General features: G+C 40.5%; 3 long non-coding RNA genes across 3 annotated transcripts; all 3 read right to left on the bottom strand.

Annotated features, from left to right (window-relative positions):
* Positions 1-18,047: 18,047 nt before the first annotated feature.
* Positions 18,048-20,555, bottom strand: LOC143660295 (uncharacterized). Its single transcript, XR_013163924.1, has 4 exons — positions 20,134-20,555; positions 19,871-19,973; positions 19,160-19,211; positions 18,048-18,323 (listed from the first exon to the last, which is right to left on the bottom strand). It is a non-coding gene; the product is annotated as an uncharacterized LOC143660295 (long non-coding RNA).
* Positions 20,556-29,278: 8,723 nt separating this feature from the next.
* Positions 29,279-38,266, bottom strand: LOC143660293 (uncharacterized). Its single transcript, XR_013163922.1, has 7 exons — positions 38,172-38,266; positions 33,086-33,227; positions 31,692-31,766; positions 30,764-31,114; positions 30,288-30,440; positions 29,925-30,141; positions 29,279-29,446 (listed from the first exon to the last, which is right to left on the bottom strand). It is a non-coding gene; the product is annotated as an uncharacterized LOC143660293 (long non-coding RNA).
* LOC143660294 (uncharacterized) lies at positions 34,650-37,065 on the bottom strand. The gene is made up of 3 exons (XR_013163923.1): positions 37,011-37,065; positions 35,025-35,116; positions 34,650-34,872 (listed from the first exon to the last, which is right to left on the bottom strand). It is a non-coding gene; the product is annotated as an uncharacterized LOC143660294 (long non-coding RNA).
* Positions 38,267-72,089: the final 33,823 nt, after the last annotated feature.

The following is a 72,089-nucleotide window of genomic DNA, read 5'->3' as shown; positions in this document are numbered from 1 at the left end:
TGCAGCCTTGTGGCCCTGTGAGTGTGTCCCTCCCACTTGGATACCTGAACTGCTCAGAAGCCTATTCTATGTACAAAAGCAGGTTGTTCCAAAATGCTGTCATGTAGTTACTCTCAGGAAGCACTGAAAGCCTTTCCTAGCAGCACTTTTCATATCAAGCATCTGCCCCAGCCAGTGCTTACAGCTCCGAATCCTATTATCTGGTCCAGTGTGTGGATAAAGACTCCTTTTAGAGGGAAATCTAACTAGAGAAGTCAACGTCTGGGTTCCAAATTAGAGGATTAACAAAGATCTCCTATGCAAAGGTGGAAAAGAGGGGCAGGTTTTGTGAAATGGAGCATGATCGTTCCTAGAGTGGCTGAGGCTTTTGCCTTATTGTGGAAAGGGCAAGGCAAATTGCCGTGAACTGAAGTACAGAATATATAAAGTCACATTTGTTCCTGTGAGGAAGGAAGAATTAGTGACGTTTGGGCACTGGCTTCAGTGTCCCTCACACTTGGGAACATTCAGGAAATTTTACTGACAAATCTTGAGGACACTCTACACGTGAGCTAACCCAGCACAATGGGGGCACAGCAGAAGAAAGTGGTATGCTTTGTTTAGGTTTAAAAAAATGGTTATAAAAATAAGTGCACAATACAGAACAATTGAAAAATAAACATATATATTAAAAGAAAGTAAAAATAGCACACATGGCAAAAAAAACGTGGTAACTTTTATTAATATAATGGTGTATATAGATGCAAGTTCTACATAAGATATGATAAAAGGAATCATACCGAATATGCATTATTGCCTTATGCTTTTGCAGTAAACAGATACAGAATGAAAATTTACCTGTATCACTCCATAACCTCCAAAATTATTTAAATCTCTGCATGACATTTCATTTTATTTGTTTTCTAAAATTCATTTACTGTTTGTCTGACAAACATTTACTGGGCTGTGGCTGAAATGCAGTGGTAACAAGAGGTACTCCCCAGTGCACCCATTTCTCTGTTGTCGGCTTCTAGATCCCTGCCACCCACGGTTGAGCTCACGGCCCCTTCCCCTTTCCCTTTCCCTCAGAGTTGGGCTTGCTTACATGTTGGAGCTTCCAGGATTCAACTTGCTGCAGACAAATTGCAAACTGCTGCTTTTGTTGCCCGCGGGCAAGGCCTGTATGGCTTCGATCGATGACAAGGTGAGTGTAATAAGCAGACTGTCTCTCCTCCCGGGGTGCCTTGGCTGATTCATGGCGCTGCCACCCAGGTTTCCTCCCAGCTCAGTGCTGCTCGCTGGGCCAGGTCATTTATCTTTGACAAAATCTCCACCTGAAGCTTTCCCTAAACTGCAGTGCGGCCCGTGATTCCCAGACACGCGTCTGAGGGCAGGCACACAGGGGTAAATGGAGGAACCCAAGCTTAGAAAATGCCAGCTGAATGGGAAGCGCCACGGGGTGTGTTTGGTGCTAACGCAAAAGGTTTTGCACTTCAGGATGGTGGCTTCTTTGTTTCTCTGCCCATCGGAGGGTCTAAATTATAGCATCAGACCCCTAAAGCGCTCAGCAATGTAACTGCTTCTGATCTGAACTTCTGACATCTCTGGCGTAGAAGGCGCTTGGTTCATTATGGGTCCTTATCAAACATCAGAAAATAAGAAGACAGGGCCTTCTCCCAAGGCAGCGATTCCCCCAAGAGGCATCCCACCTCACTTCCTTGGACTTTTCCTTGTGTCAAAATCTCCCCCCTCCAAATAATTTCAATTTTATAAATAAGCACATTCTATGCAAAGATTAAAAAAAAAAAAACACACACACACAGCTTTACAGAGGTACAACTTACATATAATAAAATCCACTCATTGTGAACGTAAAATTCAGTAGTTTTTAGTAAATTTACTAAGCTGTGCAGCCATCACCACAATCTAGTTTCAGAACATTTTTATTACCCCAGAAAGGTCCCTTGTACTCATTTTCAGTTCTGCCCATTCCTAACCCAGCCATGGGCAACCACCGATATGCTCTCCCTCATACAAATTTTCCTTTTCCAATGACATTTCATAACATTGGAATCATATGATATGTAGACTTTTGTATCTGGCTGCTTTCACTGAGCACAATGTTTTTGTGGTCACCTGTGATCTTTTGTGTGTCAGTAGCTTATCGTTTTTTATTGCTAAATAATATTCTGAAGAATGGGTATGTTACCCTCGGTTATCTATTTAGCAGTTGACGGGTATTTAGATTTTTTTTCTGTTTGGGGGTATTGTGGATACAGCTATTATGTATCCAGAGATTTGGAGACAGCTATTATGAAATCAAAAGATGCCAAAAAGCTCATAGGATGAACACCCTAAATTGCTTCGACAGGTCACTTTAAGTAAGACGCCAAAGTATGAGGAGCAGAGTTTGCAGAACATGCCAAAAATTGCTGCTCAGTGAGTCCAAGTTGCCACTTTCAGCTGATCCACGTGGAGCCCTCCTGAAAATTTTCTTCTTGCCTTTTCCATCTCTCATGTACTCTGCTCTTAGAGAAAGTGCAGGCTGATGTTAAACTGTTTGCTAGAATCTGAGGGTCCTGTGAGCAAGGCCTTGCCCCTTCATGCCTTGACATATAGTTGGCACTCAGCAAATATCTGTTGAATGAATGAACAAATAAATCGTCCAAAAATGGAATAGGAGAGGCTTTTGGCATCTGAAACACTTAAGTCTGATTTTCAGGAAGCAAGATGCAGAGGTTTGCGTTTAGTCAGCTACAAGTGGGATGGGATTAGGGAAAAATCCCATCTTTGCTCCCTAACTTGAAGGAACCTTAAAAACTATGAGACAGCGGAGAATCCAAAAGGCTAATCACTAGGAAATCAAACAGATACAATGGAATATATTTATATAATTGAATACTACACAGCAATGAAAATGAATGAGATTATAGCTACACAGCAGCATAGATGAATCTCAAAAATATGTCCAGTGAAAGAAACCAAATGCAAAAGAACATATAATGTAGTTACCACTTATCTGAAAAAAAATTAAATAGGAAGATTAAAACCATAGTATTTAAGGATGCATTCTTAGGATATAAAACCATAAAGGAAAGCGAGAGAGTGAACTTACAAAATACAGAACGTGGCTAATCTGGTGCAAGGGGGCAAATGTTGATTGGGAAGGGTGAGGCAAAAGCATCTGTGGTGCTGGGGTATTAACTACACCAAAATTCAGTGGGCTGGCTATTTTTGTTTACTACTCAGTGTGTATTACATTTCCTCAAGGTGAAAAGATTTGAACAAATAAAGATAGCAATAACAAGAAAAGATCAGGCCCTAAAATGTTAAAATAAAACAAACAAAAAGCAAAGCAATCACCCTTGATTCTAAAATGCCATAGAATCATTGAGGTCCACATGGATAAAATAAGTAAATTTTGTTTTTCAGTAATAAATTTCACCATCAGCATTCCATATTCTCTTTTGACATGGGGTCATTTTCTGTTTGGTTGGAACGGTTGTTGAGTCCTCTGCATTTCTAAGTGATCCCAAGAGCTAACTTCTCATTTGATTCTTGGAAACTCAGAATGCCTTTTGGTTTTCTAGTCATAAGTATCATGTGAAAAATGGTGGGTAGGTTCCCACAGACACCCTATCCCCATCCAGACAAGTTTAATTTATGATGCAGCCAAAAGGCAGGATCAATTATACAAGTCTAAGGTTCCCATTTTGGAAACAAAGACACAAAGAGGAAGGAGGAAGAGTCTTAGCTCTCCACTCCAAACACCAGACAAAACCCTCTGTTTGCCTTTGACTTCCTTCTGCTTTCCTTACTGGGCCTCCCTTTTCCCTTTGAGGACCCACACTTCATCTACACCTTGTAGAAGAATTTTATCTACACCTTGCCTGCTCCACAACAAAGCCTCCCATTACCTCAGGGCACCTGTCTTGTCCAGTTCTTAGAAACACTGATGTGTAAATGGCTGAAATTTCTTGGCCTTGCCAGAGATATTTACAGGATTTTTTTTTTAAAGGTTGCTATTCAATGGGTTTCCAGATGGGCCAGCACAGCAACATGACACAGTTCAAGTAGGTCCGTGGAGGAGGAAAGCTTTGGCTAGAGGTGCCTCTGTGTAGCCCGCCATGCAGGGAAGTCTGCCCTCACTCACTTCTTCCTGTCTCCTTCCCTTCCCATACTTCTGAGCCAGCAACTTCCCTGAGCCTTTGAATTAGTTGGGGTCTAAAGGGTGAGGATGTTGGATAGGACAAGAGACACATAATGCTTCTGCTCACATTTCAATAACAGCACTTAGTCCCAGGGCCACATCCCTGCAAAAGGTTAGGAAAGGCAGACCCTCGCTAGGTGCCCAGGTACTCAGCAAGTAATGAAAAGTGGATATTGGGCGGGGGTTGGTTTTGGGGGTGCCAAGAATCTCTGCTACAAGCTGTCATATCTCTGCTCGTGTGTTGGCTGAATTTGTTTATTGTTGCCAATTGCACTGAAGGCTCCGTGACAGAGGTGGGAATGGCTTCCCTCTTCGTTCCCCTCTAGTGCATCTGGGGCCATGCTCCACACACTGGCGAATGTTCTATCAGTACAATTGCCTGAATGCCAGTGGCAATGATCATATTAGACAACCGCATGGTGATACGGGATAAGGCAGTGTAGACATGTATAATTATGCCTCTCGGATAAAGCCAAAGTAGATTGGAAATTATTGAAATAAAGGAGAAGAAAATGTCTATTCATTTATTCATTTATGCACTTTGTTAAACAACTGTTTGTTGGGTACCTCTCATGGATCATCTTTTTTATAGGATTTAGGGATATGGCCTAAATCAGACCAGAACCAGTCCTCTCAGAACTTACCTTGTGGAGAAACTAAGAGTAACAATTGAATAAATTAACCAGATGATACCAGGCTGTAATAGGGACCCTGCAGGATAAAAACAGAAATAACTTGATAGAGAGTTGACACAGGGATGGCCCTTAGGTGGTTCAAAAGGGCTCACTGCACAGGCAACATCAAAGCTGAGACCTTCCAGCCAAGGGGGGACCAATCTTAGGAAGGGCTGCAGGTTGGCAAAGGTGAATGCCCTGAGTTGAGAAACTCCATGTATATCTGAGGAGCAGAAATGAGGTCAGTGGTGCTGTAGCATGGTGAAAGTATGGGAGGAGGATGGGGGAGGGGTGAAATTGGAGGTCAGTAGGACCTGGAAGTGGCAGGGCCTTGAGGGCCAAGCTAAAGGTGTGGATTTTGGTCTAAGGAAAAGGGGAGCTGTAATGTTCCCTGGTTTAAGTCACAAAATGATCTATGATTCTACCACTGATAATACCTAGGTATTTTGCAGTATTCAAAGTGCTTTCAAGTTCATCATTATCTTCAGTGATTCTAGTGAACTGAATATTTTGATTCCCTGATTTATAGAGACTACATAGATGAGTTACCATTTGAATATGATAAAATGGCTCCCATGCTAGAACTAGGCTGACCTTAGCTTAACCTTTGAAGAATGCAAAGGTCCTTTGGGATCTGTCTGGGCTTCAGAGCATGACAAACATAGACTCTCCTAGTCAGGGATAAAGATTGAGCTGAATGTGCACAGACTTGGAGACTGCTCTTAGAAATTACTTTCAGAAAATGTGCAAATTATTATAATCTAAAATAGTCATTCTTTTATTTATTCATATGTAATTAGAAAATTATTGTTCAAGTTATTTCCTGGTAACTTTCCCGTAAAATGGTGAACAAGGGTCTGGTTAACTGGGCATTCTCGATGTTTAGAGGCTGAGAATTCATCGTGCCTGTAATTAGAGGATTGGCTACCTTGATTGGCTGCAGAGAATTATAAGCACACAAAGTAATGTTGCAACAATTATGCCTGAGCAATTAGCAACCAATAAAGCAGCAGATCTCATTGACATGGCTGTCCTGCTTAGTAGAAATATTGGAAAACAAATACCCTACAAAACAAATAACACATAACTAGCTCTGGCAGAAGAGAATAAGTAAAGTTGGCAACAGCGGGGAATCTCAGAAGAGCCAGGCAAGGCCTTGGAAGGAGCAAGTCCCTGGGAACAGGGTGGTCATCTAAACTCTCGGGAGAGCTGACCTAGTTTGTGGGCCTTACTAAGTGTGAAGTCCCATATGCATGGTCTCACTTAATCTTCACAACAGCCCACTGAGGGAGGTATATGATTATGCCCATCTCACAGATAAGAACTCTGAGGCCCAGAAAAGCTAAGTGGGATGCCCAAGTTTGCAATACTAGCAAGCTTTAAAGCAGGGCTTGATTTAAACCTGAGTGCCTAGAATTGGGTTATTAAGCTTCCCTGACCCAGGCTCGTTGGGCTCAAGCTTTGGAGATGCTTCCTAAGTCATCTCCCCCGACAACTGATTGATTACCCAAAATGTGGGTAATAACACCTTTTGTAACATGAAGTCTGCTTTGACAGGCATAAATCATTTAAAGCATGTTTCAAAGCGTTGGCTCACTAAGTTATATTTTACAATTTAATTTTATGGCAGCCTGTATTGGTGATAAAAATACACATACAAGTGGGAAAATGGAGGCACACCAAGATGAACTTGGCCTGGATTGCTATGAATCGGGAACATTCCATTCTGCCCTGGACCCTTTAAATGAAGTCACTCACCACTGGGTGGTTTGTTCTGTTCCCCGTTTTGAATTCATTCAGACTTCCTCTGTCTTTAGCCCTCCACTCATCATGCTCACCCAGCCTCGGGTTCCTGGTCCCTCGATATCTGCCTCCCACCCCAGTTGAGGTGTGTCCTCCCCCCATGACCCCCAAGCTTAGAGCAATGCTTTGTTCTGCTCACCCGGGACAGATCTCAGAATTCACTCCCAGGCACCACCCAAACCCACCCAGGGAGCAGTACAGTGTGGTGCTTACGAACTTGGGTTTACACCCACCCTTGTGTGACCCCATATGAAATATTTAACTTCTCTGGGCCTCAGATTTCTCACATGCAAAATGCAAGTATCTATACCATCACCCCCTGCTGGGTAGTAGGGAGTGTGTGATGAAATCCTGCACCGTTCTATAGTTCTCGGACAGGGTCCCTCTATATATTTGTAGCATGATTGAACTATGCTTGGCACAAAAGAAAATAAATAGTATTGCTATTAAGGGAAGTCTCTGTCCACCCTGCCCAGATCAACGGCTGATGGCTATGCTCCATCTGGGGATTGAATGGGAAAAGCATCAGCCCTGTGGGACCAAAAATCATGCCTGTGCTGTTACTTTTGTATTCCCAGCACCCAGCATTGCTTTTAGGAAGTAATTACAGTGATAACTGGAAGAAAAACAGTGCATTTATTGAGCACATATATTTGAACTGCTAGATCCTATATGAAGTAATTCATACTTGATATTTAATCCATGCAGGATCATCTGGGATAAGTAGTGCCCCCCATCCCCATTTTATAGAATAAGAGCGCTGAGCTTCAGAGAGGTAAAGTGACTTTCCCTGGGTCATACAGTAAGTGGCAGTAAAAGCCAGAATTCAAAAGCAAGAATGGTCTGACTGCATATCCTGGGCTTCAACCACAGAGTATACTTATTTCAGTAAATAGTGAGGGGGAAAAAAAGGGCAGGAGGGAGGAGAGGGTGAGGAAAGGAAAAGGAAGGAAGGAAGGAAGGAAGGGAAGAAAGGCGTGGAAAGGTGAGAGGGAAGGAGGAAGACGAGAAGAAGCAAACCCTCTGGAGTCCCGGTAGCATTTCTTTCCTAGTTCTTAAACTTAAACCCGGAATCATCTGGCCAGCTTTGAAAATAGATACTGAGGCCCGAGTCCCACCCCTAGAGATTCTAGTTGTTTCGGGCTGCAGTGAAACAGCTTGTCAAAACTCCCAGGGGGTTCTAGGAGGCAGCCAAGGTTGAGACCCTCCTAGCAGGAGAACATTCTCTCCCTGCCCTTCAAGGGGCCAGAGAACACTTTTCATTAGCACACGTGAGCGGCACCTGAGGCCTCCAGCAGCCCCGCCCACTGGCCCCACAGGCTTCCTCTGCAGGTGCGCTGGGCTCTGACCTGGACAGGGGTAAACGTGGGGACCGCGTGGTTGTTGCAGAACCTGGAGGGGCATGGGGTTCAGGAAGTGGACTTTATTACAGTCCAGATGACAAAACCTTCTGGGCGAGCTGCACGTCTTGTGCTCCGGCTGCCGAAGGGGGATCGATGGAGGCCCTTCTGTGGAGTGTCCTCCTCACTACGGTGACAGGGCGCCTGTGTCTGGGATTTCCCCGGCGATGGCTTTTCCAGCTTGCCCCAGCCTGGTGCACAGATCAAGTGCACAGTCCCGGCTCATTGTGCTGAGCAGCTTCCTGGGGGCTCGGCCTGGGGGTTCCTGGCAGGCTGGAGCCCGGACCTAGGAAGGGGAGAAAACCACCCTGGGAGTTGCTGAAACTCATATGGCTGCGTCTCCAAAGGATAGATCATTTCCTTTTATTCAGTAAGGAAAGGGTCCTTTTTGGGGAGGTGGGAGCTGTGCTGCAAACCAGGAGATGGAGGCTGGTCTGTGCAATTGCCCAACTCCGTAAATTCTTGGGAGAATCACACAGGTTGTCTGTTCTCAATCTCTCCGCAGCCAGAGGATTCTTCAGCACAGGGAACCCTGCCCTCTGCAAAAAGAAACAAATAAACAAAAAATAGCCGAACAAAAATAGCCACTCACCTTGCCTAGCCCCCCAGCCATCAACTCTAAACCTTCTTGCAGCTCATAACAAAAGTGGTCATTAGTTGTCTGTTGCTTGTGTCCCAGATCTTATGCTAACTGCTTTACACTGTCTAATCCTGACCCATGCCCCATTTGGTAGATATTATTATCCTCACTTTATGGATGAGTGACCTGAGATCCAGAGAGGCTAAATAAATTGTCCAATGCCAGAAGACGATGCTAAAGTGGGATCTGGACCCAGCTCTGCTGGCCTCCAAAATTTACGTGATCAACACCCTTGTTGCACTGTCTCTTTCAGGGTATAGATTCTATTCTATTTACTTATGAATTTCTGGCCCATTATACAGAGCTTGATGCCCAGAAGACATGCAATCATGCTTTCTAAATGAATGGATGAACGAATAGATGAAGCTCTTTGATGACTCTAATTTCATTTCTTTGTTTGCCAAATGGAGGTTTTAAGGACAAGAAAAATTATGCATGTGACAAAGGTTTGAAGAGTGTGGGAACATCCTACGTAGGTAATACTTGCTAATTTTCAGAAAATTATGTCGAAATGGTGAAATGTCCCATCACAGCTTTTTTTAAAAAAGTGTACTCATTTATTTACTTTTACCATCAACTAGTGAAAATGAACCAATTCTTTTGGTTCATGTAATTCAGTGCTTGTGCGAATTGTACAATTTGGGGGCTGCAAAGGAACTCTGAGCCTGCCTACAAAATGGCCTAGGAAACTCGGAAGAGTTTAATTAACTACATAGGTAAAGTCACAGAGAAAGAAAGTGGCAAAGCTGCACAGAGGACATGAGGCTCTGGCATCCAGCTGTGCTCACACCTCTCCTTTTGCCTGGAGCTGTACTGAGCCCTGCCTCGCTGAGCCAAAGGGCGGCCCACACGTGGCACGCCTGCAGCCCGCACTGGCACACCGACGGCGTGATTGATGGTTCCTCTGCTTTTGTCATTTATTTGCCTTGTTTTTTTCCTTCCCCCAACAGAGCTGATAAGGAAGGTTTTGCTAGAGAATCATGTATCTCTTAATTTTTTTTCCTTTGACCAGTGAAATGCAGTTCTCATTATTCCAGCCTCTTTTCAAAGGTAGGCAGTACTGCATTATTCAGTGCCTAAATTGCACCCTGAAAGAGACTCAGCAGAGGCCTCTTATGTTGGGGTGCTGTTCTCTGTTCTCTCAGTCCCAGGGAATAAGCTGAATATTCGGGTGTACTTCCCATCTGATGTCTTTTGTTTTTTTTTTTTTTTTTTTTTTTTGCATGGGCAGGCACTGGGAATCGAACCCAGGTCTCCGGCATGGCAGGCAGGAACTCGACCTGCTGAGCCACCATGGCCCACCCCCATCCAATGTCTTTTTTTGCTCACAATGCCAACATTCTAATGGGTCAAAATTCGTACATTGACAGTTCATATCATCTCACTTTTCAGGCAGTGTGATGTGGAAGGAAGAAGAAATATATTGACATAGGTTTGAATCCAGGTCCCACATGTACTGGGTGGCTTCCAGCAAGTTACTGAGCTTCTCTGAGCTTCCATTTCTACATCTGTGAAGGTGAGATCAGGGTAGGGACGAGAGTGAGGCAAGTGAGGCATCTAGGGTGTGACAGGTGGAGGCACGCATGCATGCCCCTGAGGGTAAGTGTCTAGATGGCTTGCATGCCTCACGCTAGTCCCAGCACTAGTTGAAATGGACTAGATACTAACCACTTGCATTTATTACTCCTTTATTATATGCTGGTCAGTATCTTAAAAGCTTTACCAGCGTGACAACCCTAGGAGGTAGGTTTTATTATTATTTCCACTGTAGTAGATGAGGAAACTGAGGCAGAGGTGAAGCTCCCCATTCAACATCACAGTCTGTAACCGGTAGAGCCAAGATTTCAACTCAGCAGTCTGGCCGTGGCATCTGGCTCATGGTAAATGCTTAAATTAATGCATGAGTGGTAATCCATGCTGGGATTGTTACCCAGGTGTGAATTCAGCAGCCACACTCCTTCCCACAAGCAGCAGCCGGAATTCTGCTCGGAACATCAAGTGGCGTCTGACCACTTCAACCGGTCTTCGAGATGAAAGATACGTTTACAGTGCTGCCGTACGGAGTCATATTAAGTTATCCATCTCTGCCAAATGCTATTCATTGCGAGACCTGCCCCATAATGAATCATGATGGATTGCTTCTTTTGGCCAGAGAATAACTTAACCTCTGACTCGAGATGGAGGTATGTTTTCCATGAAAAAGGTGGTTGCAAACCTTTTTCCCTCAGCAGAAATACTGGCCAAGGATGTGTGACATGCCAAACGCTGCATTACGTCCTCTAAGTCTGTGAAAATAAATTCTTCCCAACATTTTATGTATTTAGTTCCTCATCTGGGTTTGCAGGAATTACGGCTGTTATTGTACAGCCTAATTTTAAATGCGGAGCTTTATTAGTCAAAGAAATGTCGTTTCTCCCCTTTCTTTTGTTCTTTTCCCTCCTGCCTGCTCTGTGTAGCTTCTGTTTCAGCTTTCCCTGGGCGGTCCCCATTTTAACTCCAGGGATGGAGTATCTTGATAGTCAATGAAGCTTCGAAAAAGACAGCTTTTGCAGTCTTGGCTATATTCAGATGACTCTTTCTCCATTTCCACAGAGAAGTACAATATGCCCAAATGAGGTGGTTTTATATTAACTTCCGGGGGTGAGGGTGGGTGGTGGAATCAAAGAAGGGGAGGAGGCGCTGTTCTGTGGGTGTCCTGGCTGGAAGCTCTGCGATCCCGGGGCACTTCTCAGGTGCTGAGACTGGGCAGAGAGTTGCCTGCCAGGAGCCCTTCTTCACTGGCCCTTCCTCTCCCTCTACCCTCTCGGTCTTTTCCCCAACCCCTCCATATCTGATGGACATTAGCCTGAGGAAACGGAATCCAGCCTCCTTTGCACACTAACCCTTTCCTTCCTGCTTTTTTGGGGACAGGAATAGCACTGGACTTGGCGCTGAGCTCACGTGCCACTCTCCTCTACCACCACTGCTTTGGAAGTGTTCTCCGTGCTGACGGGAGTCTCCTTAATTGTTTCACCATCTGTGACACGGGAATGCCAACATCTGAAAGTGCTTTGAAACCTATGAGGTACATGCAAAAAATAATAAAATTCAAATTAAATTTAAAAAAAAGTTTTTTTTAAACATTCAAAAGGTGTGTTGGTATAATGCATGGCAGTGATTGGGGCTGAGATTCTGCAGTCACATTCTGTCTGCTGTTAGATGAGTGACCTCAGGTCCGTATCTTGTCTCCTTAGAGCCTCAGTTTCTTCACCTATAAAATGAGAATAATTACAGTATTTGTCTCATGACGTGATCGTGAATGTGTAATGAGGAAATGCACTCTGTCCTTAACATGGGACTGGCACTGTGACCCTTGATACTTGTTAGCAAGGCTGATGGGGGCAGAAAGGGTGGATATTATTGTTTGTTGCTAAAATTATCATCCTCATGGTGCTGAGTCCCCTCGCTATTCTGTAGTATTCCATTTGAAGTCATGCCACTTTTCGAGTGGAAGGAGACGGCTGTTATTTCTTCCTCCTTTCATCGGCACCAGGAACTGGTTATTTGAACTGTAGGCTAATGTGCATTTGGTCTCTAGTGAATGTCATGCAAAGAGCGAGAGTGGAAAATTCCAGGGCTGGCTGCTGCTTGGGTGGCTGAACCTATTAACCATTAACAGTTTATCTTGAATCTGATTCTGATTACATCCAATTTGTTCTCTCTCTCCACTCCCTCCCTGGGTCCCTTCTAGAATTTACATTAGAAAATGAACAGCCAGTGTATCTCATTTGTTAGTGTTGGAGCCACAGCCTGTTTTCTGATGTTAGCTCACCTAGGCATGTTCCTGCTTTTACTAACTCGCAGCAGCATCATGGATGGGGAGGAGGGGACTTGTCTCTGGGCCTTAGTTATTCCAGCTGTAAAATAAGATGACTAACCTTCGACCATCCCTACATAGTGTTGGCCTTGTCAAGAAATCAGAGGTAGTGGCTTCTGAGCTCCTAAACAGAAAGGCTTTTCAAAGCAGGGGGCTATACCAGAGTAGCCTCTTACGCAGATGTTAGGTGCCCAGTCTGGTAAAAGAATGGTCAAAACTCCCCTCAAAACTGCTGTAAATGGGCTGACAGGGAAGCACAGAAATCAAGGTGCCATGGATGCAACTTTAGTAGTAGCATGGATGTGTCAATGTAAAATGCGTACAGAATATACATACATACATATACAACATAACAGAGCCTATATAAAAATGCAATTGTATGCTGTCAGTGAATTATATTTTGTAGTTGGATTTGCATGTTAAATGAATGCTTGAATCTTCTTTCTGACAGACTGTACTGTTTTTCTTTTATCTGCCTTAAGATTCAGAGAATTGAATTGGAAAATTTCAAATAAGTCTGATCAGAAAGAAAGCTCACCCATAAGGCAGTTCCCCGGCAGTAATAGAGAAGCCAGGACAGAGCAAAATTTTGGTCACATGTTAGCATTAATAGGATAAGGACAAAAATGCTCTAAACTGGCTCAAAGCCATAGGCCCTCAGTTGAGTGAATCTCATAAGGATTCGTGGAGGTCCTTAGCGCTACCACCATGTTTATACTGGACCAGATCAGGTGCCCAGAGAGAAGAGAACTGACGATAGCTTTCTGTGCTCCAGGTCCCTTTAGGCATGCTAGTTTATTCGAGCTAGATACCATTACACTTCTATTTCACTGATGAGGAAACCAAGGCATAAAGCTATACAGTACCTGTGACTGGCCCAAGGCCATGCAGCTTGTAAAGGTACAAATCTGATGCCAGAGCCCACATTCTGAGAAGGACACACAAAACAGAGGCTTTCACCCTGGTTCCTTCCCTTCCTAATGGATAATTTCCAGACGAGCCATTTTAACTTCTCCACATCTCGGTTTCCCCCAGTAAATTAAAGCCAACAATATCAAATTAAGAATATTAAATGAAACGATGCCTGGGGAAGTGTTGTGCAAACTCTAAAATGGTGAATGTTTTTAGGTTGGAGTTGACTGAAAAAGTGAAGATGGGGGTAAAAGATTGGAACTCAGACTTCCAGCGCTGTCCCCCACCCCACACCCCCATGACAGCTGGCCAAGGAGGCAGTGTGTGTGTCTCTGCTCGGGTGGACCTCCCTGCTCCCATAAGTTCTGGTACTGCCTCTTCATTGCAGGCTGGAGGCCTCATCCAGGAAAGGGTGCAGCAGTAGAGGATCTTTCTGGTCCTAGAATCCTTTTCTTGTTGGGGTGAGGGAAGGGTGATTCCGACTTTTCTTCTAATCTAAGAAGTCTTCACACAGTGCCCTGATGTTCTATTCAGGAAGGGTTGAATTAGTACCCATTAAGGAAATGACCACTGAATTTGTTGACTTAAAAAAAAAGTGGGTCCCTGCCTATTAGACTCATTGCTTAGATACCTATTCATCTGCAATAAATTGCCTTAATGAATCCCATTGAGCCCAAGATCTATGAGAATGGAGCAGCAATTGAGAATAGAGGGCATTCTTCTTCACAGAGAAGGGACAATATGATATTTCTGCAGTGTCCCTGAGATTGTTATTGAAATGACACTGACACCAGAAAGCTTGTAAAAGAAAGGTAAGCCCATTTTCAACGGGGTAGGGAGAAAAGAAAACCAGCTCAGCTCATTCATGTCTCAAAGGCACACGGTGACACTCAGTAGAAGGGAGACGGAAGAGGGCCTGCCCAATTAGGCGCCTGGTGTGTGTGTGTGTGTGTGTGTGTGTGTGTTGAGGTGCAGAGGTGGGGGGTGGGGGCCTCAAAGTTGGGTGGAAGGTGGTGGCCTTATCTGGTGGCATTTGAGGAAACACCGACATTGTGGGGTCAGGAGTTGTGAGTGGAATTTCAGGCTCCCACTTGCTGGCACTTTGATCTAACCTCTCAGCACCTCGGCTCCTGCAGCACCTGACTGGGGTGGGAGGTGGGGAGCAGATACAATCTGTAACAGCACTTTGTTGGCTATAAAGAACTACTCATGGGTGAAAAACAGTTTGTCATCTATCTGATCTGTATTTGTGGAGTACCTGTTCTGTGTCATGTACTGTCCTCAACCTTGGGGGAGCAGCCGTAGCAGCCACCCAGATTCCACTCTTACAGAATTTGCCTTCTGCCAGGAAAGGCAGACTTTTGGAAAATAAATGTATAATCTCGAGAGTGAGTATTTGGGCAGAGAAGTGATAGGATGTGATTTGAGTTTCAAAAGGTTGGGACTTAATGGAGAAAGCTGAAGAATAAACCAGTAAACTTACCTCCTACTTTTATTTGAAGTCCTCATGAATACTTTTTGTCCAATAATGTATAGGAAAAACATGTTGCAAAGATTTTAATATCCAAATTCCACACGAATGTCATTTTCAAATACTTTTTGTCAATGCATCATAATGTATAGGAAAAACATGTTGCAAAGATTTTAATATCCAAATTCCATGTGAATGTCATTTTCAAATTTTCAAAGAAGATTCCAGAAGCATTTTCATATTCAGATGAAGAACTTCTTAAATGTGGTATAGTTGAAAATCTACACAACTTTATGATGACACTACTTCCAAAGTTCATCTTAGACACTGAATTTCTTAGACCCAAATGGCTGATTAATGGCAACCTAATAATCACCCACCCATCCACCCATGTATTCATCATGGGCATTTATGAAGGGCTGTTGGGCATTGTGCTAAGTACCTTGAGGACCAAGGTGGGGTCCCCGTCCCATGGCGGCCACAACTGTGAGAACTTCCCTGGTTCTGATGGCTCTGGAACCGTCTGGGAATTTCTGTAGTGAGGAGAGCTTTGTAATGGTGCTATGGGTTCTTCATGCTTCTAAGGTTTACTGAGACTGGAGTCGCATGCCAGCAAAGCTAACTCTGAGACTAACGTGTATTAAGAGTGTGCCAAGTCGAGGAAGAGGAGGTTCTGATGTGTGAGTACAAGTGCAGATCAAGCCTGCAGGGTCTCCTGGACTGGTGCACTGATACTGTCTCCATTTCCTTCTGATGTAAGTTCTCTGTGTGGACACCAGAGTCGCAAATGTCACAGGCAGACCCCAAGAACACTCTATGATGTATCTCCTTCCCTTTTGGAGAAAAAAATCTTTTTTTTTCAGTATTTGCTCAATTTTACTTTGCTTTCCTAGACATTTAAAAAAAATTTTGAGTTTGAACTAAATTTAGAGTTACAGGAAAGATGAAAAAACAGTTCCCATATACCCTTCACTGAGCTTCCCTCATTGTAAACATCTTATATAATCACCATCAAACTATCAAAGCCAGGTTGTTAACATTGGTTCAGAACTCTCAACTAAACAATACACCTTTGCATTTCATCAGTCTTTCCCCAGTATTCCTTTTCTCTTCCAGGATCCAATCCAGGATCCCACATTGCATTTTGTTGTTATTTCTCCTTAGCCTCTTCTAACCTATGCCTGTTCTTCCATCTTTCCTTATTTCAGGACATTTCTAAGGGCACACAACCCTACAGTCATTTAAGGAATGTTAGTATTATCGAGTTTTGCTGCTGGGTCGGGCAGTCTCAAGTAGTGAGTTTCCCATCACGAGAATCATTCAAACCACATTTGACTGATTTTTCTCTGAAAGAGCAGTTGCAAAGAAGATAGATGCAGGGCACAGGGGTTGGGCTAGATGATTTTAAACTACACTCCAGCTCTTGCAATAAAAACGATGAATGAAGGCTTCCATTGCTGCAGGTCACTTCTGAGCTTGGGCGCTGCGGTCAGCCTGCTAGATTTGAATTTCTGGCACTAATGCTTGCAAGATATGGGAGCCATGGGCAAATTATTTAATCTTTCTAGGACTCATCTCCTCATTTGTAAAGTGTGACTAGCAATAGCACCAATCTCAGGGTAGCTGTGAGAAATAAATAGGATCCAGCATGTTAAGTACTTGACGCCACATCTGGAACATGGAACAAGCTCAAGATATGTTCATTATTTTGACTAGACTATTGTTACTGTTATTAGAATTACTGGTACCATCATATGCTTATTGTTTGAGAGGCCTGATGCTTCAAACACTTTGCCAGTGTGACTTGTCCTACAAAAATGGTAGGAGTTCCTCACTTTTTCTAGTTAAGACCCTGAAGCTCAAGGAGTGGCTTTCATCCTAATTCCATCCAGAACCCATGTTCTTTGGAAGTCTGTTCTATTGACTCTCCTATAATAATGGAAATATTCCATGCATGTGGTATTTTAGGGCTCTTTCTAGTTCAATTGATCTTTGAAATACTCCTGGGAGAGACAATGACATCGTATTTGATGAGTAGGAAGTTGAGGGTGTTTTAGGAGGAAGTGTATTATTCCCTCTCATCCATGTACACCTTCCTTCTGGTAAGATGTTATTGGAATCTCAACAAGGTCCTTTTGATCCCTTAGTCTAGATGTCCTAACTTTTGCAAAGCACTTCTAGTCATCTTGTGAGCATCGAAGTGAGGCTACTGCATGCAGAGGAGGCCATCAGGAGCTGAGCTTCTAAGGCTCAAGGACCAATTCTTTAGAAGGACCTCCAGCTTCTTCCCCCATCCCAGGAGATCCCCAGCTCAGGGCCATTTCATATCTTCTTACATTTCCCAAATGACGCTGTTTGGGATTAGTCTTCTTTCGCAAACGAGAAAATACCCCCTTCCTCAAAAAGCAAACTGAGACCCCAACTACCTTGCCTTGTTTGTATTTTCTGGCTTGAAAACTCTTACATTTCAGGAGGAAAAATTGGCCATGATTGCAATATTTGGGGAGAAGCATTAGACATACTTAGGGCATATAAAATAAGTGCTCACATTTTAAATTCCAGTTGGAAAGAGACCAGCCCAAATGGTGGGCTACGTGGAGAAAATATTTTCAGTTCAAAACATATTCTCAGAGAACTGCACATTTTGGGGGCCATGGACAATTCAACCTTTGTCCCTGAAGTTATAGAAGTAATCACATAATGACCCCTACCATGTGCCAGGTGTTGGGGCATGCATTTTATCTTGATTTCACTTTCTCTTAAATAACCCTACCATGTAACTATTATTATTATTATTATTATTTTGTATGTTGTATTGTGGGAGTCACATTTCATTATTTTTCCATAAGAGTATCCCATTATTGCAGCGTCATTTGTTGAATTTTTTTTTTTTTGAGACATACATGGGCCAAAAAAAATTTTTTTTTGAGAAGACTCGAACCCGAGTCTTCCATATGGCAGGTGAGAATTCTACCACAGAACTTGCACCCCTCATGTAATTATTATTTATTTTATTTCATGAATGATTGGAGATCCAGGGAGCTTGAGTAAGCAACCCAAGATCACACAGCAAGATATTACAGACCCAAGATTTGAACCCAGATCCACCTACTTTGTGGCACATGTCATAACTTTGTGGCACATGTCCTTAAAGAGGGTTCAGACTAGTGAGGAAGAAAGGGGAGCAGGCAGATCACAGTAATGTGGTGATTGGGCTATCCTTTGGCTTTTCCATCCTAATTCTTTGAGAAAACACCACAGGGAGGTTTCCAAGCCCGATCAGGGTGTGTTTTCAGGGGTCTTCCCAAGCCCCTCTAAGCTGATCTTTCTTCCCCACTGCGTGAGAGGGATATCCAGATGGTTCCTCATTTTGCAAAGCTGGAATGGAGAAAAGAGTAAAAGAGTGACTAAAATGTCTGCCTAGCCATGAGCAAAAATAAAAACAGATAAATTCAATTAATCATTCAACAACAGAGTTGAATCAGAAAGAGCCTAACACACAGTGGGTATTCAATACATGTGAGTTGAATGAATTAATGGAGAATCGATAAATTTTGAGAAGCAAAGAGGTTAATAGAATGCCTTGTGCATAATGCAGGCTGGTTCAATTAGCTCTAATTCTTTCCTCTTTTTTTTTTTTTTTTGCACAGATGTGGAAAATGAGGGAAAGAGACTCACCCAAAATTGGTGTCGCCATCTTATCAAAGGATCATGGAATGAGTTAGCCCCGAGATATATATAAAGAATTAGATATTGCAGCTATTTAGGAAAAAAAAATTCAATTTGAAGATTTGTAAAAAAGTTAGAAAGAAAGACTTGGGAATCCTAACTGTTAAAATGAATTTTCCCTGCTCTTTCCCAGTTCATACTGAGGAGGTTGATTTTTTCATGTCTTTTTCTGATCCTGTGATTCTGGGAGACGGAACACGCAGCCCTGCCTCCAGAAAATTGAATACATCCACTGCTCAAACTCGTTGAGTGATAAATCATGAACTATTTTAGACTTCTACCCAAAAGTTAGCAAATGGGGTAATGGACATGAATATCACATCTAACTTATGATTACTGTCTAATTAATTCATGTTAGAGTGAAAAAACCCACATTTAGGGGCTGTCATTTGTGGCTTTGTTTTCTTTTATTTTTTGTTTGTTGGTCTGTGAGAGGAATTATATTTGTATCATTTATCATCTGAAGCAGATTAAAAGATCCTTACCTTGTGAGATTAAAGCCACTTTGTTTTTTCTGAGAGTTGTAGGTAGTGCCACCTGGAAAGGAGAGAAGAGTGAAAAATCATCTGTTCTGCAGTGAAGAACCCCCACCCAACTGATGGTTTCAGACACTGTCCATGGGGGCTCTGAGCACAAGGAGGGAGGGGAGCCTTGGTGGACTTGGTTTCTAGGGATACTTGTTATGTGATGGTTGCCACATCGCCTGAATTTTTAGGAGAAGGTAGGAATCTGGCTTTATAGGTAGAAACTCACAAATTTTAAATTTATTCACTTGTGGCTGTTATTGATATCATTGTAAGATTCAAACCAAACAGGAGCATAGGCTGCTGTTTGAAGAAAGAAAGGCATGAGTATAAGCTCGGGTCAGCATGGGACCTCTTGTTCTGTCCCTCCTCTCCCTCAGAGGTCACTCAGATCTAAAGGCAACCACTCAAGTCAAGCATACAGCTCTTTAGAAATTTACTGCATTGGTGTCTTGGGGAGGCGAACTCTGGGATAGAGAGGGAAAAGTGAGATGATGCACATGAAGTCACTGGCTGTGATACCTGAAGGCAGGAGACCACAAACTGCTGACCTCCACCATTCCTGGCCAGCAGGGAACTTTCCCTTAGTCTACACAGCATGCCTCTCCAACTCCCTCAACCCCACTCACTCCTTATATTGTACAGCTAACCAGCTACACACAGTCTTATTACCTGCTTGATCCTTCTAGACATTTGAGTTGCAACTGCTTCTGTATGCCTTTAGTTACTGTCATCTCAACAAAAATAACTTCTGGGCAGCTGACCCTCGGATTCCCTGGGAATGGGACAAAGCAGAGCAAGGTGAGCCCCAGAGCCAAGATGGAGGAATATAATTCTTTTACTTTCCAGATCAAGATTCCTCAAAGGCTCTCCATCCGCACAGTACAAAAATCTACAAGGTCCCACATCTTGTTGCCTGGTCATGTCATACTTACTCAATAGACCACAACTTCCTGGTCCCCAAGTGAGATTTTTGCATTCTGCTTCTGTGCTCCTATTGCAGCCTGGCACCAGCTCAACCACCTTCATCATAGTCTTTGCATGTTTGGGGTTGAGATGTCTATGCTACATGCTGCTAGGTGGCAGGGTCATTGGTAGACCCTTTGGTCTCCTCTGGACCCAGGGTATTTTCTGGCACACAGTAATAAAGGGTCAAAATATTTGTGGATTAAGAGATGAGAAGGTCTTTTCAAAGAAGATGGGTTTGTATCATTGAAAACCTTTCTGATTTCACAATTGTGTCATGGACCCCTCCCCATAGAGAGTCGTGATTGGGCAGGGTGGACACTGAGCTCCCTATTCCCCTAGAATTTGTCTGGTACTCATTGGAGAAGCAGGAGGATCCATGGCGTGGGGGCGGTAGTGCCACCTGGAAAGGAGAGGAGAGGGAAAAATCATTTGTTCTGCAGTGAAGAGCCCCCCACCCCCACCCAACTGATGGTTTTAGGTGGTGTCCACGGGGATTCTGACCACAATGAGGGAGGAGAGCCTGGTACCAAGAGATGGTTTGCAAAGAACACTTCTGAGACCTTCCTCCTTCCATTTCATTGATTATCCATTTCATTGATAAGGATTAAAACCCAACCTCCGATACAAGGGCATGTTGAGCAAACCTCAAACTGCTGGATTCCAATCCCTCAATCGAATATCAGAGCACCAGATCTGGATGCCGCATTCCCTTCAGCTGACAACGGCCTGCTGGGAGGGAGGGAGGGCTGGGGGAAGGGCTAAGAGAGAGCCAGCGTGGGGGCGGGGAGGGGACAGGAGAGAGGGTGAACTTCTCCCTCCTCCCCCTTCCAAATCGTAAATTAACAACAGTGGACCTTGTTCAGTGTGGTTTCACAAATTAATATGAAATATAGTGCTTTTTCGTAAGCTTGAGAACCAGATTTAAAAGCATATTGGTGTTTGTACACAGCAGGCCATAATGATCCATTATCCCTCAGACAGAGGAGCTCGCAGCAACACATAAAGAAGATGCAATTGGGCCATCTGCTTTGGTTTCTGCAGCGTCCCCAGAGATGGTAAGGAGGAACTGACAGTCCTCTCCATCTGCCCTTACATTATCAATTACAGTTGAATTATGCTGCGTGCTGCAGGGCTGGCAGATACGGATGGGAGACTGTGGCACCTGAAAAATATAGAAGAAAATCCATATGTTGGGAGTCAGCTGTTTATTTACAAGTCCTTGACATATTTCCTCACTTTCTCGGCTGTTGCCTTTTTTAAGGTTCCTAGAGACATTTCAGTTTAGTGTGAACTTGAGAAGAAATTAGGTGTAACAGCATAGCACCACATGAATAATATTTCAGTTTCCTTTTTTGCAGTTGAAATGCACACGGAGCAAAAAACATCAGGTCGAACAGATTTTAAATTATGAAAAAAAAATAAGTTGTGAAAACATCTGGGGTGGCTTCTACAGCTTGTTATGTTTATAAAACATGCCGGAGCAGGCGGGGCCGTGCACACTGTACATTTTTTTGGCAGCTTAGAAATCATGTGTAAAACTGTAACTTTTATGAAATGGTAAGTGTTTATGAAAGCTTAGGGAATGGCGAGGTAGAAAGTGGCGTAGTGGTTACTTTCATGAAGCATCTTACCACAACTTCTAAGAATGTGGCTTTTAAAATGAAATGTTTTCTTTGGTTTTGATGCGATTGTTTTCTTTTTCAGCGAGGGGCTGAAACTTTTCCTGGTTCCACTGGTTCTAGACTGGCAAGCTAAAGAGCCACCACACTGAGCCGACTGCATGTGGGTTTCATGGTAGGAGTTCCTTCCAGCCGTGAGGGAGTTTACACTTCATTCTCATTGCACGCCAGGTCCTCACCCCACATCCCTTCAATCAAGGAGAGGCTGCATGCATTTGTTTGCTCAGCTGAGGGTTCCGACTCCGTGTGTTGATCAGGCTTGTAAGTTTGGGAAGAGATGCCGCCGTCCAACGCTTGCCAGTGGCAGAGGGAAAGGGAACTGGCAACTGGCCCCGAAGGGAGGCTATTTTATAGGGTGCCCCAGAAGCAGAGATGCTTGCAGGGTAATTGAAGAGATTGAGGATAGAAGTCAAGCCTCGATTTCCCTCCTCTCACTTACCACTCAGGGCCTCTTGGTCTTTCGGTCAATTCGGAGGTCCAGACCCCTAACAATTTTTGTCTTGCATTACATTTTGGATGCACATGATACTTTTTAGGTCATCAACTGGAAGCTTCCTGAAGGAAAGGATAAACGTATTATGTTTGCTTCTTTCTTAAGGCCAGCATAGTGTCTGGCATTTCTTGAGAGCTCATGCAACGTTGCATGAATGAATGCCTTAACGATTCCATGTATTACATGACAGGTTTAGCAGTGGTGTGTGCAGAGACTAGACACTGCAGAACACAATCAGTCTGTGATGTGGCCATTGGGCCACCAGCTCCTTGCTGCTAAGGACACCTCCCCTAATCTGATCCCCCTAAGTCAGAATACACATTTCTCTTTGTAACCAATAGGCAGCTCCTTGGAGAGGAGAGAATGGCCATGGAGGTTGTGTTAATCAACTATGCTAGTTACTCCTCTCTTCTGTCCCCACAGCCTCTTAACCCCTGAGGGCCACTGATTACATCTCCCCACTCTCTCCTGAGTACTTCTTGTCTGAGCTCACAGCATTTGCTTCCACTCACTATTTCATGGAAATGAGGTCATCTGTGCTCAATGATCTTTGCGTGCTTCAGAGTAAAAGCTCAACGCATGAGAGCTTTCAGACTCTTGGAGTCAGAACTGTGTGCAATAATTGAAGGGGCCCAGTGCAAAATGAAAATGTGGGGCCCCTTGATCAAATATTAAGATATTCAAGATGGTGACAGCAGAGCATGGAAACCAAGCATGGTACTTTTGTGAGCATGGGGCCCTGTGCCACTGGCCAGCTCACACCCTGCTAAGACCATCCTGCTAGGGCTGCTGCCACTACAGCTACTGGTGCTCCCTCTGCCACTACTGCTTTTACTATTTCTCCTCATTTGCGCTTTCAGTTCCCCTTTTCTCTGTCCCCTGTTTTTCCCCTCTGATGCTCCTCTTCCCAAGACATTATGCAAGAGCCTCTTATGCTGCTTCCACATTTCCATTTTTGTCTCTGCCCATGCTTTTCACTCCAATGCAGAATGAAGCCTTCTTGAAAATGGGTCTCCTGACTTTTCTTCCTACCTATGATTTCATTTCTGATTGACTTGAAATTTCTCAGCCAGGTTTTCAAGTCCACTGTCAAATGGAAACCTGACCTCATCATGCCTGCTTCAGAGGATTGTTGTGTTGCTTCAATAATACTAATGTAGATTATAAGCATACACACTATTAGACACATTCCTTGGAACATGGCAAATACTGACAGAATATTAGCCATCTTCATCCTCACCTTCAACCTTCTCCTCACCATTGTTATCATTGGCTTCACCATCTGCCCAGCAGGAGTCCTTGGTTTTAGTAAAAATGTTCTTGTTTTGTTCTTTTATGTGCCATGATAATTCTTCTCTGCCATTCAACTGTTTTGCTTGTTTACATGTAAATTCATTCATTCGTTTATTCATTTATTGAACCCCAGGATACACAAAGATGGAAAAAAGGCCAGTACATCCTCTATTATTTTTTATCATCTCTGGTTGTTTAGTCTATTCTTTCTTCCACATCTGTTATCTCATTTAATACTTATATACTCATGAGAAAGGGCATAACAACAAAATTGCTCAGAAAATTTGACTAAGATTAGTTTGCAATTTTGTGGCCAAGCAAGGATTGGAGCCCAGCATCTATGTGCTCCTGAACTAATGTTCCATCACCACAACTTAATATCTCTGAGCTAGACTATAGACTATAGGTGCCATGACTTCTATTTCTTCTGCATCTGACCTCTGCTCCAACTGAGTGTGCAGAAGAGGCAAAATGGAAATGAATGAATACCTGTGGGAGAGAAGTAAATCATTAATGCTCCATCAGCTGGTATCCTAGAAAACTTTTGTTTCGATTATCTATTGCTACTTAACAAACCGCCACATGATTTAATGGCTCCCTACAGCAATAACTAGTCACTTTCCCACAATTCTGCCATTTAATCAGTCCTCATTTCTGCTCCATGTGACATCAACTGAGGTGGCTCCAAAGAGTCTGGAGGATCCATTTTCAAGATGGCTTACCCATGTGGATGGCAAGATGGCTTATCCTTATGGAAGGCGAGATGGCTTACCCATGCGGATGGCAAGTAGGGGTGCTGATGGTTGGCTAGCCGCCTTGCTGTGGCTGTTAGCTGGTATCTTGTTTACCCTCCATTGGGCCTCTTTACATGGCTTAGTTGGGCTTAACACAGCATGGTGACTAGGTTCCCAGCAGCAGTTTCCTAAGTGTCACAAGAAGACAAGTCCCAATGTCCAAGCCTACATGGCCCAAAACCGTAGCTATTAGTTGCACGTGGCTATCTGATACTCGAAATGTGATTAGTCTCGGGTTAAATGTGCTGTAAGTGCAAATGATACATCAGATGTTGAAGATTTAGTATGAGAAAATAAAATGCAGAAAATCTCATTAGCACTGTTTTGTATCAATTATACTTGAAGTAATGTATATATATATTCAGATAAATAAAGTATAATATTAAAATTAACTAATCTCTTTTCTTTTTAACCTTTTTAATATGGCTTCTAAACATTAACAATGACATCTGTGGCTCACATTATGTTCCAATTGTGCTGGTCCTTGTACCACACTTGTTGCAACCAAAGCTGGGCCCATGGCCAAGGAGGGTCACCATGGAAAGAGGCTAGACCAGGGTCAATATGGGGAAGCTAACCTCCCTGGGGACCACCCAAGCAACAATCTATCACAATGTCCAGTGTTTCATGTTGTGCAATTTAAACAATGTAAAACCATTTTGTAAAATGATGATACCAAAAAATTCTATTAAAAAATCAGAGAAAAACCTTCCACTGTTTTTATTGCTTACCCTAACTCCTGCATATATATTTTTTCTTTTAGGGTGCTTTATCATGTTCCAGGAATATGTAATGTCTCCTAAAGCTGCCAAAGACATGATTCCCTCTCCACCCTTCATTCTACGCACAAATACTTTTTGAACACGTCCTAGGTGGCAGGAACGGGGCTATGCTATAGAGATAAAGAGGGGACCAGAACAGGAAGTATGCCTGCTCTCATTCTAGTAGAAAACACAAATAACCATGACACAAATGAATGCATTCGATAGTTTCAGAGAGTAATCATTACCACAATGGAAAGAAACAGGCAAACCTGTTGGGGGATTAGTTAAGCTTGAGTGGTCAGGTGAGGCTTTTTCAAGGAAAGGCTCAAAAGGAGCAGGTTTCACTAGCCTCTGCTCTGCAGGTTTCACTAACCTCTTAGCTCCAGCCTTTTCATACCCTGGGCTCTAATCCAGGTCCAGGAGGTGGGACAGAGCAGATGCTATGTCATCCCTTCCATTATTCAGTCTTCCTGCCTTCTCTGTCTTTACCTTCTGCCAATTACAATACAAAAGCATCCATGCATGAATATTGATGGATACAAATAGATGATCCAGGGAGAGGGTGGACTGGGAAGATGAGCTCATCCACACAAGTGATGACAGAGCCTGAGTTTAGCCATGTTCCATGCAGTTCCATAGTGTTGCACCTTACATGGAGGCCACCTGCATAAGCCTAATTTTGCAGCCCCATTGAGTCTAGAAAACTCAAAGTATTTTTGAGTGACAAACAAATGACCTTTTCAAAATTAAAATCTGATCTCACCACTGCTGCCTTCATTTACCACCCATCTACCCCAGTGTCTTCCAACTGTTCTTGAGATAAAAGTTACCTCTATACCATGGCTGGCACTCCTTGTGCGGTTTGTCTCCAGCCTCTACAGTCCCATCTCCCGTCACTAACTCTCCTGTCCACTGCAGGCACACTGGACATTTTTCCATCTTTGAATCCTCTCTGCTCCCTCCCTTGATCAACATTTGCACATACTGCTCCTTCATCTTGGAATGCTTTTCCCTCTGTGTTAACCAGTTAATCCATCCTTAAGATGTAACTTAAATATTAGTTCTTTATGGAAGCTTCACATGATTCCTTGTATCTCTCCTTCATTGCTCCTGGTATCATTACAATTTTATGTTCATTTGATACCTGATTCCTGACATCGCCTCCACTAGAGTATAAACTCCATGAGGTCTGGGACTGTGACCCTTTCTGCCACTCACTGCATGCCCAGTGGGTACTTGGTAAATGTTTGTTGAATGAATGAATAAAAATCTCTTTCTCTGAGCTCCCCTTCAGATATAAACTAGATCAATAATAGTCATGGGAATAAAATTTAGCCCTTGTCCGGGTTCACAGACGACAATATAGAAAATTCTGCTTTGGTTTTATTTCCTGACTCTTTGGATCACTGTCCATGAACAGTGACTCGCTTCACCTTGCAAGTTGCTTATTTGTTGGAGAGCGTGGTGCCTTGGAGACGGTGATGTTGATGTTTGTGGGTGCAGAGTGGAGGGCATGCCCGGAGAAAAACACTTAGATTGTGCTGGCCTCTATTTCTGTATCCCAGTTTTGTGTAGAAGTGTTCCCGTCTGCAACTATATGTCTAGAAATTATTTCTCCATTTATTTCCCCACCTTTCTTTCTTTGCTATTCCTTCCTTCTCAGCCCACGTTACATTTTCCCCAAAGGTTGTTGGTGTAAGTGGAATAAAATCAGTAAGGATCATAAATAAGATTCAAGAGGAGTAACCAGCTTAGGTTTGGGGGACGATTGCTGCTCCCCCTTCTCTTCTATAATTTATGGTTTTTCTTCTGTAGGAAGCCAAATGATATTTCTCTAATTAACAGACACAGGCCACTATCTTATAAATCAACATCACAGCCTTTTTAGTGATGCAATCACTTTATGATCGTGGGTATAAATTAAACATCGCAAATGCATCTCAAGCAGCAAAACATAATGGAATAAAAGACAGAGGGATTGTTGGCTCCGGGGACTGTGTCTGGGGCACTGAGAGGGATCCTTGTCCCTGAGCTGCCTGGTTTTGCCTGGCATGACCTGGGGCATACATCCTGCTACCAGTGGGCGGGATGCCTTATGTGCACTCTGCTGTATGTTACTTGTGTGTGTGTGGGGGGGGGGGGGGGGTGTTTAACTGGAGAGCCCAGCATCTGGGTGAAAATCTCAGCCTTGGTTCTTGTTCCTTAACCTTTGGGAAGTCACTTTCCTCCATGAGCTCTGTTTCTTCATCTATGAACTGGAGTTAATAGCAGTACTTACTTCATGGTATGATTGTGTGCATTAATGGATTAATGCACATAAGTCACTTAGGAGAGTGGCTGACATCTAAAAAGAAGTTTAATTAATTTGAGCTCTTATGCTTATCATTATTATCATTATCCCAGCCTCAAATTTGGTGCACATAGACACATAATGTGCCGATGTCTGGGGCCAGACCCACAGTCTGAGTCTATACGCTGGGGTAAAGCTGGGACTCTGTGTGTTTAACAAACTGCCTTAAGCTTCTGATGCAGGTGAACCACATTTGGAAAACTCTGCTCTGTGACATGCGCAGGAAATTGAGGCATTTTCCAAATACCTAGATCAGTGTCCAAATTCTACCCACTAGGAAAAAGACGATGCCAAAAACATCCAGGGAGCAGATTTAAATTTATTTTTATATTTCCTTCTAGGAAGTGGTCTCTGAATGGGCTTTCCAGGGGGCACCATCCTTTCCCTACTCCCCTAACTCCGACCTGGTTTCTTGCATGTGTGGGGTGTGGTGGGAGATGAGGTCCATCTGGAATAGAGGTGCAGGAGGTGAGCTATAGTGAGTCCTTTCTATTCTCACATGCTTGGATGTTACCTTCCCTCCTGCCCCTCTCTTTCCCCAATTTTGATCATGATTTTCAATAATTCCTCCCAACCCCAAACTTTGGAGTTGGGGATAATGTTTAATTTATCAAACACTTATCTGTTCATTATCTCATGTAAAAATCCCAATGCTTTGAGGCCAGCACAACTTAAAAGAGAGATGCTTTTAAATCTCCTTTTAACAGATGAGAATACCGAGGTTCAGTAGGAAAAGAGGATTGGTCTGAAGTGAGTGTTGATTCTGGGGTTTATAATCCTAAATTTAATACTACTCTTCATACTGTAATATAGAGCCTTTGGCCATTGTTCTTGCTTAGAAACAAGTAGACAATCATTATATTTCAAGAAGAGGCACATCAGTGTCTGTGAGTTGGGGGTGGCTTTGCAGAGCCCTCAGTTATAGCTACTTGTTCCCTTGTCCCTCCATCTTCTGTGTCTTCTGTCCTCTACTCCACCCACATGGCACAATTCAGTTTTTTACTTCCCAATTAGAGAAATGCTGTCTTAAAATTTTATTCCTGACATTATTTAAGCATGTTCAGGAGCCATTGTGCCTAAAAGCTCTGGGTGGAATGCCACACTATTTTAAAATTGTAAGGATTATCTGTTTGACAGCATATGGGCCATTTCCTTCTCCCCTTTGGCCCTTCTCCTCTTCAGTCATCTAGGCATTATGTATTTACTGCTCAAGAAATGGATGATCCAACTGCAATGCAGAGAGTAAAATGGTCCAGGCTTCAAAGTGAGGGGAAGACTCATGGGCGTAGAAAATAGATTTGAGGAAAGCCTATTAAATAAAGTACATTTTCCTGCCTTCAAGTAGGAAAGGATGCTTGGGGAAGGGGAAGGATATCAGAAAAGGGGAGAGATTGGTGAGTCCTGTGAGGAGGTTCTATTGGACAGAACTTGAGCAGAGGAGAGCCAGCATCAAGAGGCTGATTGGCCTCTACCAAAGTGTCTTCCCAAGAAGACCTGTCAAGAGCCTGTACTTGGGAGATGAATGGGGGCCTCATGTACATTGCAGAATGCCCAGCCCCCACTGCACTGAGTGTGATACAGAGCCTTTCCTGGAGCTCTAGTGGCAATCCTTCTCATTGGAGGAGCCCAATTGTTCCAGCCAGCAGCCGCCATATCCATCTGTGTCTCAGACTTATCCAATCCACCTTATGCGACCAACTCCTATTTCAACACCATGGGACTCTTTATTTACCTTCAAGGCAGAGGGCATGCATCCTGGACATGAAGGGGGCATGAATTCTGGGTGTCCAGAGGGTGTGGTGGTGGTATTTTTAAGCCCTCAGCATTGGTACTGGATTGGGACAGGTGAGCCATCGCAAAGATGTCCTTCATCCTCAGAGCCAGGACAGCAGTAGGCAACTCTTGTCTGCACAAGTATAGATGGGAGACAAGGCCATATTGTTTTGTGCCACATTGGATATAATTTTATACTATATTCAGATACAAATATGTGAATATCAAGTGCCAATAGTTTAAAAATTATAGGAGGAAAACCTTGAAATAAGGAAATTATCTATTCCTATTATGTATTCATTCATGGATGGCTTGATTTATTATTCACTGGCTGCAAATCTGGAAGAGTGAGTCAATATTCTACCACAAGAGGCAAAATTCAGTGGCCCAGCTTGTGGATCACCAGTGTTCCAAGTGGTGTAGTCAAAGCATCCCTGCTCTTTTATTACAGGGTAAATTCCAGTCTGCTGGATGTCTTTTACATCTGACACAAGCCGAAGCTCAGTGGTGACAAAAGCAAGGGGTGGGTGAGGGCCATGGCAGTGCTTTTGCCATGAGGGCTACATGTAGCACCTTTAGAAGTCAGAGGAAACCTATTGCATCCTAATTACCTTATTTTCTTAAATGCAAACCATAATCTATGAGATCAGCTTATAATTTTGCAGCTCCCATTTGATTGCCAAAGCCCAGAGCTATTAAAATCCTCTTGAGAATCTTCTTGTGATAATCCAGCCGCCAAACTTCTGCTTTAACAACCACGTCTTTTGTTCCCACTGCCATTCTGAGATCTGAATTCCATCCTGTGTCAGCAATCTTCCTGTTAAGGCCCTATTGATCCAGAGACAGATGAAATCATTTTTTTTTTCTTTTCAAGGTATGAAAGTGGACATTGCCCTGGCACTTAACTTGATGGTGTGAGGAAGTCAGCCTCCAGTCCCCCTTTGCCCACCCCATCTAATTAACATGGAGACTACCTTCTTTGATGAGTTCATAAGTGTTTCACAGACAGGCGGGATGTAGCAACTTTGCAAGACACTGTTTAAAGATCTTCGACATCTGAGAAAGCCACAAAATCCAATAATCCTACTTTCAGAACTCCAGGGTGTCCACGGAGATCAATCTCATATCTAAACATCACATAAAGAGAGTGCATTGCATTATAGACTGCTTTCTATTGAACACCACCTAAGAAGCAGCATTAGATAGTTTCAGGAAAAAAAAAAATCAAGTCTATACCAGAGGGAATGGAAAAGGTTGTCAAATTCTGGTGAATTTTTCCCTAGATTAAAACTGCACTTTCAAAATTGTTGCATTATTAACAAAAGTCAGTTTTATCTTTTCAACAATTTCCCCCCTGCATTAGATATTAGGAATAAAGTGGAGGATTTATTATGTTCTTCTTTGGGCACTGAAAAAGCTACCATCTTTTCTTGGGTGACTGCAAGGATACCTGAATAAGGTCCTTCTGATTTCCTTTGCGGCCACCTGGATCTGTGCCCTTTTTGGTGTGTGGCCCTCAATGCAAAGTATATCTGGTATTTGTTAGGAATCAGGGTCCGGGTACCAGAATAGGGAGCACTGGATCCAGACAGGTTCTGGATATATGAATATGTCTTTTGTTGCAGTTCTGGTTATGGAGATAGGAAGAGGTTGAATCCTTCTGGTCTCAAATAAGTCTAGAGTGAGCACTGTGGAGAGGCTTTTCTGCTGAAGCTGAAGGGCGATCCATTAACGAACTCCTGGAGCAATGCTTCTTCTTTCTTGAAAGATAATAACATTGAGAGATGCTTTCCAGTTTTCTCTAGAATAAGAAATAGCTTTATTTGGTTCTACATATATTATTTAGTTTTCCCAGTATGTTTGTCATCATTGATATTTTGGAACACGTGCTCCATGGAATGCTAAGCCCGTGGGCATGAGAAGGAAATATTCCTGTGCTAAGATTGAGAAATGCTGGTTGAACAAAATTATGAAAGGTGTCTTTACTGCACCTTTCTGAGCCTTTAATATGTCAAGATACCCTGTGAATTTTCAAGGGGTTGGGGAGAGAAGATTATATTGAATTTGCTGAACATATTTGATCATAAAATTATTTATCAACAAGCCTCTCTGTTGTAATTGTTTGGAATATGCTTTGGGAAATATTGTTTTGGGGACAAATTTCAATACCACCTTGCAGTTTAGTCTGAGAAAGAGAGCCCTGATGGAAAGAGAAAGTCAGGTGGGTTAGAGTTCCCTCAAAATTTTCTCCCAAGACTGGGTTCTCAAAACTGCAAAATGGCCTAAATCTCTAATAATCTGCAATTATTGGTCATTTGGTTGGATCTGAGCTGCCATAGATAAAAAACAGTAGTTTGGGATTTAGTTATATTACTTACAGCAACTCCAAGTTCCACATGTTTGTTCTTGACAGGCTCTAAGACAAGATATCTTGCCTGTTTCATGCCCAACATCTGGATGAAAAGAGAAAAAATCACATCCTTGGTGCAGTATTTTCCATACCAGAGAGTTCAAAGTCACCAACTCTCTAGATTTCACAAACTTCATCTAATCTTTCTTTCTCTTAATATTGGACAGCATTCCCTCTCAGCCAAGAACAGCGCAGTGTAGACCCCTAAAGCCTGGCTCCCAGTATTCTAGTCCATCATGAGGACTACTATAACTTTATCTGACCCAACTTCCAGTAGCCCATTTCCTCTCTCTATAGTGGTTTTAATTTTGAATTTTTATTCTCTAAGATATGAGCTAATTTCTTTTGGACAATTTAGCAGTGCAGAATTTGGGACAAAAATGGATTTTAAGGAGACCTAAAACCCCAACATGAGAACCCTAGTACATCCTCACATTATACCCTGTGACCCTTGTTATGCTGTGCTAGTTTCAATTTAAGTAAATTTGGTGTTGTTTTTTTGGTGAGGCACTAACTCTTTTATGGAAAATTGAATTAGAGTGTTATTTATGTATCTTAAAATTAGTTAGACAATCCCTAAGGCTCACAGCCAAGTCAATAAAGTTATGTTTGAAGATGGAGTTTGAAATTCTATTTTCATTCATTTTAATGGTTTACAAGTAAATTGCATTTTCTACTTCATTCTGTGACATAAGTCAATAGGTATCTAATGTAAATGTAGTTCATTTATATTTGAATTGATGTTCTGTCCGCCATTACCTTATGTTTCTAATGCATTCTGATACATTAGTAAATAGGCTTGTCTGATTAATCATTAGCACATGAAAAGAATTAGCTGCTGCCTGCCAAATGGAATTATTGACACTGATAAGAGGGCCAGTGATGGTATCACCTGGAAACAGAGTGTGCAAGTAAATCAGGGGAAAAAAATGCTTCGATAAATATGGAGAATCCTGAAAATATTTCATTAATTTTCAATATGAGAGACATTTTTAACTTTGATAAAACATAAAAGTAATTTTGAACACTCAGAATTGATGAAAGAATGTCTTGATTTACTTTACAAACTTGGTCGTCTGAAACACAAACACGTTTTTAGTCTAGGGGAGAAACTTCTTAAAAATTCCCTGTGGAGAATGAGAGTGGCTGTAGAACCTCCAAGAATAAAGCAGAGCACAAGGTAAGCCTCTAACATTCTCTCTAGTATGATTCACACCTGAAGTTTCGTCCTGTTCAACATGAATCCCTATGTTCCAGGGGTCTTATCCCATTGCGATTTTGACCACAGAAATGTGTGTTGGTGTGCACATGTGTACATGCATATACACATACAAACACACACGATAGCACATATATACATACTTCTTTTGAGAACCTCACGCCATGTGCATTTTGCATTTATCGATCCCCCAGTACTGGACTCTGGCAAAAGGAGAATGGACTTGAGGTCTCTGTAATGTACTGCAACTCCAGCTTGTCCCTGGAAAAAGGCAGCGCGACGTACCTAAAAGGGTCACAGCCCCATTATTTTGAAAATGCTCATGTAATTCTGCTTTGTTATTGTCCATGCCATTAGATTTAAAAGCCCTTCTGTGTGATTGCCAAGTACATTAATGTGAACGAATAAGAAAAGTCTAGCCGCCCAAGCTGCCAAAACCTGTGCTGTGTCTTAAAGCAGCCTAGCAGTGTGACAATGTGTTGCAAAGTCAGTATTGCTGAGAATTGTTTTATTCTGAGTTTTAAAGGAGTACAGAGGATGGTGCAAAAGAAATGCTATTGTGGACCCCTCTGCTCCAGTATGACCTGAGACTGAAGGCACTGGTTACTTTGGATATGTGATTTTTTTTATCTTCATCATGCATTTGGAGAGTTCCTTACTGAGTAAGGATCCTGTTGAAACATGAGTCAGGAAATTAAATTCTAGCATGATTTTGGAGATTCACTTTCCCTCTCCTCAGTTTTTCCAGCTGTCAATGGTAGATATTAATTGCTGTCCTTCCATTCTCCCAAGGTGTGAATTTCAAATAAAATGATGATAATGAAAACATAAAAGAGGGATCATCAAATACAAGATGGTGGAGGTCGTGTTTTTACGTAATGTGTCTTCCTTCTTCAAAATTGTAAGATCCTTAAAGATCAGGCATCATGGACTGAGAAACCAGATTTTGAATATAAGTTCATTCAAAGAAAACTGAAACTCATTTCAAGTTCAGGGCAGAATCTCCTCTCACTTTTAGTGTTACCTTCAGACTCATGTTCTGTTCATTCATTTAGATTACCTGCAAAGTAGCATATGGATTCCTTTTGAGGTTTGTGTTGCATCCGAAGGTAGGACAATCACAGGACACATGGGAATTCTGACTGACACATTTTTTCTTTGGTCTTGCTCTAGAGGGAGGCTTTTTCTATTGTTTTCCAAGATTTAGCAGAAGAAACAGCTTAAGCCTCCATGGAAAGAGGACATGAAAATGCACTATCTGTTATGAAAGGACCTAGAAAGTTGGAGAGGTAGTATGAGAAAAATCGTGGTTATAACATAGGGCCATGAGCCAAATTATCTGGTTTCTCATCCTGGACCTCTCACAGCTACTGTGACCTTGAGCAATTCATTGTTAACATATCTCTGCCTCAGTTTCTCCAATTGTTAAATGGGATAGGAACAGCTAACTCATGGAATTGTTGGGAAAAGTAAAGAGTTAGCAAATTACATAAAGCATCTGGTATAATGTCTGGCTCACTGTGAGCTTTCAAAAAACCCTGCTATTGTGTTTACTATTAATGAGGATGATTGTGGTGATGCAGAAGTAGTGGGAGATGAGTTTTGGTACCTGCAACACGGAAAGTTTTGAACACCATTTTTAGATTTCTTATTCAAACATTCTTAACAACAATGTGACAGGGTCCACAAAGTGATTCATACCTGGGGTGTGTCCAAACTATGCATTTCCCTGTTTTATTTTTATGGCTTCTCTCTGATTGCAGCCATATCACTACTGCCAAGAAAAGTGCCCGGAGCCTGGGCAATACTCAATACGTACGTGTTAAATGTATGAATGACTCGTCTAGGACCAAGGTAAAATCCTTTGCCTTTTCCATTTAGTTCAGGACATAGATTCCTTGCAACTAGGTGAGTCTCTTTTCGTTAACACCTAAAATAAGAGAAATAGAGGAATAATTTTCTCTTAATAAAAAAGACAGTTTGCTGGGGCATGTCCAAAGCTATGCTCTGTGAATCCCAGCCTCCATCATAACCACACCACCCGTTTGGCCATCCACTGGAGCCAAATGGGCTGTCACTGACCTTTCGTGCTTTCCTTTGCAAGGACAGATCCACATGTAACTTCACTTTCATTTTCCACAATAACACTCGAAAAGGTGGCAGCAATCCATTTTCTGGGCAGGGACAAGGAAGCCAGGAAGTGTGAAATTTTATTAATTATTACAAAAATAAACTGCAGGGCTGACATTCACTACTGCAAAGCAAAGTGTGAAAATCCCACTTTGCTGGTGAAGAAAAGACTCCTTGTTAACTACAAAGATCTTCCCTCAGCAACACGTAAAATAGGAGAAAAGAATAGAGCACAGACATTATCAGCATTTTAAACAAATGAAAAAATTGACATCCCTAAAGGAGCTACTGTAAATCATATTTCCTTCCATGGTAGTAATATATACTATAGTCTTGTACATTTTCTTTCAAGCATTTTCCAGAAAAGGTTTCAGGAGTCGGTTTGTCCATTGATTCATTTCTTGCAATATGCTAGCTAGTAATCATGTTCTCATTTTATAATTTTTTTCCTCTTTTGAATGCCTTCCAGATGTTCATCATGCAGCAGTGAATTTTAAATGCTGTTTTAATCACATGTGTCACAGGGACTTTGGACAAGTTTGCAACTCTCTTTTCAGAACCTTGAAAGTTAGGCAGAGAAAATGTGTGTGCCTTGGATAGAACATATAGATATGGACGTGAATATAGATATATGCTTTTGATGCATTTTATGCCTGCATGTCTTTATAAATGTTTTTAATATTTATTTTAAGAAACAACATTTGCAATGAATTAATTGAAAAAAAAAGATACGTATTGAATAACAGGAAGATAAATAAGTCACTGTGCCAGTCTGAATCTGTGGTGGACCCCAGAAAAGCCATGCCCTTTGATCCCCATTCAATATTGCTGGGTTGGAGCATTTTGGTGGGTGATAACTTTTGATTAGATGATTTCCATGGAGGTGTGTCTCTACCAACTGAAGGTGGAGTTGCTTTCTGGAATCCTTTAAAAGAGGAAACATTTTTGGAGACAGTCCTTTTGGTAGAGCCACATGAAAGCCAGCAGACGCCGCCATGTTCGCCATGTGCCCTTCCAGCCAAGAGAGAAGCCCTGACTGTGTTCGCCATGTTCCTTCTCACTTGAGAGAGAAACCCTGAGCATCGGCCTTCTTGAACCAAGGTATCTTTCCCTGGATGGATGCCTTAGATTGGACATTTCTATAGACTTGTTTTAGTTGGGACATTCTCCCGGCCTTAGAACTGTAAACTAGCAACTTACTAAATTCCTCTTTTTAAAAGCCATTCCGTTTCTGGTATATTGCATTCCGACAACTAGCAAACTAGAACAGTCATGGTTTCAATACATGGTTCAGAATGCTATTCTAAGATAAAAAAGCCATTGATGAAATTCTCAAGTTGACCCTCTCTCTGTATTATATAATGGCCATTAACACAATGTGGCATGAAAATAGTGGTGATAAAGGAGATTATGAGTACAGAATATACTTCTGAAACAAAATGGATTTATTACCTATTGAATAGCTGTTAGGTAAAAACCAAGAAAGAATTTTTATCAAGATGATCTGAGGTTCCTGTAATTTGGTCCAAGATTTTCTTTCTTCTTGGGAAAAGCCTTTGGTTTACTGGGTGCTTTATGAATTTCTGTGGCCCATTTATGTGGAGTAACTTGTATGCTTAAGATGAGAAAAGCTGAGGGTGCCCTTCATCAATTCAATGCATTAATTAGGTTAAAGTTGTGCTGCTGTAACAAAGAGACTAACAACACAAAAGGCACAAAGAACAAAGGAATTTGTAAACTCTCTTCCATAGCAGGACCCACGCCCAGTTTGGCAAGGCAGCCCTGCTCCTCATATTCACCCAGGGACCCAGATTCCTGCCAAATCATTGTTTGATCACACCCCAGCTCCATGTTGTCATCTCATGATTGAAGCTAGGTTGTGGAAATATTCGGGTCCCCGATAGTGGGAAGAAAATGAAGAGAAAAAACACCCAGTACCTCGAGAATCTGGTGCATTACTTCTGGTCATGCTCCACTGGTGGGAAGTTTGCACCTTTCAACCAACTCAAGGGCCTGGGAAATGTGGTCTAGGGTAGTGAATTGTACAATTATTCTGTGACAATTCTATTCCTATGAGGAAGGAGAAGACAGATATGATGGAATATCTCAGAGCTCCATCACAATCAGCCTCTTGAGCACAGCTTCAGAGTTGTGTCTCCAAGGATCACCCTCTGCCTCACGGGTTTATAGAACTTTTCAGTTTGGTAGCCTCGTTTCCTCTCTTGGACTCACTCCTTCCCTTCCAGGAATAGAATCTTGAGGTTCTAGAGTTTTTGATTCATTTCTTTTCCTTTCCAAAACTTGCAGGACAAAGGAGCAATCAACCAAGAAAACAGATACTATACCAGCTCTACCTCATCCATATAGACTCTTTCTCCCATCTTAAACCAAATTTCCTCTTCCCTAAACAGAACCAGGAGATTGTCTTGAGATAAACCAAAATAAACCTAGAGAGAATCATTGCTGGCTAACCAGGAGTCCTACGTCTGGTTTTGCAGGGTCACCTTTGTAGGTGAAACTTGGCAACATTTCTTCTTCAGTCTTTGTGGTTTAATTTGAAGGACTGATAAAGGCTATGAGAAAAACATCTATTGCTCTTCTGTATCAGGTCAGCCCCCAAGAGCCACATGAGTGTGTTCCTCTGGGAGAGATGATGTAGAGGAAACAGCATGGGCTCTGGGCTCACACTGGTCTGGATTCACGATTCTGTTCTATTATTTGCTGGCTGGGTGGCTACATTTCATTTTAATTCAATTCAGCCTCAGTTTCTTCCTGTTTCCAATGAGGACAATAATATCTATCTTGTATGGTTGTTGTGAGCACTAAAGGAATTAAGGAAGGTCAAATTTCAGGCCTGTAGAAAAGGCCCTGTACAAACAGCTGAGATGATTATAGAAGCAGTGGGATCAGTAACCTGAGTCCCTGGGTTCCCTTTGCTTTTGGCCTGTTATTTCCCTTTAGGCCTTCTCTAGTCTCCTCTCCTATAAACTTGGCATTATCCTTGCCTTACCCATGAAATGGTGCTGATGCATGAGTAAGACAATGGATAGGGAGGCATGAAGGTTTAAAAAAAAAAAAAAAAAAGCTGCTATTTCTTACTGATGTCCCAAAACTGAGATGCTGGTTGTTCTGGTTTCAAACTAAAGGGTCGTTTTCTTCCAAATACATAGCTCTATCAGTGTATCCTGCAGAAGTCACAGACTATGAAACACCCTCCAGGTAACCATTATTACATCAGTTTAATTCCAACCCCTGTCACCTAAAGAAATAAGCAGAAGGAATGTGTTCTGTGGTTGGGAGCAGACTGGTCTAATACTGTGCAGACTTTTAATCTTCCTCGATAGAAGCGTCTTTCATAAAATGGGCATCCTGGAGATAGTAGAGGAAAATTAACAGAATGCTGACAGTAGCTCAACACTGAAAAATACGGTAAACTTGTCGTCTGGTTTTCTGATGGTGACACAACCTTATGATCAACGGGGAGTATTATGACCAAGAATTAGGCTATTGCTCATTATGATGTGGATTTTTTGTTGTTGTTGCTGCTGCTGCTGTTGTTTTCATATCCTAACATTGGTCTTGGGAACTGAATATTGAGAAGTTATTTTTAATAGGTGATTGTTTGAGTTTAACATGTGAATATGAAAGTGTTAGTTACAGAAAATTTGGAAAATGCAGCAAGTTACAAGCAAGAGGTATTTTAAACACCTGGAGCTATTAATAACTTGGCTTATTTCTTTCCAAACCTGCACATTCCATATCTAAGGATGTGAGATGAAATGGCAGAATCAGGAGGAGGAGGGGTTAAATATTCATTAAGGGTTTAGCTTGGAGAATCTATTTTTGGATTTTCACTGTGTGGGAGCAGAGATTTCCTATGGGAGATCAGCAGAGTAGTTGTCATTTGTACAGGTTCTGTGGCCAATGTCTGGCTGTGAGGTAAAGGAATCGGTGAATTGGAAGCACACTGTGAAGCAGGTGTGCATTCATTTGTGTGTGTGAGCACGCGTGCATGTGTTTCCTTACATTCACTAGTCATCCACAAGCCTTTGGCTCGTCCTGTCCTTGCCCCACTCTCCGCTCTCTACATTAAGGCAGAATGCTAGTACTGACCCATTTTTCAATTAGGGATATGGCCTGGTTCCTCAGATCCATTTTGTACTCATCCTTTCAGTAGCTTCCATTTTCTTGCTATTCTCTACAGTGTTGTTCCCTCAAAACGTCCTTCTGATTTGAGCAACCATGTTAGCAGAATTTATAGGGTGTATCACTTACAATGGGCTAGGTTCTGCTGCAGTAACATATAACCCCCAAATCTCAGTGACCAACCCAGCAAAGCTTAATTTTCTATCAGTACAGATCCACCTGTACAGGTTGACAAGGGAACTGTGCTCATCGTAGTGAATAGGGACTTAGGCTATCAGAGGCTCCATCCTGACACTTGCTTCCATGACAGCCAAAGCAAGAACCGAGCACTAGCTCTCTAAAGTTATTTAGCTCTCTAGAAGTTATTTAAAAAATAACTTCTTCCACCAGACAGGATAGTGTATCTTCAGCTTACATTTCACTGGCTAAAGGAATTTATATGGTCATATCTAACATGTGCCCAAGAGAGGAGAATGTGGATGTTTGTGAAAAGTCCTAATGGCTTTGGATATTCTACGTGATGCCCAATGAATGGAGGTGGCTGAAAGATGTACTGACTGAGAAGTAGATGGGCGAACGATGGTGTAAACATATGATCGAGTATTGGGCTGCTACAAAATGGAAGCAAGTTGTGGGGCATGCAACGATGTGAATGAACTTGTGGGATATTTGTTGTGGCAAAATAAGCCACAAACAAAAGAGCGATTATTGTATGGTCTCGTTTAGAAAATACTTAAAATAAAACAGGGGCCTAGATTGTAAGCTCTTATAATAGTCACATTTAGTCTGGAGTGGCAATTATCTCTGGATTTTGAGAGGTTGTTTAATACATATGTAACCAGGTTTATACAGTTAAGAATGAAGTTGATCAGGTCAGGATTAAGCTAATTCATAATACAGGGGTAAGGAAGACATTGTCTATATTTTAGAACCTTTGAGACCAAAGGAAGAGAGGCTTATTTTGTTCAGAACCTAAATTTTCTGTAGCATATAATCTAACTCAACTTGGCTGGATAGATCATTTAGACAATCCAAACACAGGGAGCCTAGAATAAGAATGAGGATCTTTAATTCTGTATCGCTTGATGTAATGCCTAGATACATCCAGGAGTATATTAAGCAGATAATCAAAAAGTTTTGGCATAGTTCCTTGAGGGATGGGAGAAAAAATATGAAACTATTAAATTTACCACCAAGGAAACCCCTGATACTGTGTCAAACATTAGGGACACCCAAATCAGTAGGACAAGCCCTAGATCTTGAAGTTTGCTCTTGTGAAACTTAGGTATGTAACTGAGAAGCTTAGCTTTTGTAGGTATGTCTAAGAGTTACTTCTAGAGGACGTCTTTTGTTGCTCAGATGTAGCCTCTCTCTTTAAGCCCAACTCTGCAAGTGAAACCATTGCCCTCCACCCTGCATGGGACAAAACATCCAAGGACAAAAGATTCCCTGGTGGTGTCGGAGATGATTCCCAGGGATGACTCTGGGCCTGGTACCATGGGATCAGCAATGCTATCCTGACCAAAAGGGGGGAAAGAAATGTAGCAAACAAGAAATCAGTAGCTGAGAGAGTTCAAATAAAGTCAAGAGGTGACTCCAGAAGTCAATCTTATGCAAGCTTCAGTTAGGACATTGCTACCTACCGTAACTTGCCAAACTCCAACCAAAACCATTCCAGCCAATCCTAAAAATACCTAGGGCATTATATAAGATTCAACAAAGTCTCCATGCACTATGGTAACTTTCTAGAAACCTACAACCTCCAGATGGGTCTCTGGATCAGATAAGTCCTGGAATGCAGAGGTACCAGTCTTTCCAGAACATCAACTAGTTCCATATCCTAACCCCATATTATTGATAACCCCTTCCAACATGAAAAAGTTAAAATAGGCATAGTCCAAATACTCCTAAAGAGTGGGAGAAAAATCAAAAGCAACGATGGAGATAGAGAAAGTAGGGTTTAACAAACGAGTATGATTGCTGAATCATTATATTATTTCTTTTAGTCTCCAGTATCTTAGAGCAGCTAGAAGTGAAAACCTAAAATGGTTGAATTGTAACCCATATCAAACTCTGAAACCTGTTCTACAGAAACCTGTTGCAACGTGCTTTGAAATTTATTGCTTTCTCGTTTTATCGTTTATATGTTATTTTTCACACACACAAAAAATTCCCTCTAGCCTCCAGTGTTTTGGAGCAGTTAGAAGGAAAAATCTGATATAGTGGAATGGTAACCCATAACAGACTCTGAAATCTGTTCTGTATATACTTGTTGAAGTGTACTTTGAAAAAAACATTACTTTTTCTTTCTTTACTTTGCACATATGTTATATTTAATGATAAAAACACATTTTTTAAATGCCCTAATGGCAACCTCATGGGGCAATGAGAGGACCGTGTGCCCTCCAGATAGTCCCCACTGCCCTCACCCAAGCTTCTTCAGGGTACGGCCATTAGGTATGCCTCACAGCAGCTTGCATCCATGTGTCCTAAACCCTTTCCAGAACGATCGTCCCGCTGGAAGTTACTAGAATACAGCTTGTCTTCTCATTTTTCTTCTTTAAACCTTCAACTCAGATCCACCCAAGGGAGTCTGCAATATCTCGACCAGAATCCATTACTCTTTCATAGAATCACCTTAGAAGGTTTTTGGTATCAGACTATAGTCAGTTGATTTGCTTCTGTATACAGGTTTTTTTTTTTTTGCGTTAAGAAAAACTCCTTTGATGTCACAGCTTTGACATGAGGGGGATCATGCATTCATCATGACACAAGCATATGGAACTCTTAACCTGGTGTGAGGCACTGTGCTCCACACTCATTATGAGATGTGATTTTTCAATATCCACACCGATTATGAAATAAAAAGATGAAGTTCTTGTCCTTACAGAGCTCTTACTGTATTAAGAGAGGCACATATGAAAGAGATAAATGCAGCACGAATGTAAAATTCAAACTGCAATAAAGTGCTATAAAGGTAACTTGACCTGGTCTTATGAAGGAGTAGATATTAATTAGGCTCAGCTGTGTGGGAAGGAGGGGCATTCTAGGCACAGGGACAGCAGGGGTAAAGGATCAGTAGTAGAAGAAAGGGGCATTCTGGAATTATTAGAATAAGATCTGGTTGGGTGGAGAAGAATGCAACATGAGTGGCATAGAAGATTTGTCTTTTTTCTCAAAGCAGGAAAATGTCCTCACCTTTGCATTTCCAAAAAGATACTTTAGAGACTGGAGGATCCCAAGGGTGCATGCTGAGTGCAGTAAGAAGCCAATTGCATTGCCTAGGTGAGCCATGAACTGAGAGTAGAATATGGTTGTACAACTGGAAGGCAGTGGCGGGTTTGAGATACTTATCAGAATTTTCAAAAACCTTGTTCTACAGCCAATAGAAAGACTAGGCTTAATGTAAAGAATATCTCTGAATTACAGGAAGATGGCTACTGAGTTGGATGGACAAGTGATCAGTCCTCATATTGAAGCCCATTTCTAGGACAGAGATATGCAGGGTAGCAGTGGGTACAACTGCAATAAGTTATCAGGGAAGATGGCTTTTTTCCGTCTTTCCCAAACACATTTGGATATACCAATAAGGGAAGTAAGTAAATACTGCACTTTGGTCTTCTAAATATTTCTCCTCCTGTGGTGGAAAATTTATTTTACTGTTTATTTCAGGTGGTTTCTGAGTAGAGGCATTGGAACCTCCTGACCCATTGCCCTGACCACTTCATGGCCCCACCACAGTTGTCATTTTACAATGTGGTAGAAGAGCTATAATGCTTCTTGGTGAAATTTAACTAGGTCTTAAAATTGAACTCCAGGCATTGAGATCTGGTCCAAAATCAAAGCAGCTCATGTGCTCAAAATTAAAATAAAAACTTCTGCATGATTTATGAAATCAGGTCACAAGATGTTGTCCATAGGTGACTGATGTTAACTCTTTACTGAGACTCACCCACAGGATTCCCCTGCCCAGAACCAAAATGCTATGCTTTCAAGCAAATCTAGCACTGTGCATTTTCTTTACTTCCATAGCTCATTATGCATACCTCAATATTTTGTTGATAGTACAAGGTAAATCCATGATAAAACCAGAGAACTTCTCCAAAGTAAATATTTGGTGCTACAAGATAGGGGCTTTTGGCACATTAAGCCAATAATAACATACGATGTGTAGGAGGAACGAGGCATGTTTGCTAATTCACAAAATTGCTGTAGGTCAAAGAAGTTTCTCATCGATATGAAAAATATTTTCTTTGTGAAGAATTTATATTCTTAGGTTACCTAGCTTCTTAATATCATGGGCATCTGTGGAAATCCCAGATGGCATGCACCGGTGGGGTGGGAGAGAAGGAAAGGGGGATTCAGTCTGTCCCGATCAATGTCCTGGTCATTGAAGGTAATAAAGGAGGCACAGTTAAAAGGACAACTGTGAATGTGCCATGACATTGAAAACTCTGGCCACACAAAGAATGAGCCTCAGAAGCAGCCAGTGGCCTTTCCAGTTCATTGAGGGCTTAGCTTTCTCATTCATCCTACAGTACATCATTTCTAGACCTTGGCTTTCTTTGCCTGGAAAGCACAGAAATAGACCATAACTGACACGCAGAAAGAAGATGGGATTAAAAATACTGGATTAAGTAATCTGGTACAGACACTATGGAAAACAATTTGGCAGTTCCTCACTGACTTAAATCTGGAACTACTATGTGACACAGAAATTCCAATCCTTGGTATATGTCTTAGTTTGCCAGAGCTGCTGTGACAAAACTGTGACAATTGACTTAATCAGCAGGAATTTATTGTCTTAGAGTTTGGGGGACTAGAAGTCAAAATCATGATGTCTGCAGGCCCTTTCTCTCTAAACTGACACAGCAACTGAACTAACGGCCCTCCCCCCTACATGGGGACATCACCCCCAGGGTGTACATCTCTCTGGCAATGTGGGACAGAAATCCTGGGATGAGCCAGGTCCCAGCATCACGGGATTGAGAAAACCTTCTCAACTAAAAGGGTGCAGAGAGAAATGAGACAAAATAAACTGTCAGTGGTTGAGAGATTTCAAACAGAGTTGAGAGGTTATCCTTGAGGTTATTCTTATGCATTATATAGATATGCCTTTTGTAGTTTATGGTGTATTGGAGTGGCTAGAAGGAAGTACCTGCAACTGTAGAGCTGAGTTCCAGTAGCCATATTTCTTGAAGATGATTGTTTAATGATATCGCTTTTACAATGTGGCTGTATGATTGTGAAAACCTTTTGTCTGATCCTCCTTTTATCTAGGATATGGAACAGATGAGTAAAAATACATGTATAAAAAATAAACAAATCATAGGGGGAACAAAGGTTAAAATAAATTGGGTAGATTGAAATGTTAGTGGTCAATGATAGGGAGTGGTAAGAGATAAAGTATGCATTAGTTTTTTCTTTTTTCTTTTTTATTTCTTTTGCTGTAACAATGCAAATGTTCAAAAAATGATCATGGTGATGAATACACAACTATGTGATGATATTGTGAGTCATTGATTGTACACCATGTATAGAAGGTTGGTATGTCAGTAATGTTTGTATGTTGGTTTGTTAAGGTTTTACAATAAAAATATTTTTTAAAAATTAAAAAAAAAAGATATCTGTAGACCATGCTTTCTCCATGAATTTATAGCATTCTGGTGGTAACTTGCTGGTGATCCTCAGGGTTCTTTGGCGTGTAGAAACATTTCTATTCCTGCCACATAAAAATCTCTCCTCCTCTGGTGTCTATTAACGGAATGCATCTAATTTTCTCTGCTTATAAAGATGTCATCCATATTGAGACCCTAATTTAATTTGACCTCATCCAAATAGGCTCTTCAAAGTTCCTATCCACAGATGAGTTCACACCCACAGGGCCAGGGGGTAGACTTTGAACATATCTTTGATATTCAAACAAAAACTCATGCATAAATGTTCCTAGCACCATAATTCATACCAGTCAAAGATGGAAACAACCCAAATCTTCATCAGTGGATGAATGGATAAATACATCTTGATATAACCATACAATGGAATGTAATTCAGCCATAAAAAGGAACGAAGTACTGGTATATACTACAACAGGGGTGAATCTTGAGAACATTGAGCTAAGTGAAACAAGTAGGACAGAAAAGGCTACATAATATACCATTCCATTTATATGAAATATTCAAAATAGGTAAATTCTCCACAATAGAAAGCAGATTGGCAGTTACTAGGGACTGGAAAGAGGGGAGAAAGGAGAGTGATCGCTTAAGAGGTGAGAGATTTTCTTTTTGAGTGCTGAAAATGTTTCAACAATAGATAGAGGCAGTGGTTATACAATACTTTGACTAGATTAAATGCCACTGAATTGCTCACCTTAAAATGGTTAATTTTAAATTATATGAAGTTCACCTCAAATAAAACATATTAGATATGATTTTGTAAACACTATATGTCAGGCACTATACTTTCCATACATTGTTTCAATTACTATTCCCAACAACATTATAAGATAGATATTATTATCCCTCAATGTTGACGAAGAAACTGAGATTTCAAGAGGTGAAGCAACACAGCTTGGTAGATAGGTGGGAAGTTTGAACTGAAGCCTGGAGGTAGAGCCTGTGCTTTAACCAAAATGCTATCAACCTCTGCAGCTGATAACTAAAATGTTAGACAAGACTGAAAATAATGGAAATATCATGGATTTTTCAGATGAAAAATTTTAGAAAATCAAGTAACAAGAACTGAATTAATGTTGGAGGATAGGAAGCCCATGACACTTGGTGACAGCCTCCACAAAGTTGTTACTTTGCTCTAGAATCTCTGTGATTCTAGAATTTTGTATTCTACAACTTTTGGGTTTACAGTGCTTATTTGAAAGCTACTGATTGAAGGAGGATAACTCCAAGAGACTCATTTAGAATGAGTTGAAAGCCTATTTAGGTCAGCTCTCACTCTTTTTAATGGCATATCTTTTCTTACATCGTGTAACTTTCTCCTTAGATCTATATTGCATGACTTGAGTGGGTATCACAATGGGGAAATGACATTAGCCAGCTCTACTAGCATCATGCTGACATAGGCAAAATAGACCTTGCCATTCTGCAGATATCTTGGAGATTGACAGATCTCCAAGGGTTTGAAATGCAGGCAAATACAACTCAGTTTGTTTAGCTCCAATGAAACTCTGGGTAGTTCTTCTTCAGAATCCTGGACTTGGGCTTTCAGAGAAGCTTTTTCTTGTTACATCTCCCACCAGTGTTGCCTATGTGCCTTTGCATTAGGAGAGAATTAGTTGCAAGAAAAATCAAGGTCTGACAATAGAAGGCCAGATGCCACACCTTGTAAATAATAAAGTCCTGCAATGCAACCAGCTGCACCATATAAACTCAGGTTTTTATACACACTGTTTTGTTCTGTGTGTCCTCATTTGTTTCCAACATCTGTTCATCCCTGTTCGTTTCTCTCATATATTAGTTATAATTACATACACAGGAGCTTGTTTATGAGACTGAGAAACAGATCCAACAGCAAAGTGCTTTCGTGAGTCTCTCTCCATTCCTCTGGTAAAAACACTGGTTGCTCATTTTAGGGGTTGGTCTTCAACAGACTTCTCTGAAATACAAGGGCAAATCCGGATATGTTTGTTGACTTCTAAAGTGGAGAAATGCCTTTTTATTGTTTTTCATTCCTCATTCCCCAAAGCAAATCCACCTGCTATCTTCTGGCTCTGTAGTTGCCCAGTTCATTGTTTTTCAAAGCTCTATTAAAATGTTACCCAATCTTCAGGTCTCACCTCCAGCTGCTTCCCAGCTCACCTAATTTGAATAGATTTTTCTTTATTTTCTCTGGATTTCCATTGAACATCTTTTCTATGATGCATATTGAAGACTTAATTTTATTTTTGAAATTTTTTTTTTTTGGTCATTTCTTGTTGATGAATTCCAGGAGGTAAAAAACAATGACAATTGTGAATTATTTGTCTCCAATTAAGCCTAACACAAAACAAAAGTAGAACCTCTCTGGATATATATAACATCATCCAGAGCCTCCACAACCTTCACACACAATAGCTGGCACTTAATAAAATATTACCAGGCTATAAGGACATAAGGCTAACTAAGCAGAAGCCAAGAGGAAAAAATACTGTCATAGGTAATCTAGATAATTGTTGTATTCAGACACATATTTTTATATTATTGTGATCAATGTGGTCAATAAAATCACTCAAGATGAAAAATATTATCAGATAATTTGATTTTATGAAACAAATAAAAGGAAATTATATTATTGAAGAAAATAGAAATTAACCCAATAGATCTGTTAGAGAACAGAGAGAACAAGCTAAAAAAGGAACTAGCAAAATGGAAGACAGGTCAGTAGAAAATATTCAGACTGAAGCATGGAGGACAATAAAGAATAGGCAATACATACAAGATGTGAAATATATGTAGTTGGAGTTTCAGAGACTGAAAGAGAAAGAATGGAGAAAAAGCAATATTTTAAAAGTAAATGAGCATGAGTTTTCACAAACTGAAGAAAACATCAAGCCACAGATTATTGAAATTCTATAAGCCCAAATATAATTACAAAAAACAAAACAAAATAACAAAACACAATAGGCATGAAAGACAAAAATGGCTGAAAACCAAAAGTCAAAGTAATTAAGACCAGCTCTGTGTGTGTGTGTGAGTGTGTGTGTGTGTACACATACATAAACATGCATTACCTGCAGAAGAAAAACAATGAAATTGACCACAAATTTTCAACAAAAGTAATGGAAATCAGAAAAAAAAAGTCATCTTTTAAGTGTAAAAGAAAACAACTGTCAACCTGGAATTTCACGTCAAGTGAAAATATCCTCCAAAAACAAAGGTAGAATAAAGTTACGTCCAGACAAACAAAATCTGAAATAACTTGTCAATTGTCCTGTACTAAAAAATTACTAAAGTAGTGGTAGGGGATTTAGTTTCTTCAGGCAGAAGGAAAATGATTCCAGATATGAACACAAAAATGAAAGAATGAAGAACAAAAATATACAAATATATAGGTAAGTCTAACTATCAACTGTTCAAAACAATCTGTATAATATTTTGTGGAATTTTAAATATAAGTAGTTTAAAAATCCAGGACAGAATGACATCATCAAAAGGGTGACATAAGATATTCCCTGGAAAAGTCTTCACTCATAATCAAATAATAAAAAGACAAATCCCACGTGCTTGGAACTCTGAAGAACAATAGAGAATGGAGAAGTTCTCCACAAAAGTTGAATCAAAGAAAGAGAAAAACAATGTCCAAGATCAGGGAATTTCTGTCCCAGAGCCACCAGTATGAACCTATTCCCTCTCTGTCCCACACAGCTTGGGAGTCTCACAGCATGTTCTGGGTCCCTTCTTTCACAAATGCAAACTATAGAGACCCTCCCAGAAGCAAGTTAGAACCCCATGCAATCCAGGCACTGTGACCCAAATCCACAGACACCCAGTTTGAGCATAAGTGGCTGAGGAGCACTGCAAACAAAAGAGCACCCAAGAGATAAAAAAAAGAGAGAGAGACTGTGGCAGAACCATTAACAAGAAGTGCACACACTGAATCCAGTCTCTGCTGGACTACAAAGTGGATGTTTCTGGATTGACCCACCTTTCTGGATGGATCCCATCTGGGTCCCCAGCAAAGCATAACTAATGGGGATCAAACTAGAGACAGAAAAGCCACATGTGATGAAATGATGAGAAGGAGAACTGAACTCCTGAAAGACACAATGGGTCCCAGAACTGAAAAGTATAAGGAAAGGGGGACACTGAGTGTAGGAGAGTGTCTAAGCAAATCATAGAAGCTGGGGAGAAAATTATGCCCAAAAGACAACAGAACAGATCAAGATTCCTGAAGAAGGAACAGAGGAAAGGAAGCTTTCTACTGATGGTGAAACAATTGTACTGCCTATCCAGGGGAAGAACCAGATGAGGAGCTGAGAAAATCTGAATAGTTACATATGGGCTGGTCTAAAGGTCCAGAATAAGTTGGATCAAGCATCATAGAAGAGTCTTAATACAAGCCAATCAACAATAAAATCCTAGACAAGAGGGAGAAACTGACCTTCAGAGTTAAAACATCAAAATAACCAGATATCAAGATATCAGCTAAAAATTACATGGCGCACTAAGAAACAGGAAGATATGGCTTAGTCAGGGAACAAATTAAAAATTCAAAGAAGACACAGAATTTGGGACAACTAATCAAAGAAGTTCAAACAAATCTCCTGAATTAATTCAACAAGACGAAGGAAAATATGGATATAGAGCTAAAGGATATTAAAAGGGCAAATGTGAACATAAATAAAAGTTTCAAAGTTTAAAAAGAAACATAACAGAAACGATGGGGATGAAAAACACAACAATGTGATTTAAAATACACTAGTGGCATATAGCAGCAGATTTGAATAGACAGAAGAAAGAATCAGTGTACTAGAACACAGAATAATCGAAATCAAACAGCCAGGAGAAAGAGAAAGAAAAGAATAGAAAAAATTGAGCAATGTCTCAGGGACTCAAGTGATAGTGTGGAGTATGCAAACATACACATCATGGGTGTCCTGGAAGGAGAAGAGAAGGGAAAAGGGGCAGACAGAATATTTGAAGAAAAAGAAATTTGAAAATTTCCCAACTCTTATGAACATGAAAGACATAAATATGCATGTCCAAAAAGTGCAATGTATTCCAAACAGATTAAGTGCTAATAGATCTAATAAGACACACACATTAATCAGAATTTCAAATGCTAAGGATGAAGTGAGCATTCTGAAAGCAGCAAGAGAAAGTGATTCATCATATACCAGTCTAAGTGCTGATTTCTCATGAGAAACCATACAGGCAAGAAGACAGTGGTACAACATATTTCAGGTACTTAAAGAGAAAAAATGCCAGCCCCCAAATCTCTATCCAGCAAAACTGTCTGTCAAAAATGAGGGATTTTTAAAAATATTCACAGATAATCAGGAACTGAGAGAGTTAATCAAACAAAGACTTGCCCTACAAAAACTACTCAAGGAGATTTGTAGATTGAAAGGAAAAGACAGGAGAGCATATCTTTAAGTGGTGTGAAGAAATGGAAATCTTCAGTAAAGGTAATTCAAAAGAGTAAATGCAAAGTATAATAGTATTGCATCCTCAATATACAACACTACTCTTTAAGTCTTATAAGAATCAGAATACAATAGAACAAGAAAAAGACATATTCCCTTATAATGGACATGCAAAATATAAATAGGTAATGTGGGAGAAAAGCAACCTAAAGAAGGGAAACAAAAGGATATAGGAGCAGAAAACAAGTATGCTATTGAAGCTAAGTTGGCATCTTTTAAAACTAGTAAGTTATAGTTGTAGGCTGTGCAATACAAACCCCTGGGTAACCACAAAGAAAGAATTTCAAAATATACAGAAGCAGAAATAAGAAAAATAAAAATCAAATACGTCACAAAAGATCAACTCTACAGAAAAGGAGGTTGCAATAAAGGAAAAGAGTGACAAAAAAAAGATATGACATATGAAAACCAAAGGACAAAATGGCTGAAGTAAGCACTGCCTTTACAGAAATAACACTGAATGTTAATGAATTAAACTCCCCAAACAAAAGAAAAAAATCAGCAGAATGGATTAAAAAAAAAAAGCATGATCCAACTACAGGGTGTTTACAAGAGACTTACCTTAAATGATTGCTTACAAGAGACTCATCTTAGACCTAAAGACACAAAAAGTTTGAACGTGAAAGAATAGGAAAAGATACTCCATTCAAATAGTAACCAAAAAACAGCTGGGGTAGCTATACCAGTATTGGACAAGGCAGACTTTAAGGCAAAATTACAAGTGAAAAAGAAGAAAATTATATACTATGGTGCCCTAAATACATGAGGCAAACACTGGCAAAAGTGAAGGGAGAAATAGATACCTCTATAATAATAGTTGGAGACTTCAGGCTACCACTCTCATCAAGAGATATTCTATCCAGACAGAAGATCAATGGGGAAACAGAGGACTTGAATAATACGATAAACGAACTAGACCTAACAGATGTATACAGGACACTGCACCCCCAAACAGCAGGATATACATTCTCCAAGTGCACATGGGTCTTTCTTTATCCCACATCTTGGGAAGCATGACCTGGGGGCAGGCGAAGATTTCCTAAAAGCATCTAAAAAGACATAACTTTAAAGGAATAAATAAAAAGATCTATAAATTGGACTTTCAAAATTAAGAGGATCAAAAGGCAAGGGAATAGGAGATATTGCAATCCATAGAGTTGCCACAGGGCTGCTATTCAGAATATATGACCAACTTCTACAAATCAGTAAGACATAACCCAATAAAATAACATCAAAAATAAATTTGAGCAGGAACCTTACAAAAGAGAAAATACAAATAAAAATATAAAACCTATAAGCTTCATTAGTTGCTAAAAAAGCACAAATTAAAAGCACAATGATAAATGTTATGTACACCAGAATGACTAAAATTAAAATTAAGAATCCTAAAGATTCTAAGTGTTGATGAGTATGTGGAGTAATTAGTAGATCCCCACGTTGCTGGTGGGAGTATAGACAGGTACAGCCCCTTTTGAAAACTGTTTGGTAATCTCTACTAAAGCTGAATATACATATAACTTGAGATTCAGAAATCTCGCTGCTGGATATATAACTAACAGAAACACATGCACGTATGTACCAAGGCCTGTATAATTATGTCCTTAGCAGCATCCTTAGAAGATGAAAATTGGAAAAATTCTTAATGTACACCAATTGTAAGTTGGAGAAATAAATTATGACCTACCTATTCAATGAAAGATTATACATTGATGAAAAAAAGAACTATTGCTACCTGCAAAGACATGGATGAATCATACAGACAGTTTTGAATGAAAAAAGCCATACACAAAAAATGTATTTGTTTGATTCCCTTTATACAAGATGTAAAACAAATAAAATTAATCTTTGTTGCAAGGCGTCAAGAAAATGGTTATCTTAGGGAAGAAGTGGGTTTTGATTTGGAAGGGAGAACAAGGAACTTCCAGGGTGTTGGCCGTGTATTGTTTATTGATCTGTGTAGTTCACAAAGGTGTGTTCACTTTGGGAAAATGTATTGAGCTGTACATGTAGGATTTATAGGCTTTTCTCTCTGTTACACTTACAGTAAAATTTTATTAAAAAAACAACAAACCTCTGGGTATGAGCAAAATGTTAGCAATTTAAGTTCCTGTGGTTTCAATTTTCCATAGCACTTGATGGAAAAAATGGCCTTTGTCCCTGTGTCAAGGCCATAGAACCAGTTCCTCTGAAATGGGAACAGAAATAGCGACAGGACCTGGGGACTTTCACCATGGAAGACCTAATTCCAAAAACAGCTATTTGTCCAGATATTAATATTTTGATCAGGATGATGCAAGAAACCATTTTGAAAATCTTGGCCAATATTTTCTTTAAAAGCCCCTTGAGATGAAGGAGCAAACTAAGTCAAGGATGAAACTATTCATATTTTCTTTCTGGTCATTGAGAAACGTAACCATGAGCGCTAGAAAATTGAACCAAAGGCAATATTCCCTGCACTTGGGGTATGTGGGAGGGGGTGAATTAGCCATAATTGACATTGAACAAACTAACCACTAACAAAAGAAAAGCCCCATTTGGGGAAAGGCCTGGAAGAGAAAATTCATTAAATCATGCTGCTCAGATCCCTGCTGGAATCATAGTAGTATTTACCCCAGTACTCAGCTTTTCCATGGTTTACGGGAATTATCCCATAGTGTACCAATTATTTATTTTTGCCTTGTGTTAGTTTAAGTCAGTTTCCAATGCTTGCAACCACATCACTCTCGTTCATGCACTATGTTACCAATCTGCAAGGCATTGAGACCCCTGGGTTATGCCTGATGAGTGTCCAACAGGCAAGAATAATCTTGATAAAAAGAGGCAACGAGAACTGAGCCTCACGTGGCTTCCTTAAGTCTGTGATTTCCTACAGTCAACAAGGCAGAAATGCACTGTTGATTTCATGTCACTCTCCTCTTCCCTTTGTGTTCTCTCTCTCTCACACACACACACACTCAAAGTGCACAGACACCTAAAAACCTGAGAGAATGCTTTTGGGGAAAGAAACTTTCATTGCAGCACGTTAGGAAGAGGTGGGTGGGTCCATCAAGTCTGCAGAAGGTATTGAAACATTGGAGAATAAGTCATTAGCATTTAGATTTGGGGCCTGTGATGGTTATGTTCATGTGTAAACTAGGTGAGGTTATGGTCTCCAGTTATTTGGTCAAGCAAGCACTGGCCTGATTGTTTCTGCGAGGGTATTTCATGGATTTAAGTCATTAATTGATTGTATGCATGGCCGATTACATCTACAATCAACTAAGGAGTCAGTCTTCAGCAACGAGAGAGACGTCTCATCCAATCTGTTGAAGGGAAAACTCATGATTTCAGCAGTAGGAAGGAGGCATTTCTCTCTTTACTTCAGCCCCCCAACTTCTTCCAGGGAATTCATCAACACCTTCATAGGAATTCCCAACTTGTGGCCTGCCCTGTGAATTCTGTATTTCCTAATCCCCACGGTCACATGAATCAGTACCTATATCACATGTCAGTTCTGTTCCTCTTGAGAACCCTGGCTATTACAGGACCTTTTCTGAAAAGATGCAGTCTGCAATTTTGGAATTTGAGTTCCTAACAATAGACAGTGCTAGGTGGGAGAATCATGTCCACATTACAGCAATGATTAACATTACTAATAATATCAACATAAGTTTATACTTCGTGAGCATTTATTATGTGTCAGGCATAGTGCTAAGCATTTTCTAAGCATATCTCATTGGATCCTCCCACTATCGTGCCGAGACAGAAGAGAATAGCAAGCTCATGAAAGCAGGAAACTTTCTCTGCTTTGTTTTTCATGTCTCAAGCACCTAGAAAAGTGCCTAGGTTATTAGTGTGTAGTTGATGCTCTATATGCTTATGAAATGAATTTGTTGACTCTCACCGCTAACTCCCATTGTATAAATAAAGTGAGAGTTATGTAACTTGACGATAGGTAGTGAAGAATGGATAAGGCAAAGATAACATTCTAGTCACTGGACTGCAAAGATCATGATCTTAAACACTACCCCATTTGAGTTTTGGAGGAAGTAAAAATGGTCAGTGAATGGAAAAGTCTTGGTGAAACTGGGCATGTCAAGGATCCTACTGATGCAAATCTTCCAAGGCTGTAGGTGTAGGTGGGTCCATTTTCTTAATGTGAAGTGGTGAGGCCCTCAAGCTGGTGAGCAGAAGGAAACAAGTGTACCATTCAATACTCTCTTGTTCCCACAAGGACAAAATGGATGACTGAAAGGAAAATTGTTGATGTATCACTGATGATTCCCTCTGATAATCAATGGAACATGTTTAACTGCTCCACTTTTCAGAGTCATGGGAAAATTTTCATATTCAGATTAATTACAAAATGGAGACCTTTGTGAGTTTGATCCCTAAGAAGAAGAAATGTAGACACAAGTAGATGTTAATTTCAGAGTAGCTATTTCCTTTAAAGATTTAGTCCATTGAGACTGAACCATCTCCATCAGTAGCAATTTCAGGATGCCAGGAAACCCTCCCCACCATAACATTAAAAATTTTTCTACGTGAGCAACCAAAAAATACTTCAACAGATCATACTAATATCTGTTTAATATTCTTAAGAATATTAATATTTTTCATGGAGATCTGCAGAGTTGTTAGCAAAAGAAAGGGAAATGAATCTAGGCAAATGAATACAGCTTTCTGATCTCAGATCTTAACCTTCTAAATACTGAATTTGGCATCACAGATCAAGTAGAGGTTTGTAAATCTGATTTGGATGATTCATTCACCTCTGAAAGTTAATCTTTTTGGTAAATATTATAAAAGAAACCCTTCTTGTTCACTTCTGTTTGACTGTTTGGGCCAAGTCAGTTCCTTTTACAGGTGTAGACTTGACTTCTACAAACTGCTTCTCTTCTTCCAAAAACTAGTTGTGATTTGTAGAATACTGGTGACTATAGACAACAATAAATCAAGAGTTGGGAGATAAGACACATGGCTGGCAGATGAGGACTCTATATCTGTGGTCCCCACTAGGGGTATCATTATTTATCTACCATCTTTAGGTCTTACCATTTATGAATAAATGATACAGGCCAAGGAATGAAATAGACTAGTATTTTTTTTTTTGCGAGCTTTATGATCTAAGACAAATTATTTAACCAATCTATAAAATGATGAAGATATTAATAATAGCTACCCCATAGGGTTGTGCCTGGCTTGTGGCCATGGTCACTTTTACCCAATAAACCAAACATTCACCCTGAGGACCAGCACCACCCCCATTCTCTATTAATTTCAGGATTCCCAAATGAAGAGCTTCTCCTTCCTATCTCTTAGACTTTACTCTTCCAGGACTCTTGTCCATATAATGTTCTAGTTTGCTAGCTGCCAGAATGCAACACACCAGAGATGGATTGGCTTTTAATAAAAGGGCATTTATTTCATTAGTTCTTCAGAGTTAAGGCAACTAACTTTCATCTGAGGTTCTTTCTTACGTGGGAATACTCAGGGTGATCTCTGCTGGCCTTCTCTCCAGGCCTCTGGGTTCCAACAACTTTCCCCGGGTTGTTTTCTTTCTGCATCTCCAAAGGCCTGGGCAGAGCTGCCAGTGCTGAGATGAGGTATGCTGAGCTGCTTGGGCTGTGCTACATTGACCTCTCTCATTTAAGCACCAGCCAATTAAATCAAACATCATTCATTGCAGCAGGCATGCCTCCTAGCTGACCGCAGATGTAATGAGCAACAGATGAGGTTAACATATCATTGGCTCATGTCCACAGCAACATAACTAGGCACCTTCACCTGGCTAAATTGACAACTGACTCTAACTACCACAAGTAACTTCTCAGACAACTCTGTGTTCAAATCCTTCCCCAGACACTTAATTATTGAGCAACATAAACATTCTGAGCCTCAATCTTCTCATCTGTAAAATGGATTATTGACAATAACCTCACAAGGCTGCAGCAAAGCTTAAGGTAGGTAATGCATGTGAGGCATCTAGAAAACAAGAGATGCCAAATAAATTTTACTTTTATTTATTGATTATTACAGACTACTTACTATGTTCCAGGCATTGTTCTTAGCAGTTTATAAGTCTTAAGTTACTAAAACTCAAAACAATCCAATTATTATTTCATTTTACATTGGAAGAAAGGAAGCTTCGAGAGTTAAGCAAGTTGTTCAATGTCATATCACTGCTAGTGATGGAAGTGTCTGGCCCAGGGTCCATTGTGTATCTCAATCACTTTCTCTTCCCTCACCTACATCTTACCTTAGAAAGATGAAATTATGATCATAATTGAATGGGGGATGAGATACTCTCCCACATCTTCTTAGTGGAAAATAAAGAGATATTTAATTATGGACAATGGCAAACTCTTCTTGAAGAGCCACCATTATCCTTTCTATTCCTCTCCAAGTAGTAAAGATACAGATTCCAGTCAATGGAAGGCTCACTCTGGGCAGGTACCACAATGGATTATTGAGCATCTGTGTCCCTGGCAGCAACTGTGTGAACCACATTGATTATCAGACCTTCAGCAAGAGATCGCTTTTGACCTCTCACACCCAACTTTGGAACATCACCTAGGCCACGTGCGCTTGCCAGCCATACTCTGATGGAATTCATTCATTTAACTTTGGAGCCACATAATCAACGTTGCAATCCCAGCTGTAATAAGATTTATGTTTCAAGTTCCTATAAAGCAAGGACTAGAAATTAGGAGCAGAAGAGCTTCAGATGTACTTTCCCAGGGGTGCCTTCTTTTTTTAAGTGTAATTCTTACTGGAGATGAGGGAGGAAGGTGGTGAGTAAACTTACAAATATTGGACCATAATCCTCATCGAACTACTTACTGGATAACTTATCAGGCTTGTAGAAATCAAAGTTTTCATGAATTAGAGAGTGAATGCAGCTAATACTGGATTAAGGAACTGTAACTGAGACCCTGATTTAGAAGGTAAATATTTTCACTCAAATTTGGTCATTGATGAGCTAGTTCTGCCAATACAACAACTGGAAAATGCCCCTTTTCCCCTACTCTCTACTCCTGTTTTATTTGTTTGTTCGTTTGTTTGTTTTAACCCTATTTAGATGGCAGCGTGTAAATTTGGGGAAAGAATAAATAAAAACTTGCTAGATTTCAGAATAAATGGTTACAGTTTACAAATTTCTTCTATGACCCTGTGTATCATTATTCTAAAATTTCTCCCTGCTGAAATCTGGGCTCTGTTATCTTGGGAATGACCCCTCTGGCTGAAAAGACCATCAAGAATCTAAGGCATCTCAACCATCTCCCACCCAGAGACTGGCCTGATTAATCCCGATTGAGTCTGTGGGAAGCACACAAATATAAACTATTCATTTATTTCAAATTGGCGGCTGCCGTGGGGAAGTTATCACACATAATCTAGTGTTAGTCTATCCACTGCATCATAAAAATTAATTTGTCTAATTAATGACATTAGTACTTTTATACATGCATAATTCATATTAATTGATAGGTCTGCCTAAAAAGAATACCTTTTGGAAGAAAAATGATCCCATTAGCGCAAGTTTAATCCAAATCAGGGCTGACAAAGCATGGAGGCTTCAAGGCGTATCTTCTGCTTTGTTAATTGTCATAAGCATTCTAAATTGATTATTCTTACATTAGCATGAGACGTTTCATTCATCAATGCTTTGCTGTAAAGGAAATTTGTCTAATGGATTTGGGTAGCTCAACTAAATAAGTAGTATTTTTTTTCCAGGGTAGCTTGAGGGGCATTTGAAGCATATTAATTCACTAATACTGGAGGGAAGAAAAATTAACAGTGGAAATATAGAGAAATATCATACGAAATTAGATTTCTGACACTGAATAATTTTCGTGATATCTATTTCAATGGCAATTGAGTGAGTGTGCTGCACTTTTATTGCTTTTCTGTTTTGCAAGCTCCGTGATAAACAGCTAATGTTAATATTTCTTATGAGTTATGTCCCTGAACCCGGTAGGGCCACAGGGATATAAAGAGGAGGATGAATGCAATGAATATGCATTTTGGAGTGACTGCTTAGAGACACAGGGATTACACACGTGCTGGTCGTAGCACCATACACCCTGGGCGTCTGGCTAAACCATTCCCACAGGCATGTGCTTCCAGTTAAGACAATTGACACATATGTGATTATGCCCCTGTTCGGACAGACCAAAGATCAGGAAATCCATTAAACATGGAGACTGCCTCTTGTTTTTGTAGAAAGAGTCATTGAAGAGTTATTTTTAATGGCCAAAAACAAAATTACTGTTTTCTGGCCAAAGGTTTGCACAAAGCTTGGTTGGGATCCTCTGTTTATTAAATGAATCAGAAAGCTAAGAGCCAGATGACCTGATATGTGTAACAGTTGCCTTTATTGTTTTTCTTTGCCTGTGTAGACACATTGGATTTCGTGGACATGGTTAAGAAGTATAGTCTAGATACAGCAGTACCAGTGCCATTAGGCTCTTGATTAGCCTGGGGAATTGTACATTACAGTGTGTATTTGGAATAGCTCCTTCTCCTGTTCCTCCTCCTTCCCCTACTCCTTAACAGATTTGAACTATGTCCCACGGTTTAAACCACCGTAGGTACTACAGTCGTCAGATCTGCGTGAGGGTCACAGCAAAGCTACTCAAAAACTGTGTGAGCTTGGGCAAGTAGCTTAGTGTCTTTGAGTTCAAGTGTCTTTGTAAGATGGGCACAGAGATGATAATAGTAGCAATTACAATGGGTTGCTGTGAGTGGTCGGATAAATGAGATAATGCATACAAACAGGGCTCAGTATCGTGTGTGGAACACAGTTTCAGCTCAACAAATTGAAACAAATGCTATTAGCTGTTATTTATGCTAGTCAAGGGTTGGCTTTTTTATGTTTTCCCATTTCTAATTTCCCTTTTCTTTTGTGGAGGGTTTTTTTGTTTTCTCTATCTGTATTTTTTTCATCAAATCTCAATTTCATTTGAGTTTCAGAGTGATTTCTTTGGGCCACTTGGCACTCACTAAAATCCTGGGCAAGGAAAAAGTACTAACGCCACACCATCCACCTCCCACCCAGAACAGTCACAGTTGCTGTCTCTACATATGCCCTTTAGTTTAAAGCTTCTGTTATTCTGTCAAAGGAGCGAGCCTCCTGGAGTAGTTTAAGCTCAAGTTTTAGACTTAGATAAACTTGAGCCGGAAATGCCTCTCATTCATTCGTTCACACATTTATTCAATAAATATTGAGTGAGTACCCATTGCGTTCCAGGTGCTGTGCCACACTTTGGAGATTCTGACAAGAAGAAGGCAGACATTCAAGGAGCTGGTATTCTAGTAAACAAGTTCCCAGTATACGCATAGATAAACAAGAAAATTTCAGAGAGAAAGGCTTAAAGGGAAAATAAAAAGACTAGGCAATTTTGATAGAGAATGGCTGGGCTGCAGGTAGAGAAGATGAAGGAAATTACTCCAGTCAGATGTCAGGAAAGAACTCCCATATGAAACCAGACCCTCAAAACAGAGCCATCCTTCCAAGCAGAGGGAACAGCAGGTGAAAGACTGTCAAGCAGAAAGGTCCATGGGATTTTGAGGTCACAGAAAGGACTGCGTGGCTGCAGCATCCGGGACAGAATGATAGAAAATTACTCTTGGGCGAAGGAAGAACGTGAATCAAATCCCATCTCTACCATTTACTAACTATACTTGTTTATTGCACAGATTTCATAGATCTCTTTAAGCCTTAATTTCCTCATCTGCAAGATGAAAATAACAATAGTTGCTTTCTCACATGGTTCACTTAAAGAATAGATTAAATATCTCAAGATAATATGGCTTAGTGTTTAGATAAATCTGGTCTATAAAATGTTGCTCCCTTGTCCCCCACTCCCATCTCAGGCACCAGTTGGTGACAGATGTTGAAATACTTCCATTAAGTTGAATGATTCTCATTTAATTAATTTTGGGTTTTGCACGTAATGCAGTAGACAGCTACACAAGTTCTTCTAACGAGAAAAACTCACTTCTATTTGATGACTGTATTTCCCAACCAACTAGACTGTGATAATCTGGAATAAGCAGTAGGGTCAGGAGGAAGCCAGTTCCCCACTTCTGATGCAGGTTGTTGTAGCCTTCATTCTGATGATAACTTCAGGTTGGTTTTTCAGCATCCAGGTCTTCCCACTGTTTGCTTTTTTCTGCTGTTTTCCCTGTAAATTCCCACTAAGCTCATGTATCCCAGGTGGGGTCCCTGATCCTTCAATACCTGAAATCACTACTTCCCCAGAATCTAATCTCAAATCTCTTTGTCCTATTGATTTCTTACATCCATTTTCAACCTGTTCACCAAGCACTATTTCTATGCTTTGAGTTTCAACAGAAAGGAAACACTTCCTAAAGTTGTTCAGTTTGGTTTCCAGTAGACAGAATTTGGGAAGGATGAAGATATTACATATCCCACAACTAAAATATACCAGATGTTCAGCTTTATTCTGCTTTTTAACATATAATATTCCTTTTTCCTTTTTCCTAAATTTAATATTGCTTTCAACATGGAATATGATACTCTAATTAGACCAAACATAAGCCATGCCACTCCCCAAATATGTATTTATACATAGACTAATGGAAGGGACTGGGACAAATGATCTGTGTTAAAAATGCCAAATGTGAAAAATAGTGAGGTTTGTTAGGGATAGATTTAATAGCTATTGGGAGAAAGCTTACAACACTTGGTTATTGTTGAAAGAAATGTCAGAGACCATTATTGACATTTACAATTTTAATTAGTTTGATCCCTGGGTCCAGTACGTTATATTTTCCCCTTTTCAATATTTTTCTGGAAGAAATAGAAATAATAGGCTTTCACAGTTATTTAAGAAAATGTTATTAAGACCCAGACCCAAGTGCTGGGATGTACTAATAGTTTAATGGATAAAGAATATGGGTCATTTTTCCAATGAAAACACAGTCTGAAATGAGATACTCTTCCCGTTTCCTACTAGGCGTGAGCAGCAGAGCACAGCATTTCTTCCAAACCGTTGGCTCGGTCAAGGTTTCCTGTGGTTTTCATTCTTCACGCCATCCATTCTCTATTCCCCACCATTGTTTCAAGAAGCATGGAACTGAGAAGGACTCAGAGAGACGTTGAGTGGAGGAACTGTGTATTGTGTGAGACACGATCTCCAAAGCTTGAAAAGAACAGTGTCTTTTTTGCTCTCGGGTGTTAGAATCTCCTCGTTTATCTGCAGGTGGTTCTAGGCATCTTTGGTGACATTCTGCACATGTCATTTCATTTCAAAAGGAACACTATGAAGCCAAAATATACTTCATTCTCAGAACCATCAGTATTTGTCTTCATGTAGGGGAGTTTGCTGGTGGCATGTACAATCAGACCTCAAGAGCCCAAGATAATCTAACTCTTTCCTGACGTAAAAGTAATAAAGAACAAAATTGTGCTATTAAAGACCATTTAATAAATTATCTATATTATGCCCATATACCAACCTACATACTATTAGATATACCATGTATCCTACCCCACGAATGTGTTTTTCAAACATAGGTAAAATTTTAAGTACAAAATTCTGAAGCCAGGCAAAAAGTTTTTGGCTCACTCTTATTTGAGGATTAGTGGTGTTTTGGGGTTGGCTGTGCCACCACATCCAGGTGACAAAGGGCTGTATCACTAACATGAACACACCTGTAATATGTGTGGGGCTTGGAGAAAGGGAACAAACGAGGCCCATAGACCATTGATTTTGATATTGAAAATTACACATCAGGTTAACAAACTGTTAAATCTGTTCTGTCCTCCACAAGTAAACATCATGACTCCTGAGAGTTGGACAGTGGAAAGTGGCAGATCCCAGAGAGCCCATCTTCAGCCTGTGGGACATGCCTACCATGTTCTCTTCATCTCCAGCTTCCTCCCACAATAGTGGGAGCCCCTGCCTTTTGAGTGTGGATGCCCTAGACTGCACATTTAATCTCTATCTCCTTCAAATAACCACCCTTGGGTTCCATCTCAAGCCCAGGATTGTGTAGCCTGGAGGCATTATTCACCCTCAGAAAACAGACATGGGGAAGGGCCCACTCAAATTTGGAAGCAGATCCCAGGGCTGGTTGATCAGGGGTTTTCTGGGTCTGGGGCACAGGGAAGATGATCCAGGGCAAAGGGGTGGGCCTTAGGCAGGGACATGCCTTTGACTTCTTGGCCAGAGGAGGCCAGAATGGAGACTTTGTAAGAATGAGGTCCAGGACGAAGGCAGGTAATGCAAGTGGGCTGGCTCTGAATGGTTGAACTTGAATTGTTGAAGCAGGAAAACTTCAGAAGCCCTCTTGATAGAATATCTGGGTTGGATTCTCTCTTTGAAAGGTCTGGAAATAGTAGATTCCCCACCCACATCCCTATTGCTCTTCTGGTTTCAAGTGTCCCAATAAAGTAGAAAGCCCAGGACATTCCTTTCCCAAATGTTACATTCTACGGAAAATGGATCTCTGGATATAGAAGGTCTACAGGATTCTGTATAATCCAGGACTGCCTTCTTCGCCAACCTTATCTTATAACCCTTACCTCTTTGTTTCCTCCTTTTCAGGAACATGGATCTTCTTTAATTTCCCCCACAAGTGGGAACGTCCACCCCAGCACCTTTGCACACACTCTATTTGCCCTGGAATGGTCTTCCCTGGCCCTTGTCGTCCAAGCTCCCTCCCTGTCACTGTTGCCTTCTAAAATCTCATCTTTCTTGGATCTAAATCTAGGAGCAACTTCCTCAGGGACCCTTTTACTTATCCCCCAAGTTACCTTAGATCCTCTGTAACGTGCTACTTGCAGCGTTTCTCTGGAACATCAGCTTTGTAGCACTCTGTATGCTTGTACTTATTTGTTTTATGCTTCCATTTCTGTAATGTCTACACTGCCTGCCAGGCTGTAGACACAGTGTGGGACCACTATATTCATGTGAGGACTCAAGGACTCACCTTCAAATGGGGGGACAGATCTCTCTTTGGGAAGAGGCAGCCTACAATGGAAAAATCACTGTTGGGGAGCCAAGAATGTTAGACTCCTGTCTTCAACCCTGAACCTCACTTCTTGGGTGACATTGAAGAAGTTGTAAGGAGAAAAATGACTCAAAATTACTAATATCAAGATAAGAAAGGAAAGAGGAGTTATTTGGTTGCATCATATGAAATTGCTCATACTCAACCATTTTTTTAATCTACTAAAATGGCAATTTCAAATGGTTTTAACTGATTGAATAGAATGTCTCCATGTAATCCTGTCATGGTGTCACTGAGCTTCCTCTGCAAAGCCTGGGGTGTCATCCTAAGTGTGTGCCCAAGAAGATGGTTGGCTCAGACCATAGAGAGGGAAATCCACTCTGGATGGGGGATATAGAGAGCTGGCCCTAACAAGTCTTGTTGGGGAAAAGAAGGTAAGCTGTGATGGTCTCTGCCCAGCAAAAGCAAGCGTCCTCATTTCCAGTCATAAACCCCCAAATCTTCACTTTTAACATGCTTTGAAAAGATATTTTTTCATGTTCTCATGCCTGCCCCTCGGCCTTTGTGAAGCAATTTCTGTAGAAACGATGGTCTGCCACCAAATAAGAGTTTACTAAGAATAAAAATTGAATTTCTTCTGCCTGTTGACAAGCTGATTGATCTGGGGGCTCTCGTGACCAAATCCTCTCCTAAGCACATTCTCATTTATCATGTGCAAGATTGTTTCAGAATCAATAGCAGCCGTGCACAGAAGCATCTCTGCTGGGGACCCGGCAGGGCCGGCAGCCTTCCTCCTAATGCTGCTAATTTTTTTGACAGAATTATTTCAACAGTTAAATTTTTCTACATTCACTGTGCCCCTACTTTCATAGAATTGTTGCAGAGGTCAAAATTTTTAATATACCTCCCATAAATGCTGAAGCTTGAATTTGCCCTTTATCTCATGAGGCTATTTCCTTGCCCCAACTTTCCTTTCTCAAAAAATCTGCATTGGAGAGTTAGGTTCCATTCTAGTGACTCCTTAAGTGTGTTAGAAAACATCTCTCCATACACAGTTTGCACTAAAGGAAATGATGTAGGCGAGACGCAACCTGACTTTAGCACTAGTGCCGGTCAATCGGTGAGGCTTTGGCAAGTTTCTTCCCCCCCTAGACCTCATTTGTAGAGAATTTGGTTCGAGTGAAGTCATAGGGATGATCTGTCTTTAATAGACTATTTGCCCAATTCAAGAGCTACAAACTGAAGGTTCATAGATGGGATTTGGTCAGCTGATGCATTTCATTTGGCCTCCAAAGTATCTTGTTTTGTTTTGTTTAATTTGATTTGAATTTCTTTTTACTTTGTTTTTTAGTTAATTTTTCACTTTAAAATTTACTTGCAGTCCAATTCACTCTTGTGATGAACAACAGTTTGATGAGTTTTGACACAGGCATAGATTCTTGTAACCATGGCAGACAGGGCATAGAATGAATCTAACGCTGCAAAGAAATCTCACATTCCCTTTGTTTTCAAGCTCTCCCCGACTCCTAACCTCTGACAACCACTGATGTGCTGCCTTTTCCAGAATAACATATAAATGAAGTAAAATAGCTATATAATCTTTTGAGACTGAGTTCTTTTACTTAGCATAATGCATTTGAACTCCATCCATGTAGCTGCATGTAACAGTAGTTTGTTCCTTTTGATTGCTATGCTGCATTCAAGTGCATGGATAAACCAGAGTTCATTGACGGACCTTTGGACTGATTCCAGTTTTGGTTAACTCTGAATAATGCTTCTTTAATCATTTTGCACAGTTTTTGGTATCAACATAAATTTTCTTTTCTCCAATATAAATTAACTAGAGATAGGTGTTCTGGTAACATGGTAAACATGTTTTTTACTTTTTAAGAAATTGCCAGTGTGTTTTCCAGAGTGACTGTACCATTTTGCATTTCTACCACTAAAGCGTAAGAGTCCCTGTCACTCATCATCCTTACTAACACTTAATATTGCCAGAATTATTTTGTTTTAGGTATTCTAGTAGACGTGTGGTGTTATCTCTTTGTGATTTTAATTTTCATTTCTCTGATGACAAAAGACGTTCAGAATCTTTTCATGCACTTATTTAGCAACTGTATATCTTCTTTGGTGAACTGTTTGTTCAAAACTTTTTGCTTATTTTTAAAATTGTGTTGTTTCCTTGTTGTTGAGTTTTAAGAGTTCTTTATATCTCCTGGATATAACTCCTTCAATACATAAGTGATTTCTAATTTCTCTCTGTCTGTGACTTGTTGTTTTATTCTTTTAACCATGTCCTTTGCAAAGCAAAATATTTAATTTTTAGGAAGTCCAATTTATCATTTTTTCTTTTATGTATTGTCCTTTTGATGCATCCTACTTTGATGTATCTGAACACTCTTTGCCAAGATCACTCAGATTTACTCTTATGTTTTCGTCTAAGAGTTTAATAGTATTATGTTTTATTGGGTCTGTGATCTATTTTGAGTTAGTGTATGTATCTAGTATAAGAGACAATTCATTTATTTTTACATATGGATGTCCAGTTTCTCCAATACCACTTGTTAAAAGGACCATCCTCTCGGGGTGGTTTGGAGCTATGTATCCCAGAAAAACGTGTTCTCAAAATTAATCCTTTCCTGTGCTTGTGAACCCATTGTGATTAGGACATTTTGATGAGGTTTTTTTAGTTAAAGCATGTCCAAACTCAATCAGGATGGCTCTTAATTCTATTACTGGAGTCCTTTATGAGCAGAATGGAATTCAGAGAGGAAAAGAAAAGGGCACAGGAAGCAAGAAGTCAAAGTCAATGGGACCTGGAAGAAAAAAAAGACACTGTCATGTGCATTGTCGTGTGACTGAAGCACCAACGGCCAAGGATTGCTGTCAGCCAGCCCCAAAGCACCAGTCTTAAGGAAGAAAGCATCACCTTAATGACACTTTGATTTTGACTTCTCCTAGTCTCATAATCGTGAGCCAGTAAATTCCCATTGTTTATGCCACTCCATTGCGTGCCATTTGCATTAGCAATGAGGAAACTAAAACATCTTTATTCATTGAATTGTTGCCATATCTTTGTCAAATATCAGGTGACCATATCTGTGTTTATCTATTTCTAGATTCCCTATTCTATTCCTTGGTTTACATGCCTATCTTTCCACTGACACCACACTGTATTGATTACTGTAGCTTTATAGTTCATCTTAAAATTAGACAGTGGGGGGTTCTCCACCTTTCTCCTTCTCTTTTAAAATTGCTTTGGATATTCTAGTTCCTTTATGCCTTAATATGATTTTAGAATCAACTTTTCTGTAGCTACAGAGCATCCTGCTGAGATTTTCATTGGGATTGCTTTAAATCTATATAAGAGTTTGGGGAGAATCACATCTATTGATACTATTATGTTATTTTTCTTGTCATATCTGATAATATGATGAATTGCTACCTTGTTCTTACCCTTGTAACTAATTTTGACTGGAGTGTCAGTTCTACCTTTCCTCTTATACGTAAAATTACCTACAAATTCCCCAATGTTCTGGGCAACCTTCCTGACTCTCAAAGAAGAGTCAGTCAGGCCCTCCTAGGTACCCTGCTACCTTGTTCCTCCTTCTTTTGAAGCTCATCATTCTGTGGTTACCTGATAATTATAATCATGATTTAAGAACTGATTTTAAAACTGATTACTATAAAATGCACACAGTAAACAAAAGGTCATAGTCTGAAAGGATTTGCTGTAAAACGTAAATCTCTCTTCTCTTCTTAACCCTGTGCTCCTGAAACTTCTTCCCAGAGGAGGCCACTTTTTTCAGCCTCCTGCATGTTCTTCTAGAAACCTTCTGTGAAGCACATACATCTACAATATTTTGTACACAAACGAAGATAATATACATTTGAAAATGCATCTTGAAGATTATTCTACACTAATACATTTATTCATTCTTCCAACAAATATTTATTGAACACTTACGAAGTACCAACCCTGTTCTAGCCTTCTAGAGATGAAGCATTGAACAAACAGAATCTGCAGTCTGAGGAACTTATATTCTAGTTGGGAAAGAAGGACAAAGCAAAATCATTTATATACATATATATGTAAATGTATAATATACGTTATATATTATGCTGGATATCATAATATATACTATGACAGATATGGAGAAAAATAAAGTAGGATCAGAAGATTGAAAATGTTGGTGAGTGGTGGCATCGTAATTTTAAATGGAGTAGTCAGGGCAGACCTTATTGAGAAGATGCCATTTGATTGGAGAAGGAGTCATGTGCATGTTCTATGCAGATGACCTCCTTTCTCGTGTGCAATGTTGCGTTCTATGGTCTACTACAATACACTTGTACATGATAAGGGACTGGGTTAGGTTGTTTCCACTCTATAACCAATAAAAATGCTACAAATTATCTTTGCAATCACTCTTTGCACACATAACAGATATATAGATAGTGAGGAAACTTAGAAGTAGAATGGTCATGTCAGAAGAAACAATAATCTAAGTACATAGCCATGTCACCCACCAGACTGAGTTTCTCAAGGACAGGGACCATATCTTAGATATCTTTGAATTTCCTGATTCTAGAGGATGTTTTTTGTTTAGTTTTTTCAAATTTTGAAGCAATAATGACAGCTCAGAGCTGACAATAAGCAGGATGGTTTGAGCATGGATTTTCATTCTTCCAGTAAGCGCACCAACCTCCCCTGCTCCCCAGATTATATCCTACAACTTCAGTACCAAACCACTCCCATTGGACTCTAGCTAACATGACTGAGCATATTCCAGGAATCTGTGCAGAGCAGAAAGATAAAATGTCTGTTCTTTTAAGCAATGAATAATTTTTTCTCCTCTGTATGCAATGGATGATATGTCTTAAGGATATCAACACATGAAGATTCAGCCTCCAAAACAGAAAGAATAATTTGCTATTGTTCTGTTATGAATTCACTGTGATGAATTGAATTTTGTCCCCCCAAAGCATATGTTCAAATACTAACCCCCAGTTCCCTGAACGTGATCTTGCTTGGAAATAGAACTTTGAAGTAGTTATTAGTTAAAATGAGGCCATGCTGGATTGGGATGGGCCAGTGTGCTAGAGGCACATGGCACCAACCAAGGAACACAATGGGTTGTTGGCCACCACCCAAGCCCTACAGACCTGAGGAAGCATGGACTTGCTGAAACCTTGATTTTGGATTTTAGCCTCTAGAACTGTGAGATATATATTTCCATTCTTTAAGACAACTAGCCCATAGTACTTTGCTATAGAAGCCCTAGCAAGCTAACCCACACCCTTTAAAACATTTCAACGTCTCCTTTCCAAAGCTCTTTTTTTTTTTTTTTGAGTTATTCAAAGTGTCTACCTATGCACAAGGTCAAGGTACCTAAGAAAATTGGCTTACAACAAGGACCATTGACGGTTTTAAAGTTAAAATCTGTCTAGTTCAGGGGGGAAAAAAAGAGGAAAACTTCTCTCTGAGAAGACATGATGGATATGTAGCAACTTAGAGCTCTGATAATAATTTCAGAAGATGTCAGAGCATTTACAATTATTCAGTGCTTAGGACTCATTTGCACTCTGGCATTATCTTTGCTGGTCATAAAGAGAGATATCCTTGAAGCAGTAGGGAAAGGTCATCTCATAAATACAATAAGCAAGCTCTTTGCTCTTAGTTTGCTTACAGGAGGTAAGAGGAAAATACATAAATAAGGAAGTCAAGTATAAACAGCTAAACCGTATGCCTGAATTTGTAGGGCAGGCGATTCCTGCTGACGCCAGAATCTAGTGTTCTCAGGTAGAGCAATCAGAAGTGATTTCTATTAAACCCTTATATCTTATTATTTTTATAACATAAATTGTGGTTAGTCCTTCCTGTGGAATAGAGGATGGTGATAATTTACACATGCTGGACAGATAAATGATTCAATTCTTAGTTACAAGAGACTGTTGACAGTGATTACTGATGCTCATTTCTTTCACGCACATTATGTGGGGCAGAAAACTCCAGGTTTAGAGGCTTTTCATGTTTTTGCAAAGTAAATCAGTCGCTCACATAATAATTATTTATTATTCCACATTGGCAGACAGTTGGGTGCATTTATGACAGTTAAGAGCTTTAGACAAAATGCTGCAAAGTGGCACAACCGATAAAATATTTTACAGCACAGGAGATAGCATCAGTAATTAGAAGGCCTTGGTACATAACAAAAGAAAAAACTGGAAGTTTTCCCAGGGTCTCTTGGCTAGTTTTCACCCATACCTTTGGGTTGTTTGGTACCAAAGTGCTGGCATTCCACCCAGGATTTGAATTCAGTCCACTAGGGGCTTTATAACGAGCCTCCTTCCCTAAATATTATCTAACCACCATTCATATATTCAATTTTTCATTCATGCATCCAACTTTTAATCAACATCTTCTGAGTGCCAAGTACCCTACTAAGTCCCTTGTATAATCTTATCTCTGTGGAAAGATCCTTCATTGAGAACCATGTAAATTCTAGTTTTAATTAAAACTGGTCTGCCGCTTCCAATCCCCTGCCTGGCTATATTCCAGAAGTTCATCAGAGTTAGATTTCTATAATAGAAAGTATCAAATTTGGGTTCTTTTCTCATAGTGCTTGGTCAATAAGTGTAACTCTAACTCTATTTCTTTAGGAAAATACATTACAAATGAAAATACAATGAAGAGACAGTTTCCCTCACATTGCTGACTTCCAATCCCCTCCTCAAAGCTGAGAAATGGGTTTTCTTATGTAATCTCTCAAAGACATTCTATGTGAAGTACAGAGCATGGATTCAACACACGCATTCCTAAAAATCAGTGCAATATTGCAGGATAGAAACCACAGGCCTCATGGGGAAAATGGAAGTAAAGGCACAGCATTCAAAAATGTCACTAGCGACATGTTGAAAAGAGAAAAGGAAAAACCAGAGGAACCTAGTACAAACAGTAGCACTTTTTACACATGAATAAGAAATGTATACATGCTACAATAAACATGGTGCTTTGCATTGAAAAAGACCCGGAGTTTGCTTGTGGAAATAGGTGTTGGAAGGATTACAGCTTGTGAGTTCCTGTGAAGTGGTGAAAGAAGGGTTTCCAGATGTGGGTGGGTGTGGCTCATACCACAGAGTGAAGTGAGGTAGCTGCTGGATGTTTGAGGTGAGTGCACTTGTGTGTTTTGTACATTTTTGCCTGGCTCAGCTCAGCTGGGGGCAATTTTCTTTGTTCTCCCGTTTCCTACACACACACACACACACACACACACACAAAATCACGCATAAGCAACACAAAATTGCATCGCTTTCAAATTGTTCCCTAATCTATCAATCACACCGAAACAAAGTCGTGTTTTCATAATAATCATTATAGCAAGACTGACTATATGAGAATGTCTTTTACTTTCAACTTAACTTTAATGTAGGCCATCTCTTTCATTCACGTTGAAAATACATCAAAATAGAAAGATGCATCACCTGCAATCCCAAAACAACCACACTGATTTTTGCAGCCTTCTCTATTTTTAAGATATTTTATTTGCATCTATAATTTGCCTTGACTGAGAGAGGGTGCCTACTGATGGAATCACTTGAATTGATGTTGAGCTGTTTCTGTGATACGCAGCAATACTTCTCCAAGAATCAGATTCATTTTAGGCTTTATTCATGGGATGTTGTGGGAGAAGACAGACTGACCTCCATGTTCTCAGGAGCCCATTTGTGTTGTGAGCTCTGCGAAGTATGAGGAGGTGATGGTTATCCTCAGGAATCTTGCTGTTTGGGTGTTATACATGTCACTATCCCACGGAACAGTCCGCTGGTCCTTTTCTGCAATGATCTTTATATTCCTGCTGGGTCCTCCACCTTCATTTTGATATTTACATGGTTGGCTGTGCTACCACCTCAAGCAAACTTCTCAGGAGAAGCACATGGGAGGCCTGCTTTCTGAACTCTCCCATATCTGAGAATATGTTTTTCTTGTCTTCCCCCATGCAAGGCAACTTGAACGAGTTGACAAATACTACGTTAGCACCTTCTAGTCTTCGAAGTCTATAGATTCTGTAATGTTTGTCTTTGGACATGAAGTTTCAAAAAGTTCAAGAGCAGCCTGATTTTGTTTCCTCTGAAGAAATCATGGGTTTTCTGCTTGGACACTTGTAGCAGTTTTCCTTTGTACTTAGAAGAAATTTAAAGCATTGCCAAGATGGGATTTAGTATTAGTGTTAGCTCATTGATTTTTGCTGGGAACGTGGCGAGCCCTCCTGCTGTGTGCGCTCATGTGATGTTTCAGCTCAGGGAAGCTTGATGTCTGTGAGAATTGCTTCACTTCTAACTGTTTTGACTTCTTCCTTGAAACCTCTGAATTTTTAAATTTATACCTGTATTCTCTATGTTTTTTATCTGTTATCTTGAGCATGTTTCCCTAGCTGTTTGTTTTTTCTTTTGCATTTTTAGCAGAGCTTCTCGATTTCATCCTCCACTCACAGACAGGATTACATGCTGTCCAGTTCTGCCTTTACTTCTCTTTGTCCTGTGAGTACTTGCAGTGCTCTATTTTTTAATTTTTCATTTATTTTTCCTTAGCTCATCTTGTTTTCCTTTCACTTTAACATGTCCTGGTCTTTCTGCTTTTATACTTCAGCTTCAAAGATGCCTTACAGTCATCTTCAAATAGAAATCGTTTTCCAAAATGCTATAGGGTTTTGAAAGTAAGAATTTTTCAAAGTTCTGTTTTTCCTTTGGGTACTCAGGATAACAAAGCT

This window comes from Tamandua tetradactyla, chromosome 16 (genome assembly GCF_023851605.1).
Source record: "Tamandua tetradactyla isolate mTamTet1 chromosome 16, mTamTet1.pri, whole genome shotgun sequence".
NCBI classification, from domain to species: Eukaryota; Metazoa; Chordata; class Mammalia; order Pilosa; family Myrmecophagidae; genus Tamandua; species Tamandua tetradactyla.
The sequence above is the reverse complement of the archived record's forward strand: the minus strand, read 5'-3'. Positions and strand labels throughout refer to the sequence as shown.